At 37.0% G+C, this 50,468-nt stretch overlaps 2 protein-coding genes across 4 annotated transcripts; one reads left to right on the top strand and one right to left on the bottom strand.

Annotated features, from left to right (window-relative positions):
• Window positions 1-3,929: 3,929 nt before the first annotated feature.
• Window positions 3,930-15,151, top strand: nmur3 (neuromedin U receptor 3). Of its 2 annotated transcripts, none has more exons than XM_028447317.1 (3): window positions 3,930-4,106; window positions 10,294-11,213; window positions 14,350-15,151. In XM_028447317.1, exons 2-3 carry the CDS (start codon window positions 10,340-10,342, stop codon window positions 14,763-14,765), a joined length of 1,290 nt encoding a protein of 429 aa, XP_028303118.1. In that variant the 5' UTR covers window positions 3,930-4,106; window positions 10,294-10,339; the 3' UTR covers window positions 14,766-15,151. The 2 variants fall into 2 exon arrangements, with proteins under 2 accessions (XP_028303118.1, XP_028303120.1); XM_028447319.1 differs by lacking the exon at window positions 3,930-4,106 and adding an exon at window positions 9,857-9,964.
• A 3,821-nt stretch (window positions 15,152-18,972) lies between these two features.
• lactbl1b (lactamase, beta-like 1b) lies at window positions 18,973-32,821 on the bottom strand. Of its 2 annotated transcripts, XM_028447641.1 has the most exons (7): window positions 32,762-32,821; window positions 29,924-30,092; window positions 26,778-26,884; window positions 23,333-23,490; window positions 22,064-22,311; window positions 20,970-21,075; window positions 18,973-19,951 (listed from the first exon to the last, which is right to left on the bottom strand). In XM_028447641.1, the coding sequence occupies exons 1-7, from the start codon at window positions 32,819-32,821 to the stop codon at window positions 18,973-18,975; spliced, it is 1,827 nt and encodes a 608-aa protein (XP_028303442.1). The 2 variants fall into 2 exon arrangements, with proteins under 2 accessions (XP_028303442.1, XP_028303443.1); XM_028447642.1 differs by lacking the exon at window positions 32,762-32,821 and having other exon boundaries at window positions 29,912-30,029.
• Window positions 32,822-50,468: the final 17,647 nt, after the last annotated feature.

Below are 50,468 nucleotides of genomic sequence, written 5' to 3'. Positions count from 1 at the left end.
CTATGGGAACCTACGCCGGCCTCACTCTCTCAACCCCTGTTAGACTTAATTCAACAAGACAATAATTTATTACGTCCAGATTCCTTCTTAAAATTACAGAGGAATCATTAAATCACAACTCATACGTTACCATAGAATCTGCACTTACCATAAGGACATACAGGAAGCCACACATATACTTTTCCATGCACTCAGACCAAGGGGCTTCTCCAGGAGAATTTTAAGGCAAATACGCACGGAGGTGGGGGGGCTGTTCTCTTCCCAGTCCGTCCCCACGCCACCTCAAATCAGCTCTGGCGACGCCCCCTCTTGGTGCTTCTAGTAACTACATTCCACAGGCAACTGCACGGGCTAATCGGGAGTCTCCATGGGAACTTCCGGTCACTGCAGGAAAAGAACCAACAGTTCCAGGGACGCTGTAGAATCACAGCTTACAGGAGAAATAAAAATCTGCAGGATCTGTTGGTCCACTCACGCTTCTGCCCATCCAATACCGCTGTCAGCAAGGTCATCCACGACCAACCCTATGTTTTAAATGAAGCCACAGACAGCGGGGATCCCGTGGCTGAAATGTGGTCTCCCCAAGATAAAAATATAGTATATCTAATAAGGTGCACACACTGCAATAAGATGTACATGGGGGAGACCAGGAATAGCCTCGGGACCAGGATAGGGCAACATAAGAGTAGGGTGAGGACCGGAACTGGGGTCAGTCCCCTCCACACACATTTTAGCACAGTGGGTCTTAATAACTTAACTTACCGGGTCCTCCAGAGAAACCCCTACTGGTCCACTGGACAGAGACGGTACGCGGAGAGACAGTGGATCGGTAGGCTGGCCACGAGGATACCGGGGGGGTTCAATCTCAGAGACACTCCGGTTCCGGTCCCCCCTTTAAATAGTTGACCGGAAGTGGGGACCCGGGGGGGGTTTGGTCCTACACGCAGTAGTTGTTTTAAAACTTTTAATTTCTTTATTTAGATCAAAGTTCTTTTAGACTACTCTTTAAACTTCTTAAAGCCTTTAATACAGCAATTTGACTTTTTATTTGACTCCTCCCCTTTATAGGATACTCGGGTTTTAATATTGATCTCTTTCTTATAATAACAGCATAACTCCATCCAGTTATTACAGGCATTCCCTTTTTAATAAAAAGAAAAAAATAGATTGGACTGGGACAGAAGCGGCCCTCTTCTGGTTGGTGTTAAAATTACTTTTAAATGGTTTTGGGGTGGAACTGGGACATGCATGTGTGTATTGCTCTTTTATAATTTTATGATTTGTACATTAATTTTATGACTTGTATATATCTTTGTATATAATGTGAATTTGCAAAAAAATGGTTTTGAAAATAATTTTTTTTCAAAACAAACCCACCCACTTCCACCTCATTACTTGCCTGACGACCACCGCTCCTTCCTCCCACAAAATTTATAATTTATTATTTAACAGAAAGAATTTTAATCCGGTGCTGCAATTGGGGAGCAGTTAATTTTTAACCGTAACATAATTCAATAAATAAATGAATAATATATATACTGTATATATATATACCTGTTTATCTATCTATTTTATTTATTTATTGTTTTAAATCCATATATGCCTTACCATTGCACCCTTTTCATTTTTTAAATTTTTAAATTATTTAATTTTTTAATTATTTAATTTTTTAATTATTTAATTTTTTAATTATTTAATTTTTTAATTATTTAATTTTTTAATTATTTAATTTTTTAATTATTTAATTTTTTAATTACTTAATTTTTAATACATGAATTCAAGTCTTTAAATTTTTTAACTTTTATAACAATTAATGAGATGGAGGGACGCGGGGAATGCCACCCAACAGGAGCAGGACCATGAGAGAGGAAGGGAGCAGGATTTTCTCCCAAATATGCTTTGTTGTAAATATGATTTGTCTTTGGTTTTATTGTATTGAAAAATTGTGTATGCTTTTAATTCCTCCCTCATGATACACCTTGACATTCCCCTGACACCCTTCCGTAAACTTTTCTTCCAGATTCCTTCCCTAACCCTAACCCCAAAACTACCCTCCCCAATCCTAACCTCAACCCCCTGACCTAACCCTAACCCTTACCCTAAACCCTTCCTCCCTTACCTAACCCTAACCCTTCCCCCTTTACCTAACCCTAAACCTTCCTCCCCTTCCTTCCTAACCCTAACCCTTCCTAAACCTAACCCTAACCCCCTGACCTAACCCTAACCCTTCCTCCCTTACCTAATCCTAACCCTCCCCTACCCCTACCCCAACCCCCCTTCCCAATCCTAACCTTAAACCTCCCAACCTAAACCTAACCCCACCTCCCTTACCTTAATCCTAACCCTAACCCTACCTTGACCCTAACCCTAACTGAACCCCAACCCTTCCTCCCTTAACCCTAACCCTAATCCTAAACCCTTCCTCCTTTACCTAACCCCAAACCTTCCTCCCTTATCGAACCCTACCTTCACCCTGACCCCATCCATTCCCCCTCCCCCTTCCCAAATATAATCTTAAACTCTTTTATCTTAAATTATTTTATGAATTCTTACTTGGCTTTTGGAGGTTTTTAGGTTGTTTTCTTGTAAACTTTTTAAAAAAAATCTAATTCGGTTTGGACTGCTGCGTTTGGACCTTGCCTTCCTCTTCCCCTTTCTCATGGAGATCCTGACCTCTGCTCATCATCTTTTTTATGGGTGTCTTATTGCTTGAATTGTTTTAAATTTTTATTTTTTTTTATCTTTTTAATTATTTAATTTTTATTGTTCTTATCATTTTTTATTTTATTTATTTATTATATATTTTTTATATTTGTTTATGATTAAAGGAAAACCCCTCCTCAAGACTATATTAAAATAACAAAATGGGATTTTTAATTGGGGGCTGGAAAAGATATCCTGAGCCCGTGCTACTTTTACTAACCCTAACCTAACCCTTCTATACCCTAACCCTTCATAACCCTAACTCCTAACCCTTCGTTACCCTAACCCTAACCCTTCGTTACCCTAACTCCTAACCCTTCGTTACCCTAACCCTAACCCTTCGTTACCCTAACTCTTAACCCTTCGTTACCCTAACCCTTCATAACCCTAACTCCTAACCCTTCGTTACCCTAACCCTAACCCTTCGTTACCCTAACTCCTAACCCTTCGTTACCCTAACTCCTAACCCTTCGTTACCCTAACCCTAACCCTTCGTTACCCTAACCCTTCATAACCCTAACCCTTCATAACCCTAACCCTAACCCTAACCCTTCGTTACCCTAACCCTAACCCTTCGTTACCCTAACTCTAACCCTTCATAACCCTAACCCTTCATAACCCTAACCCTAACCCTTCGTTACCTTAACCCTAACCCTTCGTTACCCTAACTCTAACCCTTCATAACCCTAACCCTTCGTAACCCTAACCCTAACCCTTCGTTACCCTAACCCCAACCGTTCGTTACTCTAACTCTTAACCCTTTGTGACCCTAACCCTAACCCCAGTAGATCCCTCCACCTATGCCCAAAAATGCCAACATAGCTCCAAAGGTGTCATAATTTATCCAAATGTGTCATCATTTAGTGAATGACACTTAATGACATCCTTCATGACACCTTATTCATGCTAATGACAGATAATGACAGCGTATTATGAGCCTTATTTAAAAAACTTCAAGTGTTACCAAAAATGCCTTCACAACAGACTTAATGTTGTTGTTTTTTTCATTGATTATTGTCATCTCTTGTTTATTCCTGTGGGTTTCAAATCAGGCAAACTGTAAACGTGACACATTATCAAGGTGTTGGTTTCAAACTGTAAGTTAAACTGTCTGAGGAGCCATTATGAAATTGGTCTCTTAGCAGCATGTGATCATTTAGCACCATGCAGGTTTGATTAAGCAGAATGGACATGCACTCTTCATCCTCTTCCTCGTCTGATCCTCTACGTGTGTGTGTGATATGGAAGGATGTGTGTGCAGCTCAGTGACAGACTGAGAGTCTTTCATCTGGACCATAGAGCTGTGCGTCAATCAACTCCAGCACTCTGCTTTCTTTTCTTTTGTGTTTAGAGCGCACACAGTGAGGATTGGAAGGAGAAGAAGAAGGAGCTGATGAATGAAGGTGAGCAGTGAATCCTTTAACTTTGATATTTTCAGCATGACTTATTCATAAAGGCTGTCTGTGTGCGCTAGACATCACATCATGTGTCTGCTGGTTTAATGTGAATCTCTTATTGTGATTAAAAAACAATAAACAAAAAAAAAACAATTTACCATGTATTAGGCAATTTCTAGCATAGTATTGAAGCAATATGTTATTAAAACATTTCTTAATAGATGCATAGTAATGAGTCAATGACATAAGGATTTGACTGCATGATATTTCATAACATTGGCGTCATCGGGCAAGGTTTGCATGAACATTATGATGGAAATAAAAATAGAAATATACTTTGAAATCTTATACAGGACTATTATATCACTAAAATAGGGCAGAAAATAAATGTGAGTAGATTTAGAGTAACTGCCATTGCCAGACAGTTGCACCACATGATAATTTGACACTTTGATAAACAGAATTAATTACAGAAGGAATTTAGTAAGTAACATTAAAAATCAAAGTGAGCTCATATATACTAAGTTACTACATATTTGGTATATTTTCATGCATTTTAATCTTTTTAATTATCATTACTGCAGTTGGGCAGAAAATGTAGGTGTAACAACATGGTAGCCTAGATATAATACAATACAATATATTTATTGTTATTGCATAACAATGTATATTTCAATTAAAATGCCATCCCATCAGTGCATCATTCAAAAAAGTTGCATACAAAGAAAACACATTAAATAAATAAAAAATAAACACGATAATCACACACATCCATCACATTCTGTAAACCAAATAATGTAGCTACATACTGTATTTGCTATATTTTTATGCATTTAAACCTTTTTTTTTAAACTAAAACAAATGCAGTTGGACAGACTAGTTAGGTGTTATGTCATTGACACTAATACAGAATAGACTATCACAGTGTGTCGTGAATAGGAAATAGCCTAGATAGAATAGAATGTCTTTATTGCCATTATATGACAAAGGATTTTTTTTCTACTGTCTCTAAATACTTGTTCATGTGGATTTTGTTGTTTTTTTGCCTTATTATTATGAATTTTACATTTTGATAGCACTATGAGATGACCTTTGTTGTAATTTGCCCTGTATAAATAAAGATTGATTGATTGATTAATAACGATGTATATTTCAATTAAAATGCCAATACATCATTGCATCATTCATAGAAATAGATAAGCACACACAACCATCACATTCTGTAAACCTAATGATGTAGCTGCTAATGATGCCACAAAGATAATAATTTACCTTTGCTCTCAATTAACCGTCTCTAACCTGAAAGCAACGTGCGTCATTTGAAGAACATACTGTACACGCACAAGCCTCTACCTATAAAAAAAACAAAAAACAATACTCCATAGTGTTGTCCTTTCAGAGGTTCACAATTAATCTAAAACACATATCCATATTGATTTATGACAACCAACAATAAACTATAAAAATGAATTGTAATCTGAGCATCAAACGTAAAATCAATTTGACAAACTGCAAAAAGAACACCGCCCCCTGCATTAGAATAAAAGCCGCACACACTTAGCCTCAAACTTGTGATTGCAGGCTGATGTGACATTTTAATTACAGCAATCTTTAATATTAAGTCATTATCACACCGAGCTCAGTAAGACAATCATTCTCACCCCTAGTATATTTGTGAGGATAATTTCAGTTTTATATGCGTCTGATGGGCATGATTCACCAGTTCACAGGGAAGACTGGTTCACTATCGCAAAATTAATTTGTGCTTTCCTCCATGAAATAGAGTTTTTGTCTTTACGAGTATCGAATGTTTTCAAGAAAATTATGTTTGCACAAAATGTGTATCATCACAACCTGCTGCCAAAAAACTCCAAACTGGAGATGAGTGTAAAAGAAAAAACAACAGAAGTCGTACATTTGAAATTGTGAATAATATGCAGAAATGCAACAATCAAAGTGTGCACTAAATATGTATTTCCACAGAAATTTTGCAAGAGAAGCTTCTGTTCTGAAATTCAGCTGAATGTATTCATAACATACTGTACTTGGCTCCTGCAGAAGCTTGGCTCATAAAATGTGTTGTGATTTTACACATGTAAATCAGGACATATTCTGCCCTGTCTGTAGAGGTTCTTAGTTATCTAGGTCAGTGTTTCTCAAATGGGGGTACGTCTACCCCTAGGGGTACACCATAGCACTACAGGGGGTACTTGAAAGAGAGAGACAGGGGCAAATTAACAAATCAAATCATTAAAAATATGGGGTTTATAATGTTTGTTTATTTTAAAATGATAATCATACTAAATATTACCAGCAGCTCACAAAGAGAGAACAAAAACACACAAATTAAGAGAAAAAATATACTGAATAATAAAAAAAAACAAACAACAAAGTACACAAAACGACACTGAAAACACACACACACTAAGAGAGAAAAATACACAAGATCACTACAAAATACACAAAAGAAGAAGAGAAACCTAGAAAACGACGTAACAACCAAACAACACCAAAAACACAGACACACACTGATAGATAGAATAATTGAAATAACAGCAGCACACAAAAACAACACAAGATAAGAGAAAAATATACTGAATAACAAAAAGAACAGACAAAAAAAAAAAATGAAACCAGAAACAGACAAAATCGTAAAAAGGAAAAAAAAAAAAAACACAAAATGATGATTAAAATGATCTTGATTAGAAATGAGCTGAAAATACAATTGTGTCTTGGTCCCACGTTAGGAGGGAGATGATTGCAAATGATAAAAACAACTATAGAAATAAATCCAATCAAGAGCCACTAAATACAGTTTCATTTCACTTATTTACAATGAGATTCTTTAAAATGTGTTATCACTCATTCATTCCATCACTACGCTCTACAGTTGTTTGTCAAAAGGGGGTACTTGCATTGAAAAGTGAGAGAAAGGGGTACTGGAACCAAAAAGGTTTGAAAACCACTGCTCTAGGTCAAACAGTATCTGAATTAGGCTGCTCACACTGCAGATTTAGACCACTTCATATGTGGTCCTGAATCAGATACAGATCAGATCTTTTTCAATGACACCTCACTGTGAACGGCAAAGGTGGATTCATTGCGCATTTGATCCGTTAACGTGATTAGTAACAGTTGGAGCTGTGAGCGCTGAACGCTGTGCGCTGTCTTCTCACCATGGACCAGAGAGAAACAGGCTTTAAGCATCCACTGTTGAATCAATCCTTTGTCTGCACAAGAACATGGATTATCCTTATATTTGATACTTTAATTATGTTTATTAGTAAAAGCAGGCTTACCACTAAAACAAACCATTTGTATGAGGTTTTAATTGTCGGTTTTGGGTCGGGCACGGATATAAATACCTAATGTCTGTTTTGGTTTTGATCCATTGAGTTCGGATCAAAGCTTGAAGGTTCATATCATAAATGGTCTGTGTTTGAAAGCAAAACGGCATCACTGAAAGCCAAAACATACATTTCTCTTTTTCTTTCTCCTCGTCCTCCTCTGCACCTGCTCATTCATTCTCCTGCTCCACTGCACAAAAACTTTAAGACAAACACGACAATGTGCATGTGGGTCAGTTTGGAGCTGCAAACCGTTCACACTGGAGTCTGACACAGGTCACAATTTAAAGAAAGTGTCTATTTGTATGGTTGCCGTACGGACAACCTCCCGGTGCTATTGGTACGGTTACCGAAGTACAAGTACGTAGCGTCTCAGGGTTAGGTTTAGTTTTAGTCACGTGACCTAAACTGGCCAAACAGGGGCGCTGCGTACGGATAGAATATATTATAATATTGATACGGCAACCATACGGATAGCCACTGCCCATTTTAAATTGTAATGTGAATTGGACAAACAAAAAAATGCTTCCCTTTGTTTTTGGCAACAAAGGGCTGGGCAATATGTACCACAATTTGTTTCTCTATATTGTTTTCCTTCAAAATTGTAGTAGACAATATAACCTTCACAGGGGGGTGGTTGGGGTTAATGGAGGAGCCAAGCGCAGAAAGAGATGATGGCAGCAGGCATTTAGCCGTAGCGGTTATAGAACCAGTCAATGTTACAAACAAAACCACAAATCCAAAAAAAGCACAAGGAAAACAGGGAGCAGGAGACAAAACCCCACAGCACATGTGGAGGGTAACATTTACAGTGAACCAGCAACCATTCAGCTAAATAGTGATGGAGGTTTGATTGGGAACGAGCTACACCTGGGTGCAGCTAATCACTCACAATCCAATCACACTGGCTGCGTCCAAATAGTCCCTCCTATCTCCTTTCCTATCCACTTTTCCATAACCTCGTGGATGACGTCACAGTGTTAAGGAAAGGTGTTAAGAGAGGAGTTAGGAAAAGGCCATCACGTTTGTTTTTACAATCAGACGGACTTCCTCTTGGTGACGTAATAATCTGACGTCTGCCGTGGTCAAAAAACAACACACTAAAAGCACATTTATAAAACTTTCCACTGATATAATCTCAAAAATCATACGGTTTGAATTCAAATTAAAAAAAAAGAGGCTACCAGGCTACAAGGAACAAAAGTGAAATTAATGTCCCAGAATAGTTGCTCACACTTATCTTGCATTCAGAAATATGAATTATGTTGAGTAAAAGATGGCCACAAAGGCTAAACACAAAGAACACCAAACAGAACCTGACAAACCTCAACATATTTATTTCTCTAAATGCTTTTACAAGAAAAATAATACTGGGTTAGTAGATGAAAACTAGCCTCTTTTGGCTAACTCTGGCTCATTTACAGCATGTCTATTTATTAACATGCATTGTCCCTTGTAAATAATCAATACATTCAAATTTAAATTAATTAAATTCAAAGTCACAAGAGAAAAATACTCCAAAGACTTTTTTTTTATTATTAATCACAAGCAGAACAAAATCAACATGTGATCTGTAAAAGCTCTTTCAGTGATATCACCTCCTCTGCCAACAAGGTAATATTTTCCCCGACGTATATTTATTTGTTTGTAAACAAGATTACGTCTAAAAATATTGACAAATTTGGACAAAATTTGAACCAAAGATATACCTTACTCCACCGAGTTTCATCTGGATTGTGCATCGTAACTCTTAACTTCTGTTATTTATTCAGTGTGTATGCTGTACTACGACGCTGATTAACTTCTGTAAACCACCATGGTAACTTAGTACAAAAGCCCCGCCTCCTTAGAGCTTGGCAAAAGTTTGCGCTCTCCGAGTACTCTTATTACAATAATAAGATCGCAATAACAATACAACAATAATACAGCAATAATTGGAATTTAAAAAAGACCAGAAAAAACAGTTGAAAAAGTGACCATGCTTTTATTTGACTTTAACTCTGCACATACTTACGGTACATTCTTACTCTGGGTTTGACCTTTTCAACTCAATAACATCTTGTGAAGTTTTTATATCGTGGTATCTTGACGGACAATATATTATCCCAGCTTTAATATCCAGCTCTACCAAGACAAAATACAAAACAGCTTCTGGCATATAGTCGGAATGATAATTCATCATTTTTTGGATTCACGTGTGTTACGGTCTCTTCAGGAAGATAATAAGGCTCAATCAAAGGAGACCACTAACAAATACAAAAGGACACAAAGTTTTTTTCAGTTTCCAAGATTTATTGCAAAAGAACTACTAATTAATCAAAACATAAATCAACAGAATTCCAAGGGCTGCAGGCGCCTGCCAAAAGAAACAAAAGAGGGGGGAAGGAAATAGCTAACCACTCCATGGGCCATCAGACCAACCACCAGCCTGGCTAACGCTACCTCAGCCAAAACAAACTAACTCATCAACCAAGAAAGAAAACCCGGAAAACACGACTACCGAAGACTACAGCCAAAGTAAAATAACAAAACCCAGCAATATTAACATGCATGGGGGGAAATTAATTAGGGGGGGGGGCGAATTAAATGAAGTGGTCACAACCATGACAACATTTATTACCAAACATAAAGGTGGGAGGTGAAAGTAACTTTTACTATTTAATTGAGCTACTTTTTACTTGAACTTGAGTATTTTATGTATGACTATGAATTTCAATCAAGTAAAAGTACTTCTACTTGAGTAGGATACATCAGTACTCTTTACACCTATGGTTACTGCCCCAATAAACACCATGATTAATCACACCTGTTTTCTTCTTCTTCTTCCTGTTTTTTTACTTCACCAGGAACCCTTTGGAGCTGAATAAAACACTGGATCTGTAAAAAATCTGCATGGATTTTCCACTTCTCTTCAACACAATGAATACTGTTTGGCAGAACTCCTCACTGAACGAATCTACCCAGGTCAACTTCACCAACATTTATCCAAACGACACTTTAAATAACACTGACAACCAGTTATATGAGCTAAACCTCTTTGAAATCCTGGGTCCAAAACGATCTCCCTTCTCACTCCCCATCACTGCTGTGTACCTACTCATCTTCTTCGCTGGATTGTCAGGAAATCTTCTCACCTGTGCTGTGATTGCCAAACACAAAAAAATGCATAACCCCACCAACTTCTACCTGGTGAGTCTGGCAATGTCGGACCTCCTGGTTCTCATGTTCGGGATGCCGTTAGAGATCTACGAGCTGTGGGAGAACTACCCATTTCCCTTTGGTGAAGGTGGATGTTATTTCAAGACCTTCCTGTTTGAAACCATCTGCTTTGCCTCTATTCTCAACGTTACAGCTCTGAGCGTGGAGCGCTACATCGCAGTGGTGCATCCTCTCAAAACACGATACTTATCAACAAACCAACATGCCAAACGGGTCATCACCATGGTGTGGGTGGTGTCGATGACCTGCGCCATACCCAACACCTCGCTGCATGGCATCTTCTACCTTCCAAACCGCAGGAAGGAGTCGGCCATATGCACTGTGCTGAAGCCCCTCTGGATCTACAACATGGTCATGCAGATTACAACGGTGTGCTTCTATTTCGTGCCAATGACGATCATCAGCATGCTGTACCTGGTGATGGGCCTTCACCTAGGCAGAGAGAAGAGGCAGTGCAACAAGAATCTGGGAAATAACTGCTGTAGCAACACTGGCATGAAGGTCAGCCTGGAGAATGGGCGACGGAGGCAAGTCATCAAGATGCTCTGTGAGTCATCTTCCTCTGCTGTTTTTATCAGAAAATTACCATTTTTCTTAATAGAAAGGTCATTTCTTTTGATCTTTCATGCTTTCCAAAAGACATGTCGACAGTGAATACCAACAGAGATGTCAAATGTCTGCACAGAGCAGGGTTGGGGTCAATTACAATTTTCAGTTATAGTTGTTCAATTACAATTCAATTACAATTAGAGTGACCAGCATTTTGTTCCAAATTACAATTGAAGAGTAACTAAACACCTGCTTTCTCCTGACCTGCCACTAGGAGGGAAATTCAAAAAATGCCTTGATTATGGGCGGGGCTCCTGGAGCAGTTAACTCATTCACTGCCAGCCATTTTCAGAGCAGCCAACCCCATATTGCCAGACGTTTATGAAAGATTAGACTCTCTACTTTCATAAGAATTTTTTTTGTTTGTTTCTAGCTTGTTTCGTTCGTTCGTAATCCGTTTGTGACAAAAAGCTGAGAAAAACAGCTTTTTCAAAAAAAAAAACTATTAGTGACTGAAGCAATTTTTTTTGCTTTAGGGACACCTCAACATTAGTTTCCTTCTATAGAACCACAGAAACAACACTAAAACCGGGCTTTTGATGGTAACATTATTATTATTTTGCTATCTAGGTCAGAGTTGAATGGATTTCTTACTGTATTTTGGCCGTTCTGCAAGTCTCTCCCCCCGTCATTCTCCACACACGCAACTTCCTCCTCCTCCCGGACATATCGAGTGTGGCCGCTTGCCCCATTTTTTGATAGTTTTCTCTCACAATCGCGACACTCTCAATAGTCCACTTAGGTTCTACACATGCTCTGGTCGAGTGGGCGCTGCTGGGAACTTCAACATAAACTCTCATATCGCCATTTTCTGTCTCGTAAACTCCTTTCCTCTTCCTCTGAGCTCTGCCCATCACGAATGATCTCTCATCCAAAGGTGGGCTGCTGCCACCTACATTCACGGGAGACCTTCGTCACACTGTCTCCTAGCAACCCCAGCTGAAAAACACGATTAACATCTATAGACGTGAATTGCACTCAATGAGTTAAGACAGGCCCAGTCTATACTATAAATTATCCCATGAACAATCTATGCTATGCTATGCTATGCTATGCTATGCTATGCTATGCTATGCTATGCTATGCTATGCTACGCTATGCTTCATTACTCAATATATACCTCTATATTCACTCTTCTCTCAATACAACCTACTCACCACTGATTGTAGAGCTAGTTTTTATAAAAATAAACAGGATTAATCAACAGCACTCCTTCATACCCAAATACATTTGTATGTTTTAGGGTATAGTTACTCTTTAAATTACAATTATTTATCCTCAGAAAGTCAATTAAAATTACGTTCTCAATTACTAAAATTACAATTAATCACAATAACTGAGCCAAAAATAAATAACCTCATGAAAGTTAACCTTTCTCTTATGTTAGCTTTCTGTTAGCATCTCTTATGATAATGGCTTTCTAATCAGCTGTAAAATACACTAAAAACAATTATTTAGCATCAAATTTTTTTCCTATCTATTGGTTACCTTATTAAGCTTCTTAATCAATGAAAATAGAGGTTTTGATATTTTTGGTGTGGGTGTCTGAGCATTTTTTGTGTCAGTATACCCCTAGATTTAACTTTTCTTAAATGGTAAAATGTGGGAAAGCTTGACATGAAACATATTTTAATAACTGTTCACTACATATGTGTAGAACTGTCTTATTATTATCTAAATTCATGCAGTTACAATTCATTTATGATTGCAACAACAACAGATTTTATAACTACAATTATAATTACACCATAGTTGTAATTCATTATCAATTTTGCGATTACAATTATAATTGACCCCAACCTTGGCACAGAGCTTTTCTTTTTAGATCAAAGCCTATTTTCTCCAAGATCTTTATGTTTTTTCCCAGTTCTTACATTAAACACACAGCACATGTTTAGACAATCATTTAAAACCCTCCCAAAACAAAAAAATAGGATATCTAGTGAAGTCATTTAAAAACCATTTTCTTACAAAGTACCAATGAGTCAGTCGTCTTATCTTCATTAGGAGCTCTTTTAATGAGCTGACATGAAGAAAGCTCTCAAGGGAAGAATCTAATCCAATTTTCTAAACTTCAAATGTAATTTAACTGCCAAATTTCTCATAAAAATCAAGCAATAGGACTTGTTTTCAATTAAATACGCTATTAGTCTTTTTATTAGCTTTCTGTAAACGCTAGTTATTAGCTAAATGTTTTTGTCCAGGGTGTCCAACTCATTTCAGTTTATGGGCCAGGGGAATGGTTTTTCCAAAATTACTGGATGTTTATCTTGAGCAGTGGTTCTCAAACTTTATTTTCGGCTTAAGTAAGTTCTGGTCATCTCCCACCAGGTGTGGGACCAAGACTGACTCTTGTATTTTCAGTTAATGTTCTCATCAAAATAATTGACATTATCATTATTATGATTATCATTTTTAACTAAAAATAAACATTATGAATCCCATATTTTTATTACTTTCATTTATTTTTACATTACGTCTCTCAAGTACCCCCGGTAGTGCCCTTACGTACCCCCATTTCTCTGTGGGGCTAGATTATATGTGACATTACATCAGTAACCCAAAATACTTTTTGGGTCCTCATATCTCCAGCGCATCTAACTCAGTCATGCTTTACAGTGATGATGATGAAGATGATGATGATCAAGTAGAGAGATTTTAACTGTGACTCAGTCACACTGCAATAGTCTGATCAATAATCTGATCAAATCAATCTGTTACATTGTTTATCAATGAAGGCCTTTCAAATTAAAAGTTAACTTTATCATTTTCACGGATTTCAATGACATTTACACGTGTTGAGAAAACTTTATGTTCCTTGATTTCCAGACAGCCCAAAACAATGACATCACCACCTCCTTTCCTTCAGCCCAGCTTCATTCACACATACGCGCTTTGTGGCTCCTTACGCTATAGAATACGCATAGGAAAGAAGCGTGTAACTGCAGGCGCGCAAAAAATCTCTTACGTCCAGACGGGAGAATAGACCCCGAAATGATTCCCATGATTTTGACAGAATCTGACTATTTTGGATCAGATATTGATGTATATCTCTCTCTGTTCTGATCCTACAGCTCTCGTAGTGGCCGTGTTTGGACTCTGCTGGGCTCCCTTCCACATTCATCGGATCCTGTGGAGCTCCATTACCCAGTGGACTGACCTCATGCACAACGTTTATCAGTATGTTCACATCGTGTCAGGGGTATTCTTCTACCTCAGCTCAGCCGTCAACCCCATCATCTACAGTCTGCTTTCCACGCGATTTAGGGAGTGTTTCCGGGAGCTCGTTTGCGCCCAAACTCCCAAAACGGGCTCCAAAGGAGAGTCTCTTCTATACCCAAAGACATTCTCCCTGTCCACCTCCAGGCTTGAGGCTAATAGCACTAATACATTCCTCCCTAACACGGCAGTTGCGATAGACGTGGTCCAGTCGTGTGCAATTAAGGAGACAACTCTGTGTTGTGATGTAAGAGAAGTCATTTATGGATGATTGATATCTCTGAAGTAAAGCCACCAACTGAACCGTCACTAGCCAACGTCCATTTACAGCTTTTCAGCCTCCAATTTCATCGCCCACTAGGCAAATCACTGCATGAGGTCATTAATGTTACAGGAGCGTCTTCTGGCCTTGGAATCATAGGCAGCAAATGCCTCAGGCACTTGTAGCCCAGGGCATAAAACTAGCCAGCTAGCTAGCTCTGCTGTGAAGGTCATGTCAGTTATGATAGCCTGTTTAAGGCTTGTTACAGAGAGAGTGAGGACCACATTTGGTATTAAATGACAAACAGGAATTTGATAGAACTGTAGATTTCCTGAGCCAAAGGTTGTGGTTCTTTAAACCAGTGTTTTTCAACCGTGGGGTTTGAAAAACAGAATTAAAATGGGGTCACCTAAAATGTTTAGTAATTGGTTTAAGAAGAAAAAAAAACATAGGTTAAAAAAAATTTTTTTTTTTAAAAGTTTTTAATTAATATTACTTTTCAAATTAACACATTAAATATCAAACAACTGTTTTCTATACTTAAACATTCTCAAATATAAATGTAGTTTGAATGAAAATATCTTTACCCACTTGACTTGAAGTTTTATACATACATCACGCTGTCATTATCTGTCATTAGCATTAATAAAATGGCATGTCATAATTATGACAGCGTAATGTCAGCCTTTATGTATAAAAACTCAAGTGTGACCCAAAAAAGGTTGGGAACCTCTGCTTTAAACCATTTGTGATTTGTGATGTTGGATGAGGACTTTGTAAAACACCTGAAATTGGAGTTTAAAAACAAATAAAATCAAGATTCACGCAACTTTACATAAACATAGTCAAAAAAAAGTTTGTCGCAAATAGGAAAAAAAAAATGTAAAGGAATTGAACTCGACAAGGAGTCAAACTCACAATCCTGGACATGCACTACAAAGGTTACCATCATGTTAATCATATGATCTGAGGGTGATATAATAATAGTCTTTAGCAAAAGTGCAGACAAAATAAAAAATAATAAGTTTGTCATTAATGTTTTGGGCCAGCATTTTAGTAATTCTATGGGTAAAATCTATTTTTGTCACTGAAATCTATTTAATCCTGTTTCGTCATGCATTTTAGTCATGTTTTCATGGTTGGATTTCATTTTATCTTCAGCTGAAAATGTATTGTCGACAAAAAAACAATGACAAAACATTTTCAGTTGATAAAATTCACTCTGACTCCAAACCAAATACTTGTAGCGTCACCTTTTAGCTGTAAAGAAGTCCTGATAACCAGTCAATCTTTAGCATCAGGACAGCTATTAAAACTAGGAATGGTTGAGAATAGATTTTTGCTGATATCGCATATGCCGATAATGTAGCGTTCAATTTCAGATTTTCGATTATAACTGATACAGATATATACAGTAGATCCCCTCTTTCCCTCCCTACCTACCTCACATTAGGACATTTTATATATCTACATGGAATGAACAAGTTAAGCCTACTTAACATGTAGGTTTTCATTTAAAGACATTATATCAGCCAAAAAAATATCTCTAAAACCATCAGGACAGGAGTTTACACAACCTAATGTGATGTTATAATTGTTGTAAAATACTATTATGTGTGTAGAGTTTGTTTTAGACTGTTGAGACTTAAAAGTCATTTCCTTTGATAAAAAAATAAAATAAAATAGTTTTATAACCAAATCAGAGGTTGAACGAAATGTTAATGTAAAAAAATGTGAAGCTTTTATTATCAGCTTACTTTATGTGATTAAAATGCTGATCTGTACACGTTTGTTTGTTAATGTGAATTTTAAACAGTCATCAGTGCCCGCACACTGCACCTGTTGTGTTATTTTGTAATTACATCCTATGTCTTAGGGTTACAATCAAAGCAAAACACATTCTAACCTGTTCCTCTGTGTTTTTGGGAATATTGTAAGCAAAGAATGTAGAGTTGTACGCATGGTACTGCTGAGCTTGTTTTGTCTCCTGTGGCATGATGATCCATGCATTTGCTGCGAGCAGTGGAAAAGTGAATGTAGCTACTGTGCAAAGGTTCTTCTAAAAAGCTGTAAAGATATGCACCATGCTGTTATTACTAAGCTATTTCATGTCAATGCCTTTTAAATGCAGCATTGTTACATTAATGAATGTAATACAAAGGTTTATTCCTGATCAATCACTGCATTGCGTCTCTTTTTTTCTGATCGCTTTAAGATTTTACAAAAAAAAAAACAATTGAACAACAGCATTTAAGTCAAACACACACAGTTGGTTTGATTGACACATTAGTGACGTATTTCAGGTTTAGAAGTGACCAGATCTCATTAGACAAATGTTTTTGTCTAATTTCACATCTTTTTTCAGAACACTGAGAACATTGCAATGCATAGCGTCATGCCTGCTTTACCAGTTTTACTGAATGAAAAGGATACAATCTTCAAGTTTGACCCCTTCAACCACTTCCTTCTGTTGCTTGAGGATTTAACAACACCAACCCCAATTTCATTCACTGGAAAGATATTGGTCACACTTTATTTGAAGTTTTATACATAAGGTTGACGTTACACTGAATAAGGTGTCATGAAGGCTGTCAATAAGTGTAGTTCGCTAAATTGTGACACCTTTGGAGCCATGTTGGCATTTTATGGGTTAGGTGGAGGGATCTAGTGGTGTTTGGTAGGGTTAGGGTAACAAACAACACTTAATGACAGTCTACATGACACCTTATTCATGCTAATGACAGGTATCATGTCATAATAATAACAGTGTCATGTCAGCCAATATGGATTAAACGTTAAGTAAAGTGTTACCAACAGTGCAAACAGAAGGTGATTATTTGCACTTTCTTGACTTTTTTACAGGAGTGGTTCATTTACATTGGTGTTGGAGGCTGTGGTGGACTGAGTTGTTCTGTTGTTTGCCAGCTCAAAAACACTTAAGAACAGAAAACATTGCTACGATGTAAACGTCAAGTAAATACGAAAGTGAAAAAACACAAGCACTGCATCACCACATTGTGAGTGTTCATTAAGGGTGCGTTCACACCGATTTCAGTCCCGGACTCCTTCTGAATTATCACCTTGATTTGGCTCGGTTTGCATTCAGAACACAACTTCTGATCCACTCCAAACAGCCTATCGTGCAGATTCATGAGCTAACCACTTGAGGGCGTCTTCAATCAGTTTGGAGTATGAACGGAATGCGACACTGAAGTGATGCGCATGTGCAGAAGAGGTCCTAAGGTGATCCATGACCCCACAGTGTTTACGGAAGTAAATATGGAGGCGTCCAGTGCAGGACTGTGTGTGGGCGTGAGAAGTTTTATTTCCAACAGACGTTAGCACTTCATAACTTTAAGGAGAGTGAAAAAGAAGAGAGCCAGGTTTATCGCTCTTGCCGTTTGCGGTGACGGCTGCTACTATCTTTACAACGGACTGTTTGGATGCAGAGTCGGAGTCAACAGTAATGACAACGTAGGAGTTGAACAGAAAGCGCCTTGGCCATCCAGACTGCAGTTGCATTACAAAAAATGTATCGGATTTAGGACCACGTATGAAAATGACCAAGGTCAGAATTGAAAATGGGTCAAAGCGAGCAGTTAAGAGTGTGCAGAAACTTTTCCATTTGTCCTTTCACAACATCTAACAATGGAGCAGAAACAATTTGCCGTGGTTTTAAAGCCCTGTTTTGGCTCTCCCACAATGCTTTTTGCGCTTCGTCATCGCCAATACTTTCTGTGTTTGATCCACTCTGAGAGCGGTTGCGTTCACAGAGCTCCTAATAGCCCTAGGCTTCATTTGGAAATGCTCCGAGACCAACAGAAACAATAGCTCTAAAATTCGCTCTGTGTGATCCCCTCTAGACTTTGTTTGCTCCTTCACACCGCCAAAACGAGGAGGACCATCCAAGCAAACCTAGATCCTAGAGCATTTAAAGCGCTCAAGGATACGTCGGTGTGAATGCACCCTTAAGAGTCTTACTGAAGGAGGATGAGGGCAGTGAGGCAACTTGACAAACTGACAAATACATTCTTCTTCAGCACAAAGAAATGGTGCAGTAGGAATGTTGGGATTTTTGTTATCTCTACAAAAGAGAAGCAAAATACTCTCAGAGATCCCTAACAAGTTTTGCCAATATTCACTGCATCTTCCCCTTACGTACATTATGTTAAGCTTACACTGTAAACCAGTCTGTTGGCCACAACACCTTAGCAGGTTAGGTGGAGAACGTAGGTTTGCGAGCTATTCTAACCACATTGTACGTGTTCAGTCCAGGAGCATCAAAACCAGGTGACAAACCTTGCTTATCAAACAGGTAAAAGTTAAATAATTGACCATCTTGGGCTTCAAGAGACACAGACGCAGTGCCCAGCCGCAAAACACAGGGGTATTCTTTTTCAAACACCACCCTAAACACCCGCTCCACCAAGTAGTTGAGCTTAATCGTCCTGTACATTTCAGGGATCAGCTCCTCAATCTGAGGTCCAAACTGTTGCATGGTCAGAACTCCATCCGGTCCAGCTTTGATCTCATAGAATGTGACGTTACTGTAGGTGAAATAACCAATGTAAGGCTCCGGCTTCGGTGGAGCCATGAGGAGTTTCTTGGCCACTCTAAAGGCTTTTTCTATGGCTGGCACAATTAAGCTGTAGGCCTTCTTCACCACATCCTGGCTCTGAGACCGGCTGCCGGCCATTAGCACAACCAGGCCAAGCTTCAACCTAGGAACCAGTGAGAAAGTGGCAGAGTAGCCATCAAGATCACCATCTTTACGTAACACCTCGTAGCCCATCAGCTCATTCACCTCCCATGGGGTTCCTGTACGGTTGGCGAAGTAGTCCTTATCACATCTAAAGAGTGGCGTCAACATAATCTTAAGAGAGTCAGGCTCCAGGAGCTTGCGTTGGTAAGAGCCTAGCAGCATCATGGCGAGCTTTGCTAAATCTGCAGCGGTGGAAAACATCTGACCAGAAGGCCGGTACCATCCCAGGTCGTAAAGTGGGGCGGGTTTTCCATTGGAGTACACTCCCACTGCCAGCTGGGTCTGCAGACCCGGGGTCAGGTCAAATCCTGTGTCTTCCATCCCGAGACGATCAAGGATGTTGTCCGTAATCCAACGCTGATAGTCGACCCCGGCCACACGTTCAGACATGACGTGAGCGAGTAGAGAGAAGGCAAGATTACTGTAGTGACATCTGGAAAGAACAAAAAAAAAAGTCAAATTCTGATTATTCAATATTACATAATATGTCTGAGAAGTGCACTTAAAGACCTCGACCAAGTGCCAGATAGTTGCCAGATATTATCAATTATCTGGATCAGTGATCCTGATCATGCTGCCATGTTGATTCACTCTTTAAAGGCTTGGAAGAAATGTATATCCTCATTAGGGCTGCACGATTAGGGCCAAAATGATAACCACAATTATTTTGATCTACATTGTAAACACAATTATAATCACAATTATTTATCATGTTAGAGAAAAATCTACAGTATATAACTGTTTTATATATATATATATATATATATATACAGTATGTATATATACTGTATATATAAAAAAATAGACCTAATCAATACAAAAGTGATTAAGCAGTTTGATTGGTCACCAAATGGCATGTCTCAGGTCTAAACATGATTCAAAAATTCTTGTGGCTTGTCAATCATTATTAGGATGATTCACTTGTCTAATGTGATTATTTGCTTTCTTGTATGATCAGTAGTGGCAGTGCAGGGAAGAGCTGAGCCCTGCGTCATACATTCATATGTATTCATATGTACATTCATATACTACATACATACATATGTAGAAATTGCCTTTTTATTTAAAAAAAAAAAAAAAAAAAAAGACAATACGTAAACCAACGTTACTGTATCAAACCCACTATTTTAACAAGATAAACTGTCAGATCAGAGAAGTGTTAAAAACTCAACATTATGGAACACAAAATAACATTATCCTAAAATATTTTTAGTAGCTATGAGCGGGGGTGGGTTAATGACAACTTGAGTTTATGCATTAGAAGGCAACTCAAGCATGTATAGTTATATGCAATAAGTACAAATAGCTTCAGTGTCATTTGTGAACTATTAACAAACAAAGTGAGCTCGTAAAGTCAGGACATAAAATTGCTAATGTATTTCTAATCTTTCCCGTTCGTGCAGCAACAACATGGGAAATGAAACATTTGACAATAAACACTAGAAACTCACTTTGTTCCTGGATCTGCGACAAGAACGTCATCTTGAAGCAGGTTGATTGCAGATTGTGTTCTTCCTTTCCACAGCAGGTTTGTGGCTCGGAGTCTCCTTGGAAGACCTAAAACAAAAACAGTCATAAAAAAAGTGTGGAGGCAGACATGGCAACAGGTGGACAAAAACGGTCTAAACGTGGCAAGAAAAAAGTGAAAAGTGACAAAAATGGGCCAAAAGCAGTCAGGACTCAGGAGTGACCAAAAATGGGCAAATTAAGAGGAACCAGGTGGTATGTAATGGGAAGCAGTCAGGACTCAGGAGTGACCAAAAATGGGCAAATTAAGAGGAACCAGGTGGTATGTAATGGGAATGGGTAGCTTTAAAGGGCAAAATGTGGCAAAAAATAGTGAAAAAGGGAACAAATGTTGAACAAAAATGTAGGGAATAAAGGAAACCATTGGTATTTACTGGGCAAAAGTTAGCTTATTTGGATGAAAAGTGGCCAAAAAATTAAAGAAAGGACAAACATTTTATAGAAGTGTCAAAAAGAACTTGCAAAAATGAACAAAAAATAGGAGCAAAGGGATATTTCTTTTTGTAGTTATGCGACTTTATGTTCCGTTATGCGCTTGCACAAACGTAGAGGCGTAGCTTCTGGTTGATTGGCAGAGGCAGGGGCAGCTGTTGAGGGCGGGACATTGAGACACTCTCTCAAAAACTCCAGATAGAAGCTTTAATAACGGTTTCTACGTGGCGTCTCTGATAATGTAGTGGACTGGTTTGAACAGAAAATGCCAGGGCTGAAGTTTTGTCCCAGTCCCTCTCGCTGCAAGGCATCAAAAATATCCAAGCAATAAGTGACAGATACTTAAATGTGCTTTGATTTAATGTTTTTTTGACCAAATTTTATTTCATTTGGGGAGATTTTGTGGAATAATTTGAGAAAAACTGCAGGATTTTGGAAACATTTTGAGTTCTTTTAACAACAATTACTGTTTGCGGATTGCAGAACACCTCTTTGAAGAGACAAATTGAAAACTCAGCTGCTTTTCATTTCCTCAAACCCACAGATCACAGTCGTGTGTCATTAGGGGGTTGATTAATATTCATACCTGAGAGCTGGCTGACCATCCTGCGCAGGGTGACGGATGAGGAGCGAATCTGTACCTCACCGCTGTCCAGAAATATCAGCCCGTCCGTCACATACTTCAGCTCAGAGTCTCGACTCTTCCCCAGAGGGTTTTTGATGGTGAAGTTCTCCACGTATTTCTCCAAAGGGTCGTCGAGGGAACCGATCTTTCCGTCCTCCCAAAGTTTATATAACATTAAAGTAGGAAATATCTTGGATAGGCTGGCGATCCTGAAAAGAAGGAAACACATGGTGCAGTTGACTTCTGTATCCACCATGATTGCTGTAATGGACCAAAATATAAATGATAACTGCCTATTTTGAACATGTGGAAATCTAGAAACCATGAAACAAGTATTCTCCATTCAGACACCAGTTTAAACTGTCACAAGCCAAACCAGAACAGCATCAATTGGAGCTGCTTATAGCCCTTTATTCAAGCTAATCTCATGTCCCTTGTTATTCTACACAACCTATGGTTGAAAACCATAAATGTATTATTATTTTTTAAATAAAAATAACATTTTCAATTATGGGCAGCGGGCCGAGTTCGGACAGCCCTGCCTTAAAGCTTCTTTGTGTATCCAGGAACAAACACACCTCACTTAAAGGAAGCTTAGCTATAATGACGGAACCCATCATGCTAAAGGTTGTCATGATTTAATAAACATGTGTGGGCTAAAGCGTCTCACACTGAAAGGAGTGTAATTATTCAATGAAAACTACACACCAAACCTCTTCTCAGTATTTAATCACAGGTACGTGCGTACACGTTGAGTCAGAATAGGCAGATTAGGTTTTTATTCAACCATTTTAGCATTTATTGTATTTAAACAGGTAAACTTCTCCAGCGCCTAACATTGGGAAATGGAATTAATTTACATATAAATACATGCTTTCTATACATTCATTTTTAAATCTAATCTCTAAATTTTTCTCTACTGCATAGGAGATTTTTTAAAAATATTTTTATTGTGGATTTATTTTTTTACTGTTGATTTTAATGTTTTTATTGATTTTTAAACTGTTAGTTTTCTGTTGCACTTTTTAATCATGTAAAGCACATTGAATTGCCTTGTATATGAAATGCACTATATAATTACATTTCCCTTGCTTTGCCTTATTTATCTATTTATCTATCAGACACACAGTAGGGCCTCAAATATAAAACAGACAAAAATAAACACACATCCTGGCAGACCATGACAGCTACCAGTCCAATATCTCTGAAATGTGGTTTCTTAACTCTTACCGGTAGATTGTGTATTCGGTCGGTGGTCCGGAAAACGGGTCACTCCCATTCCTCTTTCCAAAGTTGCCTGTCCATAAAACTGTGTCGTTTAGGATGACAATGGCCGACAGAGAAGGAAGGCTAACGGTGTTGATGCTCTGTCGGAGCAGAACGTCCACCTAGAAAAGAATAAAACAAAGCAATACGATTAATCTAACAATGTGAAATACCTAAATTGATTAGGTTGAATTGATTCTCCCACACAGGTAATTGGAAACCCACCAGAATCACACGGAACAACAATCAAACTAGCTTTAAAGGGCCCATGTTAAGCTAAATCAACTTTTCTGTGCTTTAAACATCATAAAGTGCTATTATGGCTTCATACACATGCTCAAAGTGTTTTTTTCATTGATTCCCTCAATCGTTAGTTAGAGGGTGATATTCTCCTTTCTTACTGCAGGGTGAGCACAAACACCTCGCTCCAATTTGATGACGCGTTCCCACTTTGATGACAAATTTGACGCGGCACTGAGCTGGAGAAGCCGCGCCTCCAGGAAGCTCTCTGCCGTGATTGACATGTAAATAGACACGCCCACAAAGGTGAGCATGTCAGCGTCCTTCACGCAGTGCTATGTATGTATTTTCTACAGTCTATGTATGTACCAGTGAACGCCCCGCCCTCACGCTCTGTCTGTGTTTATAAAGCAGCATGAACTTGGCTACGGAGTGGGTGGGAGGAGGGCGGGCCGTCCTCTGGCCCTACGTCACCATGCGGGGAGGGGGAAGTCAGTGTCCCGTCTATAGACACGCCCACACATGAATATGCACAAGTAGGCCGCAAATTGTGTAGAGTTGCTCAGAAAGTCACTCTGGAAAATAGGCGAGTTTGGGAAAATAAACCTCAAATACTATGTTTTTGGGGTTCTTAGAACAAATGGAGATGGGTGATAAAGAGCATGATGCGGGAACCTTTAACTAACAAAGCAAATTCTAATTTATTGTGTTGGGAATGCAAAGAATTACACAGCAGTAACATTTTCTATAAGTTCCACGTTCACTGATAAACTGCAGTAATTTTCATCTTGAACATGAAACGTTCCCCTCAGACCTATGGAACAACATGATCATTCATTTACACAAAGAATTACAGAGAAACTCAGGAGGGTCTTTCGGAAACCTCACATCCCTGAATAAACCAGCAACATCCTGAACACATGGTGGTCTCCAGTGGCTCAGACCACAACATACTGGTTTTTTTCATGAGTATTTTCACCATTATTGAGCTCATTTTTAACACGTCTAGATAAAAAAAAACAAGATATACATTTACTTAGAATTTCCCAAGGACTATTGCATTCATATCTGAACTGGGCAATGTGGTAATATACGCATCCATGAACACACGTGTCAAACTTAAGGTCCGTGGGCCAAATTAGTCCTGATTTGGCCCCGAATAAAAATGACTGGGAGAACATATTGTTGTACAAACCTATCATAGTTCAGTTTCAAATGTTTGTGAGCAGTAGATTTATGTCATAGTTTTCTCCAATAACGGGACTATGAATAATTTTTAAAAAAATACATGTCAATAAAATCTGTTTGTATCTACAAACATTAATACCATCACACATAAGGTTGATCAATGGTAATTAAATCATTAAAAAATGCATAAACTCCTTTGGTTTGTATTTTAGTCGACTATCTGTGGCTGATTTAGTCGACTAAAATCTTAATGTCATTTATGTGACCAAAACAGGACGATAACTAAAATGGTCCTGATGACTAAAACTAAGTTGCATTTTAGTCAAAAGACTAAAATAAAAATGAACAGTGTTTGTCTGTCTATGATTTGCTTTTAGAGATCGTCTCTGACCTGTATTGTCATGTTCATCTATCGTTGAAAGAGGATAAAACAACATTAGTAAAATTGTTGTTACTCCATTTTAAAAATGAAATCAAATGTGATAAATGAATTAAAAGGAGTTTAAAACCCCTGGCACTAGTGTTCATAACTGGACAATGACTAAATTAAAAAAAACACATGTTGACAAAAACTATATAAATTAATATGCATTATATTTTTGTCAACTAATAAAAATTAAACTATAACTGAAGTGGTGTGCATTTACAAACATTAATACCATCACATATCAGGTTGAACAAAGGCAGTTGAATCTTCCAAAAAATGTTTATATTTTAGTTGACTATATCTGTAAGAGATTTAGTAAACTAAAATCTTAATGGTAGTTATTTGACATAAATTAGAGAACAACTGAAATGGTCCTGATGACTAAATTTTAAGTCAAGTTAAGTTGCATTTTAGTCAAAGGACTAAAAGTGTAAAACAACATAAGTGAAACTGTTGTTACTACCTTTTAAAAATGAAATCAAACAAGTCAAATGTGACAAACAGAACTAAAAGGAGTTAAAAACCTCTGGCACTCATTTTGTTTTCGTCATAGTTTTTGTTGACTAAATTTTTTCAAGTGACTACGACTAAATAAAAAAAAATCACATGTTGACGAAAACTAAATAAATATATTCTTGTCAACTAATAAAAATGAAACTACAACCATGTGATGGAATCCAATAAAAACTCATGTTTGGTTTTGCACATCAAATGTGTTCATTTACAAACATTAATAACATCCAATATCTGGTTGATCAATGGTCATTGAATCGTTAAAAAATGCATAAAGTCTGATGCTTTAGATTTTAGTCGACTATATCTGTTACAGATTTAGTCGACTAAAATCTTAATGTCATTTATTTGATGATGAATAAATTTTGACTAAAACTAAGTCGTATTTTAGTTAAAAAAGACGTTAACTAAAACCAATTTAAACACACCGTTTAGTGTCATTTTCAACTATGCTTTTCAAACCTCAGCATTCTAATTATGCAACACTACTTTGATGTTAGAGTTTTTACATTTTAAGCACAAATCTTCATCATTGAGCCATTATTCACACATCTTTGGGCTTGGATTACATTTGTTTGGTCTGCAGGAAAAACAGCTAAATAGAAATGCATTCAACACCATGGGAAATGCTTTTATGCTTTTGTGCCTCGATGAAAAACACAATAACACAACTCATGCGAGCAACTGGTGAGCAATTTGGAACCAAAATACGAGTAAAGACCTAATTTGGAATATGTCCCTATCTGTTGAGCTCAGACTTTGATATAATATTCATATATTCAAATGAAATGATCTAAATTTAGAGGGAAAACACCACTTTGTGCGTCCACTGTTCTATCATTGCAGTTTCTCCCATTTGTGCCAGAGAAGCGGAATATAACTGAGACACTCCAGCGCACAGCTATATCTTTAATCCCCTACTGTAAAGTGAAACATTTGGTGTCAAGGATTATCAGATTGCTTGTAATATTTTCCTGGACTTGGGGGGGGAATTAAATGAAAAAACACAACATCAGTGTATACACAATGAAGGTCTCTCACCTTTTCCAGGGCTTCTTTCAGACTTGGAATGGGATGTTCCAGAGGCAACGGCTCAGGATAGCGGGGACACATCATCTCCGATTTGTCGTTAAGACCCATTGCTTCATCTAGGAGTGAAAAGGAGATAATATATCTCTATATACTGTATATTCATATAAATATACAGAAAGAAAACGCTGAGACATCACAGGTGCTTTTGTGATTTCCACTTGATATTTGTCTAAATGGCTTTGAAGAAGCCTCATTAATTTCCCTGCTTCCAGGTGGTTTCTATAGATCCTGTGGAATAGGATTTGACCATGTGTACGATATTACCTCCCTGTCTTGCTGTGAACGTGTCATGAATACAAATTCTGTGTTTTTGCTTCACTGAAGCTCAATGCTACTATTGTTCTTTTTCAAAAGATCTACCATAGGTGAAAGATTAGTGTTTTTGTGGCACATAAAGGCATCGGTGCATGCTGGGAAACATCATTATTCTCTACAATATGACACCACATGTTTCTATTGAAATAAACAGACATTACTGATAGATTTTGCCATTTTTGGGCCATGAGTCATTGCATTTATATAACGTATTGTGAAGTTTGAAAGTGATTTGAAAGTGTTGAACTATAAAAGATGATTTTTCCAACCATTATTTATGAATTTTACTTTTATTTTCACAATTTTTAAACTAAACTTGCGACTTCTAAAGACCATCCCTTGTCAACTTCCTTCTGTTTTCCAGTCTTTATGTCATCTAACGGTATATTATCGTCAAGGAACCCTTCAGCTGATAACTACAAGATGAAGGTCCCATGATTAGATTGTTTGACCTTCTGTTTGTGGCATTAGTTTATTGCATCTGGTTCTGACAGTAGATAGTTTGGACAGTGGTGGAGGGCAGAGTTACTGAGCTAAAAGCTAACAGCTTTGGTGTTTCTGTGTTTATGGTAGTAAAGGGAAGTAGCAATGTAAGTGTAAGTGTGAGACAGATTAGAGGCAACGCTAATGTAGGTGTTGGAGTGTTGGAAACAAAAGTTCTAGACATAGTGTAGACCTCAGAGATCAAATAAATCAAAGATCAATTGAAAGAAAAGGTTGAAATTGCTGTTCGAAAGTTTTGTTTTGATCTCCATCGTAAACACTCAGTTTTGCAGGATGTGGGGTCTCGTAGACCAGTGGTTCTCAAACATTTTTGGTTCCCTTTCTCTTATTTGTGAATCCAAGTACCCCCTCTGTCGGACTACAACATTTTTTCTCAGAATACTGTGAAACAACAACTACAGAGCTCAATGATGGAATGAATGAGTGATAACAGAACATTTTGAAGAATATCATTTTGTAAATAAGTGGAATGAAACAGTATTTCATGCCTCCTGAATAGGTTTATTTCTATAGCTTTTATCATTCATCTCCCTCCTGGTGTGGGACAAAGAATGACCTTTGTATTTTCTTTTTTATTTTTAGAGTATCAGTGCACATATATATATACATACATTTCACAATTATATTCGTTGCTGTACATATTAGTTGTAAAACAATCACAACAGGATTGATCCATTTTAAATACAACAAGATCTCGATACACTTTTTTTTTTTTTTTCCAAAACAGGGATGTATAAAACCTAAACAAGTAAAAAAACTTTAGTAGCAATAAAATTAGAATACAAATATACAAAGTTCTACACCTTTCTAGGGAACCATTCTGATGACCGTGGCTCAGGTGGTAGAGGGTCGACTTCTGATCGAGAGGTTGGGGGTTCGATCCCAGTACCTGACTATGTGTCGAAGTGTCCTTGGGCAAGACACTGAACCCTAAGTTGCTCCCAGTGGTCGACTAGCGCCTTGCATGGCAGTCCTGTCCCATTGGTGTGCAAATGTGAGAGTGATTGGGTGAATGAGCTGATATGTAAAGCGTTTTGAGACTGCTTCAGTGTGGTGATAAAGCGCTATATAAATCAAGTCCATTTACCATTTACCATTTTACTTTAAAGGTGTTGCCCTTCGTATGCTACAAGCAGGCTCACTGTTTCCTATTCCAATGATGGAGGCAACCTATGTTTTTTGTCCGTCAGTTTTATTCTCAGTATTTTTCATCTTGCCCATAAAGGAGACCCATTTGGTCCACATCTTTGTAAATTTGTCCATTTGTAAGTTAAGTGAATAAGTGATTTTTTCCATTTGATGTATTTCGTTCACTGTGTCTATCCGTTCACTCATTGTGGGGGGTTCAGGGTTTGTCCATCTCGTCGTGATGTTTTTCTTTGCTGCTGTTACCAATAATCTAAATAATTGTTTATTCCGATTTCCCAGGATGCAATCATCTCTTCCCAAGAAAAAAGTTTGAACGTAATTGGGCAGCTTTGTGTTAAATATTTCTTCCATTATCTTATCTAGACCCTTGTATTTTCAGTTCATTTTCTAATCAAGATTATTTCCATTTTCATTTTTATTATGATTGTCTTTTTTAAAGAGAAAATAAAAAAAAATGTATTTGTTAATTTTGCACGCTCTCTCGCGTACCTCCTGTAGTGCCATTGCGTACCCCCGAAAAACTGCTGTAGACAAATGAACAGAAGTGTTTTTACTTCATTGTTACTGTTATTGTGTAATTTCTTCAATAGACAGCAAGGGCAGAAATTTGCTTGACATTAGTTTTGCTCTAGTTTGTTCCCGCTATTCCGTGTGATATCATCTCACTCAGAGCGACATTTTATTTCGGCCAGATTCGGATCTTTCCGTGTAAACCCCAAAATAAGCATCCACCATTGTTTTTATACAACTTTCAGTGCGTGAAAACAACAGAAATGTGTTGGGAAGTCACTTTTGCAGAGTTTTTGGGAGCCGACACAAGAAATCACAATAAGAATGCATCTGTCTATTGGACTCTATGTCCCATAATGCAATGCGCAACACTTTTTCGATAATGTCAACAAGGGAGTGTGAGATCAACACTGATTTACTAGCTGCTAATTTAACCTTTTACTCTTTTTTTTCCAAGCAAATGGTCTTGGATTTATTGATCTGTGAAGGATTTATCTGCTGAAAAAACTGGTCTCCATCAGCTTTAATCATAGTTTAAAAAAAAAGAAAAAGACAGGCATGGCAAACATTAATCTGTATGAGGAACCTTGTCTCCACACAGACACCCAGTCTCTTACCAGCGAGGAGTTTAGGCAGTTGATATTGCCAAAAGAAGCAACCCGTCATCACAAGGAAGAGGATGAGGAAGAACACCAAACCGAGCTGACTCCATTTCACCTTCATCCTGTTGTTTTTAGTGAGTCCTTCAAATGGAACCACAGCGGGAGCAGCCACAACAGGAGTCGGCTTGATAAGAAAAAGAGAAGCACAAATAAGTTAGTGCTGCAGCTGGTTGTAAATACAATAGATAAATGCATTCCCTTCTATATGACAGCTATACAGATCAATTATCACAAATCTTTTTGGTCACATAGTAATTCTAAATAGATCTTAATGAATAAAACCTATAACATATCAATGGTACTTACCACCTGATGCCTACAGGTCAGAGCAGGATTAACAGAAGTAAAGAAACCTTACTCAACTTAAACCACTACCGGTTTCGCTTCGTAAGTAGTTTTTCATCCACCTTAAAGGCGGTGGACGGCATCGTGTGGAGTTTTTCCTGAGCTGAAGAAAGGCACAGGCATGGATTCCCATCTCTGAAATCTCCCAGTGTGCTGTATTCCCAGGTCATCTGCACTCATGTCCCTCACAATTCAATTTCCTCTCTGGCAGCTTCAGGCCGTTGACATCATAATCCTCCAGATTTACTCCACCAAAGCAGCCGGGGGAAATCTTAATCCCTAATCCCCGCAAATCAATTCACTCTAGCCAAGCTTTGACTCATGGTGTCCACTGACAGCCTGCACGGGCTGATACCAAGTCAAGACTCACACAATGTCAGAATATGTGTTCAATCCCAACGGGGCACCAAATTATGGTCAACCAGATTAGGAACAGAGGAATATTTAAAATGGGGGAGTTTAAGCAAAGACCAAAGACCAATTTAGATTAGCAAATATCAAAAGATCATCAAACACAGCATTGTCGCAAAAATCAACAGTCAGTCGGGCCAGCCTCCCTTGTCTTTTGATTGTGTCTGCATACAGTAGTTGACCTGTAATTTAGGGTTAAGGATTGGCTCTAAGGGCTGGGTCTGTCGAGGTGGGGTGTGAAGCTGGGCTGGGCTTACGCCACGGCTGGAGGAGCAGCTGCTGCCACTGCCCTCCTCTCCCCGCCATGTCGGTGGTGCTCCCCCCCACTCCCTGGCCTTGCCGCTGTTGTCGGCCCCCTTTGCCAGGGGTCGGAGTGGCAGACTGGTGACGCGGCGTGCGCTGGGCGGTGTCTGGCGCCGGGTAGAAGGCGGGTCGGCGGAGGGGGACGGGTCTTTTTACCCTCCCCAGAAGCAGTCTTAAACTTTTTGCTTGCCTCGGCCACGACCGGAAAAATACTGGCAAAAGCCTTAGCCCAATGACGATATTCACGCCTGTGGTCACGTGACTGCTGTAAAGTGAAACGTTCTCCAGGCATTCTCCAGGTCACATGACCTGGCCAAAGACGGTCCGTCACTCCGAACACATGGTTCGTATTTCAAGAAGGAAGCCCCGCATGGAGCATTGATACTGACAAGAGCTTTATATTGGCCTGAGGAATTGATTAAAATAACTTATATGGGTCAACTCTTTAGGTCAAAAAGTCTGCGGTGTTCCTTTAAATATTCCATCACCAATAGATACCAAAGAAAATGAGGAAATTAAACGCTCTCTGCATGTGATTCCATCCCTGTCATGGTGTCAGTAAGTAAAGTTAGAGTTAGTCTGAGTGTGTGTGGTTGCTAAGCCTTGTCTGTCTGATCCACTAGTCCAGCAGCAGGCCTGGCTGATATGATCTGTGTCATGAGATGATGGAGATTTACTGCACTCTTCATAGCCATGTGCTCATCCCTTTAATGGTTTAGGACATTTTTTTTAAATCCTTCTAAATTATGTATTCAAGGTCACATTTTGATTCTTTGCTTTAATATTTGATAAATTCCCAATTGGAATTCCTCTCAGGTGTGAATGTGAGGAAATGTATATGTGATTGTTTTAGTCTGGCTGTCAGACTGGTGTCCTGTCCAGTGTGTTTTCCGACATTCCACTCTGGTTACCTGGTATTGAGTCCAGTTCCCTGAACAGAGCATCAGTGCTAGTAGAAGATTAATGAAATCCTTTATGATTAATAACTGGAGTTTTGATCTTTCTACAGGAGAAAGCAGAAAAGTCTAGTGTTTTACACATAGGGGATGCATAGGTATATTGTTGGGGGCATGAAAAAATATGTATAAATTAATTTCCAGGATAATTTGACAATCCTGTATATGTTATCTGCATGTTTTAAAGATAATATGTCAAAGTGAAAAACTATTGTCTGAATAAATGAAACCTTAACATATTATTAAAAAATAAGACAAAATGAACTTGCTGGAATAGATGTTTTAAAGATGATTGAGTTGAGTTTCTGGACATTGAATACACATAAGAAATCCAAATATCTTAAAGGATGAAAAATTCAGCAATTGATTAATTAAGTTCATTGAAACCCCAGAGAAGATTTGATAAAATAAAATAAAATAAAATTAAATTAAATTAAATTAAATTAAATTAAATTAAATTAAATTAAATTAAATTAAATAAAATAAAATTTAATTAAATTGAACTTTTTGTCAGCACTTCAAATAAAGTAATTTTTCCATCACTGGAAACATCCTCTGGCTCTGTTATACTGCACTGGCTGAAAGAGCTCATCTGAAGCTCAGGTGAAGATGTGACAGAGTGTGAAAGCATGATCCTAGTTACATAACCTTTGAATGGACAGAGCTGCAGTCTTGCTCATTCCACCACAAAGAACACATGCACAGTTCTCATCTGGATCACATAGTTCAGTGTAAGTGTTGAAGGTTACACAGTGTGGATAACTACACCAGCCTTTACCTGTGGTTGGATCCCATCCACTGGTGTTTCTCTGAGAACTTTGCTGCCCACCTTTCCCATGGTTTCACTTTTCCAACTGTAGCAGAAAAACACTAAAATAAACACCAGATACTGTTTTTCTCAACAAAGCCTGTGGTGTTGGTTTGCTTTTTACTCTAAATTGATGTAATGTATTTTTGGTAAAAAAAAATTTGATGATATGACATCATAGTTAAACACATTAAAATGACTTTTGTAAATTTATTTTTTGACATTTGTTTTTTGTATCTTCAAAAAAGCTCATAGCATTGTGTGTTCCGAGAAGGTAGTATACAGATAATACACTATTGCATAAACATATAGCAATATTCAACAAAAGATAAATAAGTGACAAAATAAAGCATGCAAGATTAAGATTAAGTCTGTCCCTCTGTTCTCAGTCATTACAGCATATCAATATTATATGTAAGCTGATTAGGGCCAATTTTGATGGAGAAAATAATTTTGGGCAAATCAAAAATAAAGTCGCAATGTCAAGAAAAAAGTCGAAATAACTAGAATAAAGTTGCCATGCCCAGATTAAAGTTAAGATTTAAAAAATGAACTCAAAATACAATATCATGATAAAAATTGAGGGTTTGCAAATCTTCAGAAGTGGACGAGGGCCAATTCACCACATGACAACAAACAGCAGATCATGGCCGTCTACAAAATGCTGTGTATCGATGAATGTGTTAAAATATATTTCAAAGCTGGGTTTAATAACGAAGAGATTCTATCTGTTTTAGCTCCTACACACAGTGTTGTAATCTCTTTAAGGACTTTGAATAAATATTGCCAACAAACAGTAAAGTTTAGAAGAGGTGGAGCATTCAGTCTATCTGTGGTTATGGAGGAGCTACGGAAACAGATTAGGGCCAGTTTTGATGGAGACTGTGGTCGTATATGGTGAACTGACCCTCGTCTGCTTCCGTAGATCACAATATTGTATTTTGAGTTCATTTGCGAAATTTCCATTTTTATCTTGACATTATTCTTGATTTGGCCAAAATGATTTTCTCCATCAAAATTGGCCCTTATCTGCTTCCGTACATTTATATTCAGTCACAAACCGAAGATTCTAGAGCAGTGGTTCCCAAACCTTCTTGTCTTGTGTACCCCTTGAGCCTTTTTGTCATACCACGAGTACCCCCTCAGTCATACGTGTTCATGATTCTACAAAAGTAGAACATAACACAACTGAATATTTATTTTATTTCATTTTCTTAAGTTGAACAATTAATATTCAGGCATTTTCTTCTTATTTAACTCGAATTAAACATGAAATGATGTTGCTTTCAAGGCAATAAAAATGATAAATATAATAAATAATATTATAGTAAACGTTTGTATTATTAATACCGTATTATTAATACTAATATATTATGATTACATTGTTAAAGAAAAATATTGAAGTTGAAATTAGAAAAAAATAAGAATAAATATAAATAATAAGTAATATAAATAAATAAATACAAATCAAACAATTAACCTGCCTGTGTTATATATCACTTTTATGACATTTACCATAAAAGGAGCTTTGTCCCCTTTAAACAGGCATTTACATTTTAAAAACAAGTCAGAGCGCACATGTACCATTTTATTGAACGACTTATGAAATGACTGAGAATGTTTTTATTATCTTGGAAATAAATTGCTAATTTTTCCACGTACCCCCTGCAATGTGCTCACGTACCCCTAAGGGTACGCCTACCCCTGGTTGGGAAATACAGTTCTAGAGGATTTTAGGCTCAGTGCTAGTTTGAGGTCTGCACCGTGTGGCTCAGTGACCAGAACTCCGACATTGACTACTAACTGCTGATATATGATAGCAGAGTCATTTCCAGACATCTTTTGGAGCAGTGGGGGACACATGAAAGGCTGCAGCGTGTGTTGATGTGCTTTGATACACAGGATCAATCTGTGCTTCTACACCATTTTAGCATAAACACGTTTGCATTGATGTTTCAAATGTATATGGTCAATGCATCAAATAAAAAAGCAGCAACAACTCTGCATCTGAAGATAAAAAAAACCACAGAAATGATTCAGATGGTGAAAATCACATCCTTTTTATCGCCATAAAACCTGACTGTATATATGAAAACTGATGAACATAACAGGAGAAAGAAGATACATTAGATTAGAGCACATTTCTCAGTCTGTGAACATATTAAATGTGAATCAATATACAAAGTAATAAGATAAATCTGACCTGGAACTTCATTACCTACTCAATGTGCCAGGATCATCAAGAATGATTTAGACAGTGTTTACAAAGAAGATGGTAATTAAAGCTCAGTTTACCAATGGGCTCCAATGAAGGGTGATGTCAGTCCCATTGAAACACAGACGCAATTTTCACAAAACAAAACGTGAAGAACTGATGCTTTTGAATAAGTGTAAGAGTACAATGTACACAGTGTGTGTCTCCTGTCCACTGCATGCAGAATAAGATTAAAAAATATGAATGACATAAAGTTAGTCTTTAGTTTTTCTCTTTAGACAACTCTCTGTCTTACTAGCTCTTTTTATAAGGAGAATGTTTAACAGTAAAGTTTGATTTTTGTGTCTAAATAATGCTCTGGTGGGCTCAAGCTGTATGCTAACAAGAGCTAGCTCATTAGCGGTCATCCTTTTCTATCCCAATCCTAAATAGTCTATCTACTTAAGGTGTCATTGTTATTGTTTTTTTTTACCTAAAAGTAAGAACATTTAAATTGTGTACATATTGAGCAACAACAACAGCAGATTAGCATGCTAACTATTAGCTAACTGTTAGCTGTTTTACCTTTTTAAATGAATGTTTGTTCGCTCATGAAAATATTATAATATATAAGGTTTTTTTTTAAATGCACAGTCGAAATGAAGCAGCATGTTTGAATTTGAAATATTAGCTACTATTTTGGAATAAAGAGCTAATATTGTCAGGCCTGTCACGTGCTTAACGTTTTCCTTTGCAGCGGATCGTTGGCTCATTTCCCTCATGGATGATTACCTTTTCCATTTCATCAGTCAATCTTAATGCATCATGTCCACTCATAATTCTTCCCCATTGTTATGCCAATCACAGAGCACTGTGTTATAATATATGCACCAGTCTTTGCATGTTGCTACAGTGTGTCTATAGCTCTATAAACACGTATTACTGGTAAAGACAATCCAAATGTTCTGCAACAAAATGGCTTTCTATAAATTAGTCCATGGAAAAACATAGTTGAACCTGTAGTCTGCAGGAATGCATTTAAGTTATCTATTTAAAAACAAATAAATACATGAATAAATAATACATAAATACAATTAAATAAAATATTTGCTACGTATAAGTGTGCAGGTAGAAGAGTGAGTATGGTATGTGTGTATATGAAAATGTATGTATGTAAAATATACTTTTTGTTTGCTTTTTTGCTTTATATATATAATTTTATTCCCCTCAACACTATGTTCACTAATTTTTATTGATATATACCTACGCTTGTATACATGTTTTGGGTGGTAATATACACTTTTGTTGGAACACTGCGTATGCGCACATATCGGTCGCACTGCAATTGGTTTAAAAGTGTGGAGAAAATGTAAGAAGCCATATGATTGGCTGAAAGCAAACCCACCTGATTGGCTGATGAATCTGTCAATAACTTTCATCAGCCAACGGTGACGTTCGTTGACCCGCGTCGTCAGGACAGTCTCAAAATTCACCACACAGATTTCTCTCACAAATTCGCAGAGGTTTCACGGCACAGAAGCAGTTTGTAAACGCACATTCAGCAATTCGCATTATCCGTGGATTTATATTACAAGTGTGCCTCAAAGAAATATTTGTGAAGTAGAGCGTGTGCATTTCAGAATTTATATTACAAGTTTGCGTAAAATATATATTTGCGAAACTGATGGTGTGCATTTGTGAATTTGAAATACAACTGCGGAACAAAGCATGTGCATTCGTGAAAAACCCTGCAAGAGTTAATTCATTACGATACTGTTCGGATTCCATATTCTTTTCACTGAACAGATCTGAAGAAGCCATTTAGCATAAATGTGATGCTTAAGGCAGAGTGGCTGCTATCTTTGGCCTAAATGACATGAGAGGGTAACTGAAGGGGTCTTCAGCACATTTTCTCTCTTGTAAGCTGTCCTTAGTCGCATGTGATTACAAACCTTAAAGCTTAATGGATGATTATTATTATTACATTATTTACAATCCTGTTTTCTATAAAGTCATTCAAATAAAACCAAACATTTTCTTTAAAAATATGTCCCGAAATGCAGAGTGGCATAATTTTAGAGAGTTTAACATGTTTTCTGTGGCTCATTCAGATTAAATAACATTCTGTATTCAATACAAAACACATAACATATAAAAGTCAAATCCCTCCCGATATGTACAAACCATCCATGATCCAGGCTGTGGGTAAACAAACATGTTATATAAGCAGCAGTCGTACAGCCACTCTATTAGAGGCCAAAAACATCCTTTCATTTGATTATTTTTATTGTGTTCACTTACCTACCGTTCGGACGTAACCAAATGCTGTGCTCCGGCACTCTTCGTTATCAAATTAGAAAGACAAAACTATTCCGCTTTTGTGCCGTCTGTGTTTGGGAGCTCAAACAGAGGATCAGGACAGATGTTAGCATCATGGTTATGGCTAAATCCCGCTTGTATCAAACCCAGTATTCTGGATTAAGCAGCCAATGCTCAGAAATGTCATGGCACAAAAATAGGTGTCCTGTCAGTGTGTGCGGGGTGGGGTCGGGGTGTGGGTGTGGTGTGCACATTTGTGTTTTTTTGACTTTTTTTGTTGTTGTTTTATCTTTTGCGTGGCTGTGACGGTCAACATGTAAATTAAAGGGTGGAATCATCTAGAGTATTTATTCACTGCAGGGAAGATTAGAAGCCATTAGTGAGGTTATGGGTTTTATATAAGCGATGACTTGGCACATGTTTATATTTCTTTGCAAAAGCTTATCATTGGAAAATATATCTGGTTTATTTTCTTTTACTTTTCCCCATCTATTAGGAGCCTGTTATTTAGGAATAATATCAAATTTGTAGAGATTATTTACCCTAATGTTATTGTCTGAATTGGACATTAAGAGGGTTTTACGGTAGCGGATTACGGCCAATTGTCGAGAATAAAGTAGAAATTTTGAGATTAAAGTTGAGATGTCGAGATTAAAGTTGAAAATTCGAGAATAAAGTTGAAATATAATGTCTAGATTAAAGTCGAAATGTCGAGATTAAAGTCAAAATGTCAAGAAAAGAGTCAAAATGTCGAGAATAAATTTGAAATTTCGAGAATAAAGTCAAGATTAAAGAAAAAAGTTCAAAGTTCAAAACAAAAGTCACCAGACTTGATGCCCTCGTAAAACACAACACGACGTTGAAGAAACCGGAAATACACATGACATCATCAATATGTGTTGCTTCGAATATGAGAGCAGGTTGAAAGCTGTTCTTTATTTATTTATTTTTACATGTTAAGATATATCAGCGTTTCATTTAACCATGTATTCCTTAATTAAACAATACATCGATATATCTCAAATTTAAAAAAAAAGAAAAGGAAAGGACGGCTTCATAATGTGTACTTCAAATTCCTTCCAAATCGTCTTGTCGTTCTTTCAAAATAAAATGTCAAGTCGTGTTGTAAGGCCTGAGACTGTTGAGCGTGATGACTTTTATTTTGAAGGCCGTTAGATTTGACGGAGGTTTTGCTGAGACATTAGTGTGTTTGGTCTGATGGATGATAGAGGTTTCCTGATACCTGATATCTGAGGATGTCCTAAAGTCTACACCGTAGTCGAAATTAAAGAAGGAAATTATAATTCAACTATTTTCGAAATTTGAACTTGAATCTCGACATTTCGACTTTATTCTTGATTTGCCCAAAATTATGTTCTCCATCAAAAATGGCCCTAATCTTCTATAGTTTGACTTTTTACCAAATAATTGATAAACATCAATGACAACAACAGTATAAAATGTAGACGCAGTTCTGTGCAGCGAACACCATCATTCATTTTAAACTTAATGAAAGTCTCATGGGGCTCTGGCAATAGAAAGCCGTGCGTATTAATATGGAGGTAGGGCCAATGGCTTACTGCATACAGCTGCAGGATTAACATTAGCTTCTGCGCACAGCAGCACTTGGATTATGTACGAGAGCCCTGACCCTGCTGTATTAGACGGTTGCTATAACATGAGTGTAACACATTCCCCTCAGTAATACCTTATTTGGTCATAGATGGCCTGTCTTTGTATATTTTAATCAATTTCTTTATCCAGATATAAAAATCCATGCAAGCAGTGTATTTGTTTTTGAAAAAAAACCCCAAGAAAAAACAAACACTTAAAAACAAGCTTCCATGGATATTTCAATATGTAAAACACACACTCTAATTTGTGAGAAATGCTTTTTACAGTGACCCGCCTGTGACCCCTACTTTATTTAATGACTTCTGTCGTCATTAAACACTACTGTGTATACATTAATATATATTTATTGTTTACTTGATCCAGCAGACAGCAGTAATCCATAGCAACAATGTAATCCATAACAATTAAAGTAAATGCTGGTCTGCATTGGAATATATGAGCTAAGGTTGTTTAAAGCAGGGGTTCTCAACCTTGTGGTCAGGTTCAAATTATTTTTTTGAACAATTTCAGAACATTTTTGTTTGTTTATACAATTTTTCTGCAACTACACCAAACTTGCCGTATTTTAACCTATTGTCATCACTTTTTCTTGCCATATTTTTGCAGCTTTTAATGCATTTCTGCAACATAATTCCTATTTATGCCACTTCTCCATAACTTTCAATGCAATTTCTGCACAATTCCTCCACTTTTAAGACATGTTCGGCACTTATAAACCCTTTCCACTATACTTCTCTACCTAATGTTGCATATGTTGACCCATTATTTTAATTCATGCCTATTTTTGTCAACTAAATTACATTCACAATTTGTCATGCCCATTGTTTGCCAGTTTAAACTAAACGTTCCTACTTTTTTTCCTGCCATTTTTAAGCCAATATTGACACTTTTAACCATTTTTACTATTTTTCTGTCTGTTTTTGGCAACTTTAAACCAATTTCTGTTCACTTTTCCACCCTTTTTGGTCACTTTCAAACTATTCTATTTCTGATTAAAACAAGGATTCACATCTTTAAGACGACAACTCGTATATACTATGGTGCAAATAATAAACTTCCTGGATAACAGTGGATATTATTCACATAAATAAATAAATGTGGTTATCACAGATTCATAGAACAATGGAGCATCATTTTGCTGACTGTATAGATAGACCCCATAAAGCTCTTTTTATTCCCCCTTACATGTGTTCAACCACCCTCAGCTACAGTGTGGGTCCCCGCTCTCTGGAACCATTATTTTAAAAAGGTTGAGAAGCACTGGTTTAAAGTGCAGATGCAAATCACTCCAATTTTTTAAAGAGGAATTTTTGTGTAACAAGAAGTAATTATTAAACTAAATATGCAACCTCAAATCATTCTTTTTTCATCCTTGCTTTCCCACATTTTCTCAGAATCTGGAGCATTTACCTTTAATTCACAAGGTTGAAGGATTTTAGTACATTGATAAATAACTGTAGAGTCTGTTTTGTATTTTACAGAGAAAAACACAATGTATTAAAAGTGGCTGGAATCCTCCATGAAGAGGAAAAAGAAAACACCTTGCTTTGGAGCTTCTGTGTGTCCTGAGATGAGATAATTATGCTCTTCTTCTTTCAGCGTTTCAGATGAATGTCACAGGTTAGCATTTAAGGTTAGCATCACAGTGGAATCAGCAGTGGTGAATCTAAGTGTCACGAAATAGCAAAAACTGGCAATAAGATTCCGTCTTGTTGTAAAATAGCTTCTTTTTTTTTTACATTTACCAAGGGTGTAAGAAAAAAATCAATTTGCTAATATATCGCAATATTTCACAGCTCGATTATCATATCGATCCGAAAATTTTAGTATTGTTTATCTAAAAAAAAAACAAACAAAAAAAAAAGAAACATGTAATTGCCCTAACGTATGCATAGCACATAAATGCCCAGTCACTAGGTGTCAGTGAACCACATCGGACATTATTAAACTACTTCACTCCTCTATGTATTTTAGCTTGAAGTTGATTGTACTTTATTTTCATAAAAAATACAGTGGGTACTTTTATAGATGTACTTATTTTGAAAAACAGAATCTGAATCAGCTGTAGAAGCAAAAGTTAAACTTGTTTGAAAAATGTAATTTGACAGTTTGGTAAACAAACCACTTGTTTTTGATATTTGTACTTACAGTTAGTTACCATTTACTTGTTTTCAAAAGTAAAAAAAAAAGTTAAAATTAATTAATTGTATTTTATACCAAATTTGTAATTATTGATATTGCGATATATCACAATGTATACCATATTGTTTAGTATCTGGATATATCGTATTGTGACATGCGAATCGTGAATCATGGCAATGTACACCCCTAACATTTACAGTTTGATTATTACAGAAATAAAGGACAAAGAGTGTCCGATATGATCAGTTAAATAAAGGGCACATGTTTTTATGTTTAAATATAGGTTTATTCTATATTTTAAAGGTTGGTTAGCAACCGTAGACACTAAAAGAAAGACCTGGAAGTGAAGGCTGTGACTGGAGCTACTTTTTGTGTCACATGTAAGATAATAATAATAATCAGTTGCTTTCTATCAAGTTCATCAAATTCTACTTCCTTGATCTGATTAAAAATGCTGCTGGACTCCATCTTTGTCTCTTAATATTGGCTCTAGGACAAATTTAGGATACATCAGTAATTTTTTGTTTTTCAGTTATCAGTGAATTCATGACTATAGGCACCATCTTCATAATCAAATGATTCCTTAGGGTCTAATAATAAAACCCTGCTGCTCTCACTCACTTTAGCTCATTAAGTAACAGGGAAATGTGTCCATTTATCTTTGGAAATAAACATCTACGAGTTTTAAATTGAAAACTCAGCCAAATGTGTTTTCACCAAACTTTTTGGATCATTACCTGCAGAGAAATGATGGGTGGCGTTTGTGTTTGGATAATAAATCATAATACATTTGTTGTTTGACTCAGACATTAAGCTTGATTTGGATAGAGAGAGTGAAGGAAAGGAAACAATATTAAAATCAATAGCACACACTTTTTCAGTGTTTTTATATTATTTTTAATCATACAAAATAGTATGTAGGAAACACATTCCCACCTCATAGCACCACACACATCTTACACATACAAGAAACAAAATAAAAACCAGATAAAAATTTGATATATAACTATATATACATAAACATACACAAATCGACTTTTTACAGCATGTAATCCTATAAAACATCCTCAAGCCTGACCTACATTTAGTAATATTATACACTCAGAATCAAAACATTCAAAAAATCTAGTAAAAACACCAATCTAAAATAGATCATTATAAACCAAAGGCGGAAGAACCATCATGACACTTATTTATATTCAGCATGAATTTCATAAAATTCAAACATTCCCCCTCGATGGGAGGCCTCGGCCTCCGCCTTGTCGGGAGCAGCGGGGCCCCCTTCATCGTGCTGTCTCCCTGGGCATGCAGTAAGACATGCTTGCCCCGGGGGAATGGCACCATACCACAGATGGATCCTCTCGCAGTGGACGGTCTGCCGCCAAGAGGGGGCAAACATTCCCCCTCGCAGCCCCGTCGGGTCAGTGTTATGGACGATTCGATAGGATGTAGGCTGCAGCTTTAAGCTGTCCCTCCTTGTATGATACACTCAGACCCCCCCTCTTTTCATGTCCTCAAGCACATACCCACATGATTTATTAGAGATAATAAAGTGTGTCCCACTGTTGCCTATGTGTGAGAATCTCACTCACATTACTCATAGAACCGGGATTATGTGAATACCCTAAAGTCTTACTCCAGGAGATTCTGGTCCCCAAACAAAAGGGGCAGAGCAGTATTCGCCCTATCCTGGATATACGTGCTCTGAACAGGTATCTCAGGAAATACAGGTTCAGGATGCTTAAGCATGCCTTCCTGCTGCGCCGGATGCCTGGAAGCATATTTCCTCATTCTAGTGTATCCTCCCCACAGAAAGTATGCGCTTTCTGGGGGATAGGTTACGGGTACCGGAGTGCACACGTGTCTTTTATTAATTCACCTGTCTTCTTCTTCTTGCGTATGTCGTCAGATCCTCAGTTCTGTTGCAGCAAGCCATTCCAGCGTATCGCTGTCCAGGTTCATTAGGCCTAAGTCACCATTTGGTGGCCTGTGTTTGGAGAAGCTGGTCAAGACGTGGTCAACAGTCTGTTAGGGGTCCCCACATTCACAGTGGGCACTGTCCGTGAGGCCCTGTCACTGAATTGATCCTCTGAAACGTCCCACACCTGTCCTCAGGTGGTTGAGGATTGTCCACTGTTTTCGGGGTAGGTGCTCGCCAGGGACATCTGTGGGGTCCTCAATGTAGTGGTGGAGACTGGATGTTCTATTGCTCTCTAATGTTTCCACCATCTTGCCTTGTCCCAGGAATCTCTGCTGGTGTCAGCTGGTGTAGTGCTGAGCAGTTCCTGGGCATGTACGGCAAATGGGCGCCGAGATTTGAGGTGCTTGCGCTGCGGTCTCTCCGTGATGGTCTTGTGGAGGAGGTGAAATTCACTCATTTGTGCTGTCCGAGCTAAAGCCAGCGTAGCTTCTTCTCATCTAACCTCGGCTGGGGTGATTCCGGCTAGGACAGGTGGGTTGGTGGGTTGGGGCGGCTCGTAGGCATCCAGAGACTGTACAAAGGGTATCGTTGAGGGCAGTGTCTAGCTTTTTAACATGGGGGCTGTGGCACCAGGCTAGGGCACATTACTCAGCAGCAGTAAAGACCAGGGCCTCGTATTACATCTCACTCATATTACTCATAGAACTGGGGTCATGTAAATAACCTAAAGTTTTCAGTAGAATAATGAATAGAGTCTGTTTTCGGTTTAACAGAGAAAAACACAACTTGATAACCTAAAGTGACAAAAGCAGCAGGAAAACTCCTTGAACAAGAAAAAAACCACCATGCTTTGAAACTTCTGTGTGTCCTGAGGGTAGATGTAAATGTCACTGACTAGCATTGCAAGTTAGCAACCCTGATTAGCATTATAGATTGTCATTTAAGGAGCATTTAGGCAGCAGTGGTAATTCTGAGTGTCATGAAATAGCAAAAAAATAGCAAAGATTGAAAATAAGATTCATTTATTCATTTTATTTATTCAGTTTATTTCCGACATGGTTACATTCACTTTTTCTTTTTTACATTTTTTTTTTTTTTTTTTGTACATGCCGAAAACATACAATCTTATTACCGTTAAAAAAAATGTACTAAGGGTGTTAGAAGAATATGATTTGATGATACAGTATATTGCGATATTTACTGTGCAATTATTGCAACAAACCTAAAATTTTCCAAATCAACTTTCGAAATGATATTTATTAAAAAAACCCTAAAAACCTTTAATTGCGTAAACATACAGTATGCATAGCACCTAAATACCCAGTCACTACGTGTCAGTGAACCACATCAGACCTTGTTAAACTACTTCACTCCTCAATGCATTTTAGCTGAAAGTTGATTGTACTTTATTTTCATAAAACATACTGGGCACTTTTATAGATGTAGGTGATTTCTTATCTTGTAGAACAGAATCAGAATCTGTTGCAGAAGCACAAGTTGCAATTTCACAGTTTGATAAAAATGATATTGGTAAGTGAATTACAGTTAGTTATCATTTACTATGAATTTTATGTTATACCAAGCTTGTAGTTCTTGATATTGCAACATATCGCAATGTATACCATATTGTTTAGTAACTGGATATATCGTATTGTGACATGCAAATCTTGAATCGTATCAGAAATAAAGGACAAAGAGTGTCCTGTATCAGTTAAACACACATGTGCATGTTTTTATGTTTAAATATAGGTTTATTCTATATTTTAAAGGTTGGTTAGCAACCGTAGACACTAAAAGAAAGACCTGGAAGTGAAGGCTGTGACTTGGAGCTACTTTTTGTGTCACATGTAAGATAATAATCAGTTGCTTTCTATCAAGTTCATCAAATTCTACTTCCTTGATCTGATTAAAAATGCTGCTGGACTCCATCTTTGTCTCTTAATATTGGCTCTAGGACAAATTTAGGATACATCAGTAATTTTTTGTTTTTCAGTTATCAGTGAATTCATGACTATAGGCACCATCTTCATAATCAAATGATTCCTTAGGGTCTAATAATAAAACCCTGCTGCTCTCACTCACTTTAGCTCATTAAGTAACAGGGAAATGTGTCCATTTATCTTTGGAAATAAACATCTACGAGTTTTAAATTGAAAACTCAGCCAAATATGTTTTCACCAAACTTTTTGGATCATTACCTGCAGAGAAATGATGGGTGGCGTTTGTGTTTGGATAATAAATCATAATACATTTGTTGTTTGACTCAGACATTAAGCTTGATTTGGATAGAGAGAGTGAAGGAAAGGAAACAATATTAAAATCAATAGCACACACTTTTTCAGTGTTTTTATATTATTTTTAATCATACAAAATAGTATGTAGGAAACACATTTAGTTTGCTCCATTAAATTATCATCCCACAGCACCATACACATGTTACACATACAAGAAAAAATAAAAACCAGATAAAAACATCATATATAACTATATATACATAAACACACACAGATATAATTTATAAGTAATACTATAAAACATCCTCAAGCCTGACCTACATTTAGTAATATGGTTCACTCAGAACCAAAACATTCAAAAAATCTAATATATATATATATATATATATATATATTCATGCCACTTATTTACATTCAACATGAATTTCCTAACATTCAAAAATGCTTCTTGTTGTTTGTGTTGTCGGTTGGTTCTGAGACAAACAAGCAAACATTTATTTTCAAGCAAATCTGTGTCAATATTATCTTTTATTTTGACAGGGTCGTCATATCTTTGTGATTTAAAATTCGACAAAAGGAGATTGTTGCTTCTGGGCTGTTCACACGTGCATCCAAATGATGGCATGATTGAAACTTAAATGATTTTTTTAATTTAATTTTTTCATCTTCGTTCAAAGCCGTGCTCACACATTTACTCTTCCTGATGTTATTGATGCGCACTTTTAATTATGTCGTCAACAACAGAGAACGGAGCTCAGTTATACGTCCATAGAGAAAACATTATGACAGATCATATCAGTAATAAATATAGAATCATAAACCTTAAGCAGGTGTTTTAAAGCAGGCTTTTGCAGCCCCGTGTGGACAAAAGTAGTACTACATCTATATTTTACTAATCTATGATAAGATTCAAAGTAAATGAGTGAAGAATAAGAATATCACATGTTTACTAAAAAGTATACAAAAATAAGCACTATTCACGTTCGTCTGTCTATAAGTCTGTGGTTTAATCAACAAAATATTTAAAATATATTTTCCTTGAAAATCATTTAAATGGCCAAATACTATATTCGGACACCTAGAGTTATGGTTTTAAACATATTTTAATAACAACAAGCTGCATCCTGACTCAGGGGAAAATTGCATTGTTAAATAAATTAGATTAAAAGTGCAGTTATTTTGTTGTTTGTATACCAAATGCTCCAAAATGAGGGAAGATGTATATTTCTCTATGTTGGGAAACTAATATGTGAACAATAATTAAGCACTTATTTCTAATATAGATGTAACTATATTGTAACTAAATCAGGTGCTTTAGAAAATATATACAATATATGTAATTTACATTACACTACTGTGTTGTTGCCAGTAGATGGTGGTATGACCCAATATAGATAGATAGATAGATAGATAGATAGATAGATAGATAGATAGATAGATAGATATGACCTACACAGGAAACTGGTCCAATAGTTTCACTACATTTCTACATTTATGTATACAGTATATAAATAGTCTGCCCATGCATGTATGTATATGTATATCCATATGTAAGTGTTTGTGTACATGTATGTATAAGTATGTACTCAGACAAATATGTGTGTATATGAATATATGTAAAAATCTGTACATAACCTTTTTCCCATTTTATAACACATTTATTATATTATTGTATATTTTGTTCTACATGTAAATATTGAAACCCTATTTTCATTTTTATTATTTTGCACAACACAAATGTTATTTTTTATATGTATATATATTTAATTTTTTTGTATGTATACTGTTCTATGTCACACTTCCTTTGGCAAATAGACATGTTTGATATGCCAATAAAGCTGTTTTGAATTTAAATTTGAATTTAGAAAGACATAAAGGATGACTCCCAGACACTAATACAATGTACATAACAATCTCATAGAAGGAACATCATGGGGCTTCCTATATAGATTTAGAGATCAGTGTTACCTTTCACCAGGTTAGAGACAAACTCAGAGACAAGAGATAAAAATGAAACCTATCCTCCATCTAGTCCTTTCACCCCCTGTGGATGGTGTACATGCTCACAGCAGCTCTGCTCAGCTCTAACCACCAAACAGCAGCAGGTTTAAAACACAGTGATTTGCTCTCGTCTCTTAGATGTAGTTTATAGGATCTGTTCTTTTTAACTGGAAGAAAACAAACAAGCCTAGCCGTGTTCTAAAGGGTTCTGAGATGTATTATTTACCTGTTGGCTTGACTCAAGCAGCGGTGCCTTATTGATGACGATATACAGTACAGCGTGTGTTTGACCTCTCTGTTGTGTGAGTTCAGCTGAATAGTATTTTCATCCCTATTTAGAACAGATTTTTGCTATTTTCAATGAACAACATTTTACCATTATAGAAAAACTCCTTCTAATCTACAATGTAGTTGAAACTAATCATAATCAGATATCTTTGCTTAAATTTATGTGTTTTTTGTGTGGAATGTTGAAGTTTCATCAGTTTATACAATGCTAAGGTGGAAATGAGACAGCATGAGTGAAAAATAAATCTTCTTCAGATTGAAACTAGTATTTAAATAAAAGTGATCTCAATAAATCAGACTTTTGTGTATAAGGTATATATAATTTAAATGGGTAGGAGTTAATAAAGGTGGATGGAAAAAAAATAGTGATTCCCATCAGAGTTTGGGTCAATTATTATTGTAGTCGCGTAATTCATAATTAATTACAATTGTGATAGAATTATAATTGTAATTGCATAATTAATAATGAATTACAATTATGATGTAATTGTAATTGTAAATATCTGCTGCAGTTGTAATCATAATTTAATTGAAATTGAGATCAGAAAATTGACTAATTGTTGTTGGCATGAAAATTCTATAAAAAATGAAACACAAAACTGGGGAACCACGTTACATTTTTATGGCATACACATACATAGATAACAATTATTAAAATGTGTTCTAGGTCCTAAATCAGCTGTAAAATACACTAAAAACTCATTTAATTCCTATCTATTGGTTATCTTGTTAGTCTTCCTAATCAATGAAAACATTGTTTTAGTATTTTTAAGTATACATATCTCTTGATTACATTTTTTTTTAAATGGTAAAATGTGGGGAAAGCTTGATATGAAACATATTTGAATAATTGTTGCCTACATATGTGTAAAACTGCACATAGAACTGTAACTGTTCCCTAATTTTGCGTTAAATTATAATTGACAGTTTTGTCATGTCAATTGCACTTACAAAGTCATTTATCTGAACTCAATTACAATTTAATTACAATTACGACAGCAACAGATTTTTAAAATTCCAATTACAATTATAATTGACCCCAACTCTGATATCATATATATCTCCTTTTTTGGGTGACGATTATAAACGTAGGGTCCCTCATTGGCCAGTTTAGGTCACGTGACTAAGACTAAACCTAACTGTAAACCTAACCCTAAAAATTGTTGTAATACTGGGTTTTAACCTAACCAAACCTAACCCTAAACCTAACCCTAAACCTAAACCTAACCCTAACCCTAAATCTAACCCTAACCCTAACCCTAACCCTACCAATAGCACCGGGGGTTGTCCGTACAGCTAGACACTTTAGACAAATAGACACTTTCTTATAAATATCAATATTTCTCCTCAGAAAAATGTTTTTTTTTGATGTCTTTGATTAATACTCGCTCAACCAGCTCGTCCTGTGCAGTTCTAATGGCTCACACCTCTATAGTGTCACATGTGTGGCCACAGACGAGCCTCATGCACTCTGTTAGCCGCCGCTCGCTGATCGTGTGAAAGCTTTTCTTTCGTTGGCTCTTTCCTGACCTCTGACCTATTTTCACCCCAAAGCAAAGACGGGGGGCATCTGGACGCGGCGTTCCCACTCAGAGCCACTCAAACACTGCCATCTATGTAGGTCAGTGTCACTAGAACACCATAAACACATTGAGAATGGATGTGTGTGTGTGTGTGTGTGTGTGTGTGTGGTGATGCACTAATTGGACGCTGACGTGCATGAAATGGCCGATGCTTCTCCCAAACAACCTTTTTCTGTTCCTTTTTTCCTTTCTTTGTTTTGCTTTTAGATTTGTTTGTTCTTAATGAGGGTTGGAACGATGCACAATACGATATTGGGCTCGTGATAACGATACAATACAATATTGGAATATGGAAAGGAACAATAGACAAAATAAATTGCAGTTGGAAAAATAACCATAGGTGTAAAGAGTACTGATACATACTACTCAATTAGAAGTACTGTTACTTGATTTGAAATTGTACGCATGGTACAAGTACAAGTGAGTTATACATAAAATACTCAAGTGCAAGTAAAAAGTAGCACAATTAAAGAGTATTTACCATGATTCCCTTTCATACAGTAAACGTCTTATTAGAAACTTAAAAAGGAAGAGACCAAATCTTGCACAATTGGAATTTAATTTATTTTCCACAAAGGCATCTGTGTAAAATAAAAGGTTTGTCAAAATGTATTGTTTTGGCGCAGTGCATTACGTTTAATCTGATTGGTCGGCTATGATGTGATGCATTTGATTGTTGTCTGGTCATTTCATTTTTTGTAGTTTCATAATGAACGTTGATCCTTTTAAAAAATAATAATAATAATTTAATCAGGTACGTTTGAGTGTATGAATGTAACAAATTACTTTGCTTCTTTTAAAATGTACTTAAGTACAAGTAAAATTACTGATTTGGAAATATACCCATAAAAGCAACTCAACTACAGTAAGTATTTGTAGTCCATTACTTTCACATCTGAAAATAACCATTTGACTTTAAAGATTTTCCCGATGTTTAGAAAAGAAACGCCCTCTCCACTTTTTGAAAAAATGCACATGTGCAACACTCTACCTGCTCCAAAGACGGAACGCCTATTAAACATGTACGAAAGAGCGTGCACGAGCCCGGTGCTTGACTCGTGCCAGCGCTCGCATCACTAATCATAGCTTACGTTAGGATAAACTTCTCTGCTAATAGCTACTAGGTCGATTATTGTCAAATCTGAATGAACAGCATACCACTATGATCCTCTTCTGAGTCCGTTTAAAGTCAGTGATTCGCCCTCTTTTAAACACGCTAAAGTGCGCATGCGTAACAAGCAAAAACTAGCTAGGGGCGAGCACGTACGACGGCCTTTACGTCAGAATGATTGACAATTAGGAGAACCAATAGTCTTAATGATCCACCTGGAATTTGAAGCCAAAATAACATCCTCCACAA

The sequence above is a fragment of the Gouania willdenowi genome, chromosome 5 (assembly GCF_900634775.1).
Source record: "Gouania willdenowi chromosome 5, fGouWil2.1, whole genome shotgun sequence".
NCBI lineage: Eukaryota > Metazoa > Chordata > Actinopteri > Blenniiformes > Gobiesocidae > Gouania > Gouania willdenowi.
This window is presented reverse-complemented; position numbering and strand designations above follow the sequence as displayed.

What these genes read in the sequence shown, in the direction of transcription:
- nmur3 (XM_028447317.1), top strand. Translation starts at nt 10,340, where the DNA reads ATGGATTTTCCACTTCTCTTCAACACAATGAATACTGTTTGGCAGAAC. An exon ending in GCAAGTCATCAAGATGCTCT is followed by an intron (nt 11,214 to 14,349) that starts GTGAGTCATCTT and finishes CTGATCCTACAG; the next exon opens with CTCTCGTAGTGGCCGTGTTT.
- lactbl1b (XM_028447641.1), bottom strand. Translation starts at nt 32,821, where the DNA reads ATGGGAAAGGTGGGCAGCAAAGTTCTCAGAGAAACACCAGTGGATGGG. An exon ending in TGGATGGGATCCAACCACAG is followed by an intron (nt 30,093 to 32,761) that starts GTAAAGGCTGGT and finishes TTTCTTATCAAG; the next exon opens with CCGACTCCTGTTGTGGCTGC. An exon ending in GATGGTCAGCCAGCTCTCAG is followed by an intron (nt 21,076 to 22,063) that starts GTATGAATATTA and finishes TTTTTGTTTTAG; the next exon opens with GTCTTCCAAGGAGACTCCGA.